The 67500-nt window shown below is 46.1% G+C and overlaps 2 protein-coding genes, 1 long non-coding RNA gene and 1 pseudogene across 3 annotated transcripts; 3 read left to right on the forward strand and 1 right to left on the reverse strand.

The window, feature by feature from the left end:
* Positions 1–2143: 2143 nt before the first annotated feature.
* Positions 2144–23700, forward strand: LOC127920256 (BRCA1-associated ATM activator 1-like). The gene is made up of 8 exons (XM_052504113.1): positions 2144–2269; positions 2385–2388; positions 3517–3671; positions 7484–7631; positions 18461–18729; positions 20552–20708; positions 22741–22851; positions 23685–23700. Exons 1-6 carry the CDS (start codon positions 2144–2146, stop codon positions 20618–20620), a joined length of 771 nt encoding a protein of 256 aa, XP_052360073.1. The 3' UTR covers positions 20621–20708; positions 22741–22851; positions 23685–23700.
* Positions 23701–24686: 986 nt separating this feature from the next.
* Positions 24687–26413, forward strand: LOC127920258 (uncharacterized). Its single transcript, XR_008105501.1, has 3 exons — positions 24687–24796; positions 25096–25242; positions 26140–26413. It is a non-coding gene; the product is annotated as an uncharacterized LOC127920258 (long non-coding RNA).
* A 5181-nt stretch (positions 26414–31594) lies between these two features.
* On the forward strand, positions 31595–35026 carry LOC127920257 (BRCA1-associated ATM activator 1-like; the record flags this gene model as incomplete). Its single annotated transcript, XM_052504114.1, has 2 exons — positions 31595–31834; positions 33871–35026. Coding segments are annotated over 2 exons (549 nt in total), but the record flags the coding sequence as incomplete, so codon positions are not given.
* An 18858-nt stretch (positions 35027–53884) lies between these two features.
* Positions 53885–67500, reverse strand: part of LOC118373374 (guanine nucleotide-binding protein subunit alpha-12-like) — a 26908-nt pseudogene continuing 13292 nt past the window's right edge.

Raw genomic sequence — 67500 nt, forward strand, 5'->3', positions numbered from 1 at the left:
CCTCCCTGCACCCCTCCTACAGCCTCCCTGCACCCCTCCTACAGCCTCCCTGCACCCCTCCCAGCCTCCCACCTCCTAGCCTCCCTGCACCTCCTACAGCCTCCTGCACTCTCCTATGCAGCCTCCCTGCACCCCTCCTACACCCCTCCTACAGCCTCCTGCACCCTACTTCTCACCCCTTAGTGAGTCCTTCAGGGTCCGATCTACCGTCGGGTAGAACTCGTTGGTGATCTTGCCGAACTTGGAGAATATCTTGTGGATGACGTTCTTCAGTTTCTCCAGGCGCTCGGGGTCATCTGGGGCACATTGTCCACGACAACCACAGAGTCGATCCCGTCTGCCTCCTGGGGCTTCCCGCAGGCAGGTCACCCAGTAGCTCTACACAGGGAGGGGATGAGGGTAAGAACATGTTATTTGATGAGGTAGTTTGATCAAACCAGGGTTTTCCATATCATTGATTGTGTATAGGCAAAGATGGGCCCCATGTAATAATAATGCCATTTAGCATACACTAAAGCGACTCATGTGTGCATACATTTTTTACATGTTTTACCAATTTACTGGCGACAATGTCACCTAAAATTAGCTGTTGTCCCCCCCAGAAAGTCAATTTACCATTTTTGCCACACCTGCTGAAAATTAAACTTGGGTAAAGACTGTGAGGACGTAGTTTGGGGGTTTGTTATAGTTTATAAAAACACACATCTGCATTCACTATTATCTGACAGCTGGTAGTTGAGGTTAGACAGTAAAACACTGACGGCGGGGAGTCAAAATGTCCCGCTTCAACTAACAACAGTTATGCATCAGCATTTATTTACAATAAGAACACAGCTAACAAACTAAATGTTGTAAAATGTCACAGACGTAGTAAATATTTCTCCTTTTGGTTCGCCATCTGTATGGACACCTGAGTGAATCGGTATGAATGAATCCACTGTTAGCTTTTAGCAGCTACTGTAGCTAATAACTAATATTATCACTTAAAAAAAAAAAAAGTCATCATTAACTGATCTTCAAGTTGACCCTTCAAAAAAAAACACGTTTTAAAAAGTATTTTAACAATGATTTATATCCATTTTGGTTTATATTACATATGATGGCCTTGTAGCTAACTAACATTATCACATAATGCACGTCCTCATTAACTGATCTTCACCTTGAACCTTCAAAATGTTTTAAATATTTAAATGATTTATGTACATTTGGGTTTATATGTCCACGTACTACATATGATGGTCGTGTAGCCAACTACTATGTGTTTAAAAACAACGTGCTAAGCGGCTCTCCAGGCCGCGTTTATAATCCGGCATCTTTCCTGCGTTTCCTCACCTTCATCGTCGACATCATCTTCAAAGTCTTCTGGGTCACTGAACGACGGTTCCTCCTCGTCGAAATCGACATCAACCGGCATATCCTCGGTGTCGTGCATTTAACAGGCGAAATAAGTGTGTTTTAGTCGACGCTAAATCGGTGTAAAATGTAGATTTTTTTTTTTGTATCACCATGTGCGATTTACGTGAAAATGGACGAATTGCGGTGAAAACGTCGAGGAGGAGTTTAACTTCCGGTTTCGCGACAGACACGTGTTAGTGTGTCGATAGGCTGCAGTGCGATGCGATGCCTTTTAGATTCAGTTTACCAGATTGTATGAGATCGGAGAAAATGCGCAGTTGCTGTTAATTTCTTTTTAAATCGTTTTTTTTTAACACACAGACCTTTGACTGGTCCTTCTTACTTTCCGTAGTGAGGGAATCCATGAACGCTCCGGTAAAACCAAACACGGTTTCAGTCCCGCGAGATACTTTTCAGGCGGTTGCTATCTATCAAGCTCCGTCAATTTGTCCCTAACTTGCTTCTCAGATATCTTCAACATATACCTAGGTACTGTAGTTATCATGCATTTGTCATTCAACTCAGTTGTTTTGTGTAGCTGACTTGGTTAACTTGATTACGAACGTGTTGCCAATACAGTTCCTTACTTTACTTAGCTAAACTCTGGTCCAGGGCGGCAGTGTGCTTTACTATTAGACTCGATGAACGCTTTACTAAACGCCCTGGACCAGAGCTAGTAAACTACAATCTGTCTAAACTAAAGTCATATTCCCCTCTTGGCTTTTCCCCATAGACATCTCTAAGCAGCATGGACAGCGAGTGCCTGGTGTTGTTGCCTCGGGTGTGCGCTGTACTAGCGGACCCCAGACAGTCCCTACCAGATGACACCAGCCTCGAGAAACTGCTGGACTGGTTCACTGGTCTCACCAAGGAGGTGAGGAGACACACACACACAGAGAAAGGTCTCACAAGCAAGAATAAGGAGGAGAGACTTCCTATATAATCTCTCACACACAGCGAGGGTGAGAGTCTTCCTATATAATCTACAGGAGGGTGAGAGTCTTCCTATATAATCTCTCACACACAGCGAGGGTGAGAGACTTCCTATATAATCTCACACACACACAGTGAGGGTGAGAGACTTCCTATATAATCTCACACACACAGCGAGGGTGAGAGTCTTCCTATATAATCTCTCACACACACAGCGAGGGTGAGAGACTTCCTATGTAATCTCTCACACACAGCGAGGGTGAGAGTCTTCCAATATAATCTCTCGCACACACAGCGAGGGTGAGACTTCTATATAATCTCACACACACAGTGAGGGTGAGAGACTTCCTATATAATCTCACACACACAGCGAGGGTGAGAGTCTTCCTATATAATCTCTCACACACAGCGAGGGGTGAGAGTCTTCCTATATAATCTCACACACACAGCGAGGGTGAGAGACTTCCTATGTAATCTCTCACACACAGCGAGGGTGAGAGACTTCCTATGTAATCTCTCACACACAGCGAGGGTGAGAGTCTTCCTATATAATCTCTCGCACACACAGCGAGGGTGAGAGACTTCCTATATAATCTCTCTCACACACAGCGAGGGTGAGAGACTTCCTATATAATCTCACACACACAGCGAGGGTGAGAGTCTTCCTATATAATCTCTCACACACAGCGAGGGTGAGAGACTTCCTATGTAATCTCTCACACACACAGCGAGGGTGAGAGTCTTCCTATATAATCTCTCACACACAGCGAGGGTGAGAGACTTCCTATATAATCTCTCTCACACACAGCGAGGGTGAGAGACTTCCTATATAATCTCTCACACACAGCGAGGGTGAGAGACTTCCTATATAATCTCTCACACACACAGCGCGAGGATGAGAGACTACTGATACTTTACTGAATACTGGCCTTGTGGTTATAAGGTTATATTATTTATAGGTTTATACACTTGGTTTATTTGACGATGTGTTACAGTACTGTTGGGCAGGAAAACAAGTTTGCGCCACACCAGCTCTAAGCGATCATGACCTACACAAATGACCATCCTGCTATTCCCTACTGGGTACTGTTGACCAGGCATTAAGGCACTGCAGTGCACTGTGGGAATAGGTTGCCATTTGGGACACAGACAATAATACCCAATAACACCTGTGGTGATGTTTTCCAGACCATGGCCTGGCCCTGTTGGAGTCCTGCCCCTGTCTGGTGGACTACATATCCACCGCGTGTCTGGACAAAACTACAGATCCCAGCATGCTTTCCTTCAGCCTCAAGCTTTCCGGCCTGCTGGCGGCCAGCCAACACGGCTTCAACCTGCTGCAGGTGAACTGACTGACTGATAGATATATTCAATCCATCCAGGTAGTATTGCAGGGGTAGAAGGAAACGCACACAAATCAGATGTTAATGGTCACCTGGTTAGCAGATGGTATTGGTCACATACACATGGTTAGTAGATGTTAATGGTCACATACACATGGTTAGTAGATGTTATTGGTCACATACACATGGTTAGCAGATGGTATTGGTCACATGGTTAGCAGATGGTATTGGTCACATACACATGGTTAGCAGATGTTATTGGTCACATGGTTAGCAGATGGTATTGGTCACATACACATGGTTAGTAGATGTTATTGGTCACATGGTTAGCAGATGTTATTGGTCACATACACATGGTTAGCAGACGTTATTGGTCACATGGTTAGCAGATGTTATTGGTCACATACACATGGTTAGCAGATGTTGGTCACATACACATGGTTAGTAGATGTTATTGGTGACATACACATGGTTAGCAGATGTTATTGGTCACATACACATGGTTATCAGATGTTATTGGTCACATACACATGGTTAGCAGATGTTATTGGTCACATACACATGGTTATCAGATGTTATTGGTCACACACACATGGTTAGCAGATGTTATTGGTCACATACACATGGTTATCAGATGTTATTGGTCACATACACATGGTTAGCAGATGGTATTGGTCACATACACATGGTTAGTTAATTTTAATTAATTAATTAATTAACATTAATCTCATATTCAGGCCCAATAGGTGTAGTCACTGTGGTAATAGGGTAGTCAATATGGTAATAGGATAGTCACTGTGGTAATAGGGTAGTCAATATGGTAATAGGATAGTCACTGTGGTAATAGGGTAGTCAATATTACATTTACATTTAAGTCATTTAGCAGACGCTCTTATCCAGATATGGTAATAGGATAGTCACTGTGGTAATAGGGTAGTCAATATGCTAATAGGGTAGTCACTGTGGTAATAGGGTAGTCAATATGGTAATAGGATAGTCACTGTGGTAATAGGGTAGTCAATATGGTAATAGGATAGTCACTGTGGTAATAGGGTAGTCAATATGCTAATAGGATAGTCAATATGGTAATAGGGTAGTCAATATGGTAATAGGATAGTCAATATGGTAATAGGATAGTCAATGGGTGTAGTCATTATGGTAATAGGATAGAGTCAGGTGTAGTCAATATGGTAATAGGATAGAGTCAGGTGTAGTCAATATGGTAATAGGATAGAGTCAGGTGTAGTCATTATGGTAATAGGATAGAGTCAGGTGTAGTCATTATGGTAATAGGATAGTCTCAGGTGTAGTCAATATGGTAATAGGATAGAGTCAGGTGTAGTCAATATGGTAATAGGATAGAGTCAGGTGTAGTCAATATGGTAATAGGGTAGAGTCAGGTGTAGTCAATGTGGTAATAGGATAGTCAATATGGTAATGGGGTAGTCAATATGGTAATAGGGTAGTCAATATGGTAATAGGGTAGAGTCAGGTGTAGTCAATATGGTAATAGGATAGAGTCAGGTGTAGTCAATATGGTAATAGGATAGTCTCAGGTGTAGTCAATATGGTAATAGGATAGTCAATGTGGTAATAGGGTAGTCAATATGGTAATAGGATAGTCAATATGGTAATAGGGTAGTCAATGTGGTTATAGGATAGTCAATATGGTAATAGGATAGTCAATATGGTAATAGGGTAGTCAATATGCTAATAGGATAGTCAATATGGTAATAGGATAGAGTCAGGTGTAGTCATTATGGTAATAGGATAGTCTCAGGTGTAGTCATTATGGTAATAGGATAAGAGTCAGGTGTAGTCATTATGGTAATAGGATAGAGTCAGGTGTAGTCATTATGGTAATAGGATAGTCTCAGGTGTAGTCATTATGGTAATAGGATAAGAGTCAGGTGTAGTCATTATGGTAATAGGATAGAGTCAGGTGTAGTCATTATGGTAATAGGATAGTCTCAGGTGTAGTCATTATGGTAATAGGATAGAGTCAGGTGTAGTCATTATGGTAATAGGATAGAGTCAGGTGTAGTCATTATGGTAATAGGGTAGTCAATATGGTAATAGGGTAGTCAATATGGTAATAGGGTAGTCAATATGGTAATAGGGTAGTCAATATGGTAATAGGGTAGTCAATATGGTAATAGGATAGTCAATATGGTAATAGGATAGTCAATGTGGTAATAGGATAGAGTCAGGTGTAGTCAATATGGTAATAGGATAGTCAATATGGTAATAGGATAGTCAATATGGTAATAGGGTAGTCAATATGGTAATAGGGTAGTCAATATGGTAATAGGGTAGTCAATATGGTAATAGGGTAGTCAATGTGGTAATAGGGTAGTCAATATGGTAATAGGATAGTCAATATGGTAATAGGGTAGTCAATATGGTAATAGGGTAGTCAATATGGTAATAGGGTAGTCAATATGGTAATAGGGTAGTCAATATGGTAATAGGGTAGTCAATGTGGTAATAGGGTAGTCAATGTGGTAATAGGATAGTCAATATGGTAATAGGATAGTCATTATGGTAATAGGGTAGTCAATATGGTAATAGGGTAGTCAATATGGTAATAGGGTAGTCAATATGGTAATAGGATAGTCATTATGGTAATAGGATAGTCAATATGGTAATAGGATAGTCAATATGGTAATAGGATAGTCAATATGGTAATAGGGTAGTCAATGTGGTAATAGGGTAGTCAATGTGGTAATAGGGTAGAGCCAGGTGTAGTCAATATGGTAATAGGATCGTCAATATGGTAATAGGATCGTCAATATGGTAATATGATAGTCAATATGGTAATAGGGTAGTCAATATGGTAATAGGATAGTAAATATGGTAATAGGGTAGTCAATGTGGTAATAGGGTAGTCAATATGGTAATAGGATAGTCAATATGGTAATAGGATAAGAGTCAGGTGTAGTCAATGTGGTAATAGGATAGAGTCAGGTGTAGTCAATGTGGTAATAGGATAGTCAATGTGGTAATAGGATAGTCAATATGGTAATAGGATAGTCAATATGGTAATAGGATAGTCAATATGGTAATAGGGTAGTCAATGTGGTAATAGGATAGTCAATATGGTAATAGGATAGTCAATATGGTAATAGGATAGTCAATATGGTAATAGGATAGTCAATGTGGTAATAGGATAGTCAATATGGTAATAGGGTAGTCAATATGGTAATAGGATAGTCAATATGGTAATAGGGTAGTCAATGTGGTAATAGGATAGAGTCAGGTGTAGTCAATGTGGTAATAGGATAGTCAATGTGGTAATAGGATAGTCAATATGGTAATAGGATAGTCAATATGGTAATAGGGTAGTCAATATGGTAATAGGGTAGTCAATATGGTAATAGGATAGTCAATATGGTAATAGGATAGTCATTATGGTAATAGGATAGTCAATATGGTAATAGGATAGTCAATATGGTAATATGATAGTCATTATGGTAATAGGATAGTCAATATGGTAATAGGATAGTCATTATGGTAATAGGATAGTCAATATGGTAATATGATAGTCATTATGGTAATAGGATAGTCAATATGGTAATAGGGTAGTCAATATGGTAATAGGATAGTCATTATGGTAATAGGATAGTCCTTATGGTAATAGGATAGTCAATATGGTAATAGGATAGTCTCAGGTGGAAGTTTCACCATATTGCTTACACCAATCAAATCCTCTCCGCTCTCCACAAGTGCTTAGGGTTTAGGGGTCCGTTTGTGATTGGGCGTCGGACTGTCTTCACCTCCTAGACATTAGTTATCTCTTCATCCCATCTCAGGATCGATCCATCCTGGGCGTGGCCTACGACAGCGAGCGATGGCAGGTGGCTGGCCAATGGGAGGATCCGAGCGTGCGGATTGGCTGGATCCATGGCCTGAGTAACATGATGCGCCACACACAGGCCTTCCACTTCCTGGATCAGGCTGGTAGGTATGCCGCAGCTGGCAACTCAGAAACCTCAGACTTCCGACTTCAAGTCGGTTACAGAGAACTGGGAACTGGTCATCCCACTCAGACTTCCGACTTCAAGTCGGTTACAGAGAGCTGGGAACTGGTCATCCCACTCAGACTTCCGACTTCAAGTCCATTAAAGAGAACTGGGAACTGGTCATCCCACTCAGACTTCCGACTTCAAGTCGGTTACAGAGAACTGGGAACTGGTCATCCCACTCAGACTTCCGACTTCAAGTCGGTTACAGAGAACTGGGAACTGGTCATCCCACTCAGACTTCCGACTTCAAGTCGGTTACAGAGAACTGGGAACTGGTCATCCCACTCAGACTTCCGACTTCAAGTCCATTACAGAGAACTGGGAACTGGTCATCCCACTCAGACTTCCGACTTCAAGTCGGTTACAGAGAACTGGGAACTGGTCATCCCACTCAGACTTCCGACTTCAAGTCGGTTACAGAGAACTGGGAACTGGTCATCCCACTCAGACTTCCGACTTCAAGTCCATTACAGAGAACTGGGAACTGGTCATCCCACTCAGACTTCCGACTTCAAGTCGGTTACAGAGAGCTGGGAACTGGTCATCCCACTCAGACTTCCGACTTCAAGTCGGTTACAGAGAACTGGGAACTGGTCATCCCACTCAGACTTCCGACTTCAAGTCCATTACAGAGAACTGGGAACTGGTCATCCCACTCAGACTTCCGACTTCAAGTCGGTTACAGAGAGCTGGGAACTGGTCATCCCACTCAGACTTCCGACTTCAAGTCGGTTACAGAGAACTGGGAACTGGTCATCCCACTCAGACTTCCGACTTCAAGTCCATTACAGAGAACTGGGAACTGGTCATCCCACTCAGACTTCCGACTTCAAGTCGGTTACAGAGAGCTGGGAACTGGTCATCCCACTCAGACTTCCGACTTCAAATCGGTTACAGAGAACTGGGAACTGGTCATCCCACTCAGACTTCCGACTTCAAGTCCATTACAGAGAACTGGGAACTGGTCATCCCACTCAGACTTCCGACTTCAAGTCGGTTACAGAGAACTGGGAACTGGTCATCCCACTCAGACTTCCGACTTCAAGTCGGTTACAGAGAACTGGGAACTGGTCATCCCACTCAGACTTCCGACTTCAAGTCCATTACAGAGAACTGGGAACTGGTCATCCCACTCAGACTTCCGACTTCAAGTCGGTTACAGAGAGCTGGGAACTGGTCATCCCACTCAGACTTCCGACTTCAAGTCGGTTACAGAGAGCTGGGAACTGGTCATCCCACTCAGACTTCCGACTTCAAGTCGGTTACAGAGAGCTGGGAACTGGTCATCCCACTCAGACTTCCGACTTCAAGTCGGTTACAGAGAGCTGGGAACTGGTCATCCCACTCAGACTTCCGACTTCAAGTCGGTTACAGAGAGCTGGGAACTGGTCATCCCACTCAGACTTCCGACTTCAAGTCGGTTACAGAGAGCTGGGAACTGGTCATCCCCTCAGACTTCCGACTTCAAGTCGGTTACAGAGAGCTGGGAACTGGTCATCCCACTCAGACTTCCGACTTCAAGTCGGTTACAGAGAACTGGGAACTGGTCATCCCACTCAGACTTCCGACTTCAAGTCGGTTACAGAGAACTGGGAACTGGTCATCCCACTCAGACTTCCGACTTCAAGTCGGTTACAGAGAGCTGGGAACTGGTCATCCCACTCAGACTTCCGACTTCAAGTCCATTACAGAGAGCTGGGAACTGGTCATCCCACTCCAAATCCAAAGTCGGTAACTCGGGGCATTTTTCTAGAGCTTCGACTTTCCAACCTGAAGATCACAGACATCGTGATTTGAATGCATTTTGTTCCCGAGTTCCCGGCTGTCATGAAAGCAACAGTAGTAGTATACTATCTAGGGAAGACTTTCTATGGGTTTCTATCAACAGTAGTACTACAGTAGTATACTATCTAGGGTAGCCTTTCTATGGGTTTCTATCAACAGTAGTACGGCAGTAGTATACTATCTAGAGCAGCCTTTCTATGGTTTTCTATCAACAGTAGTACTATAGTAGTATACTATCTAGAGCAGCCTTTCTATGGGTTTCTATCTACAGGTTACTACAGTAGTATACTATCTAGAGCAGCCTTTCTATGGGTTTCTATCAACAGTAGTACTATAGTAGTATACTATCTAGAGCAGCCTTTCTATGGGTTTCTATCAACAGTAGTACTATAGTAGTATACTATCTAGAGCAGCCTTTCTATGGGTTTCTATCTACAGTAGTACTATAGTAGTATACTATCTAGAACAGCCTTTCTATGAGTTTCTATCTACAGGTTACTACAGTAGTATACTATCTAGAGCAGCCTTTCTATGGGTTTCTATCAACAGTAGTACTATAGTAGTATACTATCTAGAGCAGCCTTTCTATGGGTTTCTATCAACAGTAGTACTATAGTAGTATACTATCTAGAGCAGCCTTTCTATGGGTTTCTATCAACAGTAGTACTATAGTAGTATACTATCTAGAGAAGCCTTTCTATGGGTTTCTATCAACACGGTAGTATACTGGTAGTAGGATACGGTAGCAGTCTTTCTTAAAGTATAGTTTTCTATCCACCGGTTTAGCTGACAACGTCTCGACAAACGAAGCGCTCTTCAAAGGGTCAGAATGCCGTGTGTTGTTCTGGTTGGTCGAATAGCACTGATGACGAGGAACTGTCATGTGGGGAATCTGACGAGGAACTGTCATGTGGGGGATCTGACGAGGAACTGTCACGTGGGGAATCTGACGAGGAACTGTCACGTGGGGAATCTGACGAGGAACTGTCACGTGGGGAATCTGACGAGGAACTGTCACGTGGGGAATCTGACGAGGAACTGTCACGTGGGGAATCTGACGAGGAACTGTCACGTGGGGAATCTGACGAGGAACTGTCACGTGGGGAATCTGACGAGGAACTGTCACGTGGGGAATCTGACGAGGAACTGTCACGTGGGGAATCTGACGAGGAACTGTCACGTGGGGAATCTGACGAGGAACTGTCACGTGGGGAATCTGACGAGGAACTGTCACGTGGGGAATCTGACGAGGAATTGTCACGTGGGGAATCTGACGAGGAACTGTCACGTGGGGAATCTGACGAGGAACTGTCAAGTGGGGAATCTGACGAGGAACTGTCACGTGGGGGAATCTGACGAGGAACTGTCACGTGGGGAATCTGACGAGGAACTGTCACGTGGGGAATCTGACGAGGAACTGTCACGTGGGGGATCTGACGAGGAACTGTCACGTGGGGAATCTGACGAGGAACTGTCACGTGGGGAATCTGACGAGGAACTGTCACGTGGGGAATCTGACGAGGAACTGTCACGTGGGGAATCTGACGAGGAACTGTCACGTGGGGGATCTGACGAGGAACTGTCACGTGGGGAATCTGACGAGGAACTGTCACGTGGGGAATCTGACGAGGAACTGTCACGTGGGGAATCTGACGAGGAACTGTCACGTGGGGAATCTGACGAGGAACTGTCACGTGGGGAATCTGACGAGGAACTGTCACGTGGGGAATCTGACGAGGAACTGTCACGTGGGGAATCTGACGAGGAACTGTCACGTGGGGAATCTGACGAGGAACTGTCACGTGGGGAATCTGACGAGGAACTGTCACGTGGGGAATCTGACGAGGAACTGTCACGTGGGGAATCTGACGAGGAACTGTCACGTGGGGAATCTGACGAGGAACTGTCACGTGGGGAATCTGACGAGGAACTGTCACGTGGGGAATCTGACGAGGAACTGTCATGTGGGGAATCTGAAGTGACTCGTTTCAGTTCGTTTGATCTTGTTCTCAGGTGTGGGTTATTTTTTTGTGTTTTGCTAATATGGCAAAGCAATAAATTTGCTAGCTAGCTAACCAACAACTGTAACAATGCATTTGAGACAAGTTCTCATTGTGCAACTTTATGTTTTCAATTAACATTGGAGATTAAATATTGTTTACATGTTATCAATAATCTAAGCCAACCCTGTCTGTTTCCCCATAGTTGGGCATCCGTCGGTTTTGTTGCTAAACAACCAACCTGTCTATGTTAATGGTAGGTCTCGACATGTCAGAGTGACCGCAGTCGGGGTCTCAACATACTGTTGAGAGGTAGAATAGTAGAATACACATACTGTTGAGAATTAGAATAGTAGAATCTGCATACTGTTGAGAATTAGAATAGTAGAATACACATACTGTTGAGAATTAGAATAGTAGAATCTGCACACTGTTGAGAATTAGAATAGTAGAATACACATACTGTTGAGAATTAGAATAGTAGAATACACATACTGTTGAGAATTAGAATAGTAGAATCTGCACACTGTTGAGAATTAGAATAGTAGAATACACATACTGTTGAGAATTAGAATAGTAGAATACACATACTGTTGAGAATTAGAATAGTAGAATACACATACTGTTGAGAATTAGAATAGTAGAATACACATACTGTTGAGAATTAGAATAGTAGAATACACATACTGTTGAGAATTAGAATAATAGAATACACATACTGTTGAGAATTAGAATAGTAGAATACACATACTGTTGAGAATTAGAATAGTAGAATACACATACTGTTGAGAATTAGAATAATAGAATACACATACTGTTGAGAATTAGAATAGTAGAATACACATACTGTTGAGAATTAGAATAATAGAATACACATACTGTTGAGAATTAGAATAGTAGAATACACATACTGTTGAGAATTAGAATAGTAGACTACACATACTGTTGGGAATTAGAATAGTAGAATACACATACTGTTGGGAATTAGAATAGTAGAATACACATACTGTTGAGAATTAGAATAGTAGAATACACATACTGTTGAGAATTAGAATAGTAGAATACACATACTGTTGAGAATTAGAATAGTAGAATACACATACTGTTGAGAATTAGAATAGTAGACTACACATACTGTTGGGAATTAGAATAGTAGAATACACATACTGTTGAGAATTAGAATAGTAGAATACACATACTGTTGAGAATTAGAATAGTAGAATACACATACTGTTGAGAATTAGAATAGTAGAATACACATACTGTTGAGAATTAGAATAGTAGAATACACATACTGTTGAGAATTAGAATAGTAGAATACACATACTGTTGACAATTAGAATAATAGAATACACATACTGTTGACAATTAGAATAGTAGAATAAACATACTGTTGAGAATTAGAATAGTAGAATACACATACTGTTGACAATTAGAATAGTAGAATACACATACTGTTGACAATTAGAATAGTAGAATACACATACTGTTGACAATTAGAATAGTAGAATAAACACGGTAGACTCTGCGTCAGCAGTATTTGTCGCTTGTTGTGTCAGCCACTCAATTAGACATGTCAGCCAACACTATTTAGATTGGTGAGTTAGTCTAGTCAGCTATCTAAACTAGTCAGGTAGTCTAGCCAGCTATCTAAACTAGTCAGGTAGTCTAGCCAGCTATCTAAACTAGTCAGGTAGTCTAGTCAAATCAAATCAAATCAAATGTATTTATATAGCCCTTCGTACATCAGCTGATATCTCAAAGTGCTGTACAGAAACCCAGCCTAAAACCCCAAACAGCAAACAATGCAGGTGTAAAAGCACGGTGGCTAGGAAAAACTCCCTAGAAAGGCCAAAACCTAGGAAGAAACCTAGAGAGGAACCGGGCTATGTGGGGTGGCCAGTCCTCTTCTGGCTGTGCCGGGTAGAGATTATAACAGAACATGACCAAGATGTTCAAATGTTCATAAATGACCAGCATGGTCGAATAATAATAAGGCAGAACAGTTGAAACTGGAGCAGCAGCAGTCAGGTGGACTGGGGACAGCAAGGAGCCATCATGTCAGGTAGTCCTGGGGCACGGTCCTAGGGCTCAGGTCCTCCGAGAGAGAAAGAAAGAGAGAATTAGAGAGAGCATATGTGGGGTGGCCAGTCCTCTTCTGGCTGTGCCGGGTGGAGATTATAACAGAACGTGGCCAAGATGTTCAAATGTTCATAAATGACCAGCATGGTTGAATAATAGTAAGGCAGAACAGTTGAAACTGGAGCAGGAGCATGGCCAGGTGGACTGGGGACAGCAAGGAGTCCTCATGTCAGGTAGTCCTGGGACATGGTCCTAGGGCCCAGGCCAGTTGAAACTGGAGCAGCAGCATGGCCAGGTGGACTGGGGACAGCAAGGAGTCATCATGTCAGGTAGTCCTGGGGCATGGTCCTAGGGCTCAGGTCCTCCGAGAGAGAGAAAGAAAGAGAGAATTAGAGAGAGCATATGTGGGGTGGCCAGTCCTCTTCTGGCTGTGCCGGGTGGAGATTATAACAGAACGTGGCCAAGATGTTCAAATGTTCATAAATGACCAGCATGGTTGAATAATAGTAAGGCAGAACAGTTGAAACTGGAGCAGGAGCATGGCCAGGTGGACTGGGGACAGCAAGGAGTCCTCATGTCAGGTAGTCCTGGGACATGGTCCTAGGGCCCAGGCCAGTTGAAACTGGAGCAGCAGCATGGCCAGGTGGACTGGGGACAGCAAGGAGTCATCATGTCAGGTAGTCCTGGGGCATGGTCCTAGGGCTCAGGTCCTCCGAGAGAGAGAAAGAAAGAGAGAAGGAGAGAATGCACACTTAGATTCACACAGGACACCGAATAGGACAGGAGAAGTACTCCAGATATAACAAACTGACCCTAGCCCCCGACACATAAACTACTGCAGCATAAATACTGGAGGCTGAGACAGGAGGGTCAGGAGACACTGTGGCCCCATCCGAGGACACCCCGGACAGGGCCAAACAGGAAGGATATAACCCCACCCACTTTGCCAAAGCACAGCCCCCACACCACTAGAGGATATCTTCAACCACCAACTTACCATCCTGAGACAAGGCCGAGTATAGCCCACAAAGATCTCCGCCACGGAACAACCCAAGGGGGGCAACCCAGACAGGCCGACCACAACAGTGAATCAACCCACCCAGGTGACGCACCCCCAGGGACGGCACGAGAGCCCCAGCAAGCCAGTGACTCAGCGCCCGTAACGGGGTTAGAGGCAGAGAATCCCAGTGGAAGGGGGAACCGGCCAGGCAGAGACAGCAAGGGCGGTCCGTTGCTCCAGAGCCTTTCCGTTCACCTTCCCACTCCTGGGCCAGACTACACTCAATCATATGACCCACTGAAGAGAGTCAGCTATCTAAACTAGTCAGGTAGTCAAGTCAGCTATCTAAACTAGTCAGGTAGTCTAGCCAGCTATCTAAACTAGTCAGTTAGCTATCTAAACTGGTCAGGTAGTCTAGACAGCTATCTAAACTAGTCAGGTAGCCTAGTCAGCTATCTAAACTAGTCAGGTAGTCTAGCCAGCTATCTAAACTAGTCAATTAGCTATCTAAACTGGTCAGGTAGTCTAGACAGCTATCTAAACTGGTCAGTTAGCTATCTAAACAAGTCAGGTAGTCTAGCCAGCTATCTAAACTGGTCAGTTAGCTATCTAAACTGGTCAGGTAGTCTAGACAGCTATCTAAACTGGTCAGTTAGCTATCTAAACTGGTCAGGTAGTCTAGACAGCTATCTAAACTGGTCAGTTAGCTATCTAAACTGGTCAGGTAGTCTAGACAGCTATCTAAACTAGTCAGGTAGTCTAGCCAGCTATCTAAACTGGTCAGGTAGTCTAGCCAGCTATCTAAACTGGTCAGGTAGTCTAGCCAGGTATCTAAACTGGTCAGGTAGTCTAGCTAGCTATCTAAACTGGTCAGGTAGTCTAGTCAGCTATCTAAACTGGTCAGGTAGTCTAGTCTGCTATCTAAACTAGTCAGGTAGTCTAGTCAGCTATCTAAACTAGTCAGTTAGTCTAGCCAACTATCTAATCTAGTCAGTTAGTCTAGTCAGCTATCTAAACTGGTCAGGTAGTCTAGCCAGCTATCTAAACTGGTCAGGTAGTCTAGTCAGCTATCTAAACTAGTCAGGTAGTCTAGTCAGCTATCTAAACTGGTCAGTTAGTCTAGCCAGCTATCTAAACTGGTCAGGTAGTCTAGCCAGCTATCTAAACTGGTCAGGTAGTCTAGCCAGATATCTAAACTGGTCAGGTAGTCTAGCCAGCTATCTAAACTGGTCAGGTAGTCTAGCCAGCTATCTAAACTGGTCAGGTAGTCAGTTATCTATCTAAACTGGCCAGGTAGTCTAACCCTAACCCTAACCCTAGTACCCCTACACATCAACTCAGTACTGGTACTCTGTGTATACAGTCATGTTATTACCTAGTACCCCTACACATCAACTCAGTACTGGTACTCTGTGTATACAGCCATGTTATTACTTAGTACCCCTACACATCAACTCAGTACTGGTACTCTGTGTATACAGCCATGTTATTACCTAGTACCCCTACACATCAACTCAGGACTGGTACTCTGTGTATACAGCCATGTTATTACCTAGTACCCCTACACATCAACTCAGTACTGGTACTCTGTGTAAACAGCCATGTTATTACCTAGTACCCCTACACATCAACTCAGTACTGGTACTCTGTGTAAACAGCCATGTTATTACCTATTACCCCTACACATCAACTCAGTACTGGTACTCTGTGTAAACAGCCATGTTATTACCTAGTACCCCTACACATCAACTCAGTAATGGTACTCTGTGTAAACATCCATGTTATTACCTATTACCCCTACACATCAACTCAGTACTCGTACTCTGTGTATACAGCCATGTTATTACCTAGTACCCCAACACATCAACTCAGTACTGGTACTCTGTGTATCCTTGTAAACAGCCATGTTATTACCTAGTACCCCTACACATCAACTCAGTACTGGTACTCTGTGTAAACAGCCATGTTATTACCTAGTACCCCTACACATCAACTCAGTACTGGTACTCTGTGTATACAGCCATGTTATTACCTAGTACCCCTACACATCAACTCAGTACTGGTACTCTGTGTATACAGCCATGTTATTACCTAGTACCCCTACACATCAACTCAGTACTGGTACTCTGTGTAAACAGCCATGTTATTACCTAGTACCCCTACACATCAACTCAGTACTGGTACTCTGTGTATACAGCCATGTTATTACCTAGTACCCCTACACATCAACTCAGTACTGGTACTCTGTGTATACAGCCATGTTATTACCTAGTACCCCTACACATCAACTCAGTACTGGTACTCTGTGTATACAGCCATGTTATTACCTAGTACCCCTACACATCAACTCAGTACTGGTACTCTGTGTATACAGCCATGTTATTACCTAGTACCCCTACACATCAACTCAGTACTGGTACTCTGTGTAAACAGCCATGTTATTACCTAGTACCCCTACACATCAACTCAGTACTGGTACTCTGTGTATACAGCCATGTTATTACCTAGTACCCCTACACATCAACTCAGTACTGGTACTCTGTGTAAACAGCCATGTTATTACCTAGTACCCCTACACATCAACTCAGTACTGGTACTCTGTGTATACAGCCATGTTATTACCTAGTACCCCTACACATCAACTCAGTACTGGTACTCTGTGTATACAGCCATGTTATTACTTAGTACCCCTACACATCAACTCAGTACTGGTACTCTGTGTATACAGCCATGTTATTACCTAGTACCCCTACACATCAACTCAGTACTGGTACTCTGTGTATACAGCCATGTTATTACCTAGTACCCCTACACATCAACTCAGTACTGGTACTCTGTGTAAACAGCCATGTTATTACCTATTACCCCTACACATCAACTCAGTACTTGTACTCTGTGTAAACAGCCATGTTATTACCTAGTACCCCTACACATCAACTCAGTACTGGTACTCTGTGTAAACAGCCATGTTATTACCTAGTACCCCTACACATCAACTCAGTACTCGTACTCTGTGTATACAGCCATGTTATTACCTATTACCCCTACACATCAACTCAGTACTGGTACTCTGTGTATACAGCCATGTTATTACCTAGTACCCCTACACATCAACTCAGTACTGGTACTCTGTGTAAACAGCCATGTTATTACCTATTACCCCTACACATCAACTCAGTACTGGTACTCTGTGTAAACAGCCATGTTATTACCAGTTATTACCTAGTACCCCTACACATCAACTCAGTACTGGTACTCTGTGTATACAGTCATGTTATTACCTAGTACCCCTACACATCAACTCAGTACTGGTACTCTGTGTAAACAGTCATGTTATTACCTAGTACCCCTACACATCAACTCAGTACTGGTACTCTGTGTATACAGCCATGTTATTACCTAGTACCCCTACACATCAACTCAGTACTGGTACTCTGTGTAAACAGCCATGTTATTACCTAGTACCCCTACACATCAACTCAGTACTGGTACTCTGTGTATACAGCCATGTTATTACCTAGTACCCCTACACATCAACTCAGTACTGGTACTCTGTGTATACAGCCATGTTATTACCTAGTACCCCTACACATCAACTCAGTACTGGTACTCTGTGTATACAGCCATGTTATTACCTAGTACCCCTACACATCAACTCAGTACTGGTACTCTGTGTATACAGCCATGTTATTACCTAGTACCCCTACACATCAACTCAGTACTGGTACTCTCAGCCATGTTGTTGTTGTGTATTTATTATTACATGTTGTGTTTATCTATTATTTCTCTATTGTCTTTCTCTCCTCATTGTTGGGAAGGGCCCGTATAAGAAAGCATTTCACTGTTAGTCTACACCTGTTGTTTACGAAGCAAATGTATTTGATTGTATCTCCTCAGGCCTGACCAAACCCCTCCTCCAGCTACAGACTGACCCCAGCCTATTCGTCGCCTCGGCCGCAAATCACCTCCTGGCCCGCCTCCTAACCTTCCACCAGCCGGCTACAACCTCACACACAACCCAGGGGAATGGCCTCACTGTTCCACCCAATAAGGAAGAGGTAGAATTGGACGTAACCATGGAGACAAGTCCAGGAAGCGGGTGTTCCATCACCATGGAGATCTTGAAGCACCTGGAGAGCTCTCTGGAGTCAGACAGCCACACCCAGGTACGATTGGTTGATTGAGAATATATATATATATATATTTTTTTTACAGCGGTGCCCCTAGAGGAGATGGGAGGGAAAGGAAAGGAGAGGGAGGAGAAGAAGTGGTTGAAGACAGATAATTATAGCTGCAAGCAGCAATGAACGGGGTTCACAGGATGACAGAAAGGACACAAGATCAGTTGGATAACAAAGGAAGTATCATGTAGGAACTACCTTCCTTTATGTGCAATCAGTGAAGGCAATACCATGTTTATCCGCGTTTCTCTGTTTAGTGAGTCCTCCAGATCAGAGGCAGTAGGGACGACCAGGGATGTTCTCTGTTTAGTGAGTCCTCCAGATCAGAGGCAGTAGGGATGACCAGGGATGTTCTCTGTTTAGTGAGTCCTCCAGATCAGAGGCAGTAGGGATGACCAGGGATGTTCTCTGTTTAGTGAGTCCTCCAGATCAGAGGCAGTAGGGATGACCAGGGATGTTCTCTGTTTAGTGTTTAGTGAGTCCTCCAGATCAGAGGCAGTAGGGACGACCAGGGATGTTCTCTGTTTAGTGAGTCCTCCAGATCAGAGGCAGTAGGGATGACCAGGGATGTTCTCTGTTTAGTGTTTAGTGAGTCCTCCAGATCAGAGGCAGTAGGGATGACCAGGGATGTTCTCTGTTTAGTGTTTAGTGAGTCCTCCAGATCAGAGGCAGTAGATGACCAGGGATGTTCTCTGTTTAGTGTTTAGTGAGTCCTCCAAATCAGAGGCAGTAGATGACCAGGGATGTTCTCTATTTAGTGTTTAGTGAGTCCTCCAGATCAGAGGCAGTAGATGACCAGGGATGTTCTCTGTTTAGTGTTTAGTGAGTCCTCCAGATCAGAGGCAGTAGATGACCAGGGCTGTTCTCTGTGTAGTGAGTCCTCCAGATCAGAGGCAGTAGATGACCAGGGATGTTCTCTGTTTAGTGAGTCCTCCAGATCAGAGGCAGTAGATGACCAGGGATGTTCTCTGTTTAGTGAGTCCTCCAGATCAGAGGCAGTAGGGATGACCAGGGATGTTCTCTTGATAAGTGTGTGATTTGAACCATGTTCCTGTTCTGCTATTGGCTGAATATATACGAGGCAATTTAGCAATTAGTATTTGTTATCTAATAGTTATGATAAATTAGGTGTTGTTGCTCACTGTTGGCATATAGATAAATGTGGACATGTTGTTATATACAGCTGGCTCCCGGCCGGCCAAGTCCTCCCCTAACCTGGACGACGCTGGGCCGATTGTGCGCTGCCTCGTGAGACTCCCTGTCGCGGCCGGCTGCGACACAGCCCGGGATCGAACCCGGATCTGTAGTGATGCATCTGCGGATGCATTGCCTTAGACCGCTACGCCGCTCGCGAGGACCTAAGGCCTCTAGCACTGCGGGATCATTGCCTTAGACCGCTGCCCCGCTCGCGAGGACCTAAGGCCTCTAGCACTGCGGGATCATTGCCTTAGACCGCTGCCCGCTCGCGAGGACCTAAGGCCTCTAGCACTGCGGGATCATTGCCTTAGACCGCTGCCCCGCTCGCGAGGACCTAAGGCCTCTAGCACTGCGGGATCATTGCCTTAGACCGCTGCCCCGCTCGCGAGGACCTAAGGCCTCTAGCACTGCGGGATCATTGCCTTAGACCGCTACGCCGCTCGCGAGGACCTAAGGCCTCTAGCACTGCGGGATCATATATATATATATATATATATATATATAGAGTTATGAGAATAACAACAGGTTTTCACGCTGCGAACCTTTTAACAATGATGTGTTTCTGAAGGTGTTTTTATAATGGTCTTCTATTGTTATGACGTGTGACCAGGTGCTCCAGGGGCTGAGGCTGCTGGCCCTGACTCTCCCGAGCTGGAGGCTCCTCTGCGGGGCTCGGTGATCAGGCGAGTCCTGAGGTCTCTGGAGGGGTTGGTCCGAGAAGGAGCAGTGGCTCAGCCTCTAATGGACGTCCTGCTGGCTACATACAGGTGTGTTTGGTGATCGCACCGCATTATGGTGCTGGGTTGATTCTGAACATCGCTTGTGTTTCCAAGGTAACCAGGTTGCTACGACAACGTGCTGTTTATTTAGTTTTAAAAAATCACTGAAACGGGGGAGGGACTACATGGACTTGTCCAGTAAGATTAGTCTCCTTCTCTCTGTCCTCACTCAGTCCTACACACACACACACACACACTGACTACACACACACACACACACACACACACACACTGACTACACACACTGACTACACACACACACACACACTGACTACAGACACACACACACACACTGACTACACACACTGACTACACACACACACACACACACACACACTGACTACACACACACACACACTGACTACACACACACTGACTACACACACACACACACACACACACACACACACACACACACACACACACACACACACACACACACTGACTACACACACACACACACACACACACACACTGACTACACACACACACACTGACTACACACACACACACTGACTACACACACACACACTGACTACACACACACACACACACTGACTACACACACACACACTGACTACACACACACACACACACACACACTGACTACACACACTGACTACACACACACACACACACACACACTGACTACACACACACTGACTACACACACACACACACACACACACACACACTGACTACACACACTGACTACACACACACACACACACTGACTACAGACACACACACACACACTGACTACACACACTGACTACACACACACACACACACACACTGACTACACACACACACACACTGACTACACACACACTGACTACACACACACACACACACACACACACACACACACACACACACACACACACACACACACTGACTACACACACACACACACACACACACACTGACTACACACACACACACTGACTACACACACACACACTGACTACACACACACACACACTGACTACACACACACACACACTGACTACACACACACACACACACACTGACTACACACACACACACACACACACACACACACACACACACACACACACACACACACACACACACTGACTACAGACACACACACACACACACACACACTGACTACACACACACACACTGACTACAGACACACACACACACACACACACTGACTACACACACACACACTGACTACACACACACACACACACACACTGACTACACACACACACACACACACTGACTACACACACACACACTGACTACACACACACACACACACACACACACTGACACACACACACACACACACTGACTACACACACACACACACACTGACTACACACACACACACACACACACACACACACACACACACACACACACACACACACACACACACACACACACACACACACACACACACACACTGACTACAGACACACACACACACACACTGACTACACACACACACACACACACACACTGACACACACACACTGACTACACACACACACTGACTACACACACACACACACACACACACACTGACTACACACACACACACTGACTACACACACACACACACACACACACACACACACACACACACACACACACACACTGACTACACACACACACACACACACACACACACACACACACACACACACTGACTACACACACACACACACTGACTACACACACACACACACTGACTACACACACACACACTGACTACACACACACACACACACACACACTGACTACACACTGACTACACACACACACACACACACACACTGACTACACACACACTGACTACACACACACACACACACACACACACTGACTACACACACTGACTACACACACACACACACTGACTACACACACACACACACACTGACTACACACACACACACACACACACTGACTACAGACACCTTGTAATATGAACATGTAACGTCAGATTGTTCAATAAGATGGTCAAGTTTTGATTTTGCAGGTCCGGTCCGTGTGACTCCAGACTCGTCTCTCTGATGGCGTCCATGTTGAACTCCCAGAATCCCTCTGACGCTGCTCTGTGTGCCGCCGCCACCCTCCATCCGGAGACCTGGTAACAGACACGACCACAGACACACAGACACGACCACAGCTACGACCACAGACACACAGCTACGACCACTGACACGGCCACAGACACGACCACTGACACGGCCACAGACACGACCACTGACACGGCCACAGACACGACCACTGACACGGCCACAGACACGACCACTGACACGGCCACAGACACGACCACTGACACGGCCACAGACACGACCACTGACACGACCACAGACACAACCACAGACACACAGACACGACCACAGACACACACCTACGACCACAGACACACGGCTACGACCACAGACACACAGCTACGACCACAGACACACAGCTACGACCACAGACACACAGACACACCGTGGTCGTAGCTGACTGACTAACTGGGTATTGTTTCAGTCCTCAGATAGAAGGTCGTAGCTGACTGACTAACTGGGTATTGTTTCAGTCCTCAAATAGAAGGTCGTAGCTGACTGACTAACTGGGTATTGTTTCAGTCCTCAGATAGAAGGTCGTAGCTGACTGACTAACTGGGTATTGTTTCAGTCCTCAGATAGAAGGTCGTAGCTGATTGACTAACTGGGTATTGTTTCAGTCCTCAGATAGAAGGTCGTAGCTGATTGACTAACTGGGTATTGTTTCAGTCCTCAGATAGAAGGTCGTAGCTGATTGACTAACTGGGTATTGTTTCAGTCCTCAGATAGAAGGTCGTAGCTGATTGACTAACTGGGTATTGTTTCAGTCCTCAGATAGAAGGTCGTAGCTGATTGACTAACTGGGTATTGTTTCAGTCCTCAGATAGAAGGTCGTAGCTGACTGACTAACTGGGTATTGTTTCAGTCCTCCAGGCCTCAGATAGAAGGTCGTAGCTAACTGGGTATTGTTTCAGTCCTCAGATAGAAGGTCGTAGCTGACTGACTAACTGGGTATTGTTTCAGTCCTCTGATAGAAGGTCGTAGCTGACTGGGTTTTGTTTCAGTCCTCAGATAGAAGGTCGTAGCTGATTGACTAACTGGGTATTGTTTCAGTCCTCAGATAGAAGGTCGTAACTGACTGACTAACTGGGTATTGTTTCAGTCCTCCAGGCCTCAGATAGAAGGTCGTAGCTGACTGGCTAACTGGGTATTGTTTCAGTCCTCAGATAGAAGGTCGTAGCTGATTGACTAACTGGGTATTGTTTCAGTCCTCCAGGCCTCAGATAGAAGGTCGTAACTGACTGACTAACTGGGTATTGTTTCAGTCCTCAGATAGAAGGTCGTAGCTGATTGACTAACTGGGTTTTGTTTCAGTCCTCAGATTAAAGGTCGTAGCTGATTGACTAACTGGGTATTGTTTCAGTCCTCAGATAGAAGGTCGTAGCTGATTGACTAACTGGGTATTGTTTCAGTCCTCAGATAGAAGGTCGTAGCTGATTGACTAACTGGGTATTGTTTCAGTCCTCAGATAGAAGGTCGTAGCTGACTGGGTTTTGTTTCAGTCCTCAGATAGAAGGTCATAGCTGAATGACTAACTGGGTATTGTTTCAGTCCTCAGATAGAAGGTCATAGTGAGCTGACTGGGTATTGTTTCAGTCCTCCAGGCCTCTGATAGAAGGTCGTAGCTGACTGGCTGACTGGGTTTTGTTTCAGTCCTCAGATAGAAGGTCGTAGCTGATTGACTAACTGGGTATTGTTTCAGTCCTCAGATAGAAGGTCGTAACTGACTGACTAACTGGGTATTGTTTCAGTCCTCCAGGCCTCAGATAGAAGGTCGTAGCTGACTGGCTAACTGGGTATTGTTTCAGTCCTCAGATAGAAGGTCGTAGCTGATTGACTAACTGGGTATTGTTTCAGTCCTCCAGGCCTCAGATAGAAGGTCGTAACTGACTGACTAACTGGGTATTGTTTCAGTCCTCAGATAGAAGGTCGTAGCTGATTGACTAACTGGGTATTGTTTCAGTCCTCAGATTAAAGGTCGTAGCTGATTGACTAACTGGGTATTGTTTCAGTCCTCCAGGCCTCAGATAGAAGGTCGAACTGACTGACTAACTGGGTATTGTTTCAGTCCTCAGATAGAAGGTCGAGCTGATTGACTAACTGGGTTTGTTTCAGTCCTCAGATTAAAGGTCGTAGCTGATTGACTAACTGGGTATTGTTTCAGTCCTCAGATAGAAGGTCGTAGCTGATTGACTAACTGGGTATTGTTTCAGTCCTCAGATAGAAGGTCGTAGCTGATTGACTAACTGGGTATTGTTTCAGTCCTCAGATAGAAGGTCGTAGCTGATTGACTAACTGGGTTTTGTTTCAGTCCTCAGATTAAAGGTCGTAGCTGATTGACTAACTGGGTATTGTTTCAGTCCTCAGATAGAAGGTCGTAGCTGACTGACTAACTGGGTATTGTTTCAGTCCTCAGATAGAAGGTCGTAGCTGATTGACTAACTGGGTATTGTTTCAGTCCTCAGATAGAAGGTCGTAGCTGATTGACTAACTGGGTATTGTTTCAGTCCTCAGATAGAAGGTCGTAGCTGATTGACTAACTGGGTATTGTTTCAGTCCTCAGATAGAAGGTCGTAGCTGATTGACTAACTGGGTATTGTTTCAGTCCTCAGATAGAAGGTCGTAGCTGATTGACTAACTGGGTATTGTTTCAGTCCTCAGATAGAAGGTCGTAGCTGATTGACTAACTGGGTATTGTTTCAGTCCTCAGATAGAAGGTCGTAGCTGATTGACTAACTGGGTATTGTTTCAGTCCTCAGATAGAAGGTCATAGCTGATTGACTAACTGGGTATTGTTTCAGTCCTCAGATAGAAGGTCATAGCTGATTGACTAACTGGGTATTGTTTCAGTCCTCAGATAGAAGGTCGTAGCTGATTGACTAACTGGGTATTGTTTCAGTCCTCCAGGCCTCAGATAGAAGGTCGTAGCTGATTGACTAACTGGGTATTGTTTCAGTCCTCAGATAGAAGGTCGTAGCTGACTGACTAACTGGGTATTGTTTCAGGCCTCAGGCCTCAGATAGAAGGTCATAGCTGAATGACTAACTGGGTATTGTTTCAGTCCTCAAATAGAAGGTCGTAGCTGACTGACTAACTGGGTATTGTTTCAGTCCTCAGATTAAAGGTCGTAGCTGATTGACTAACTGGGTATTGTTTCAGTCCTCAGATAGAAGGTCGTAGCTGACTGACTAACTGGGTATTGTTTCAGTCCTCAGATAGAAGGTCGTAGCTGATTGACTAACTGGGTATTGTTTCAGTCCTCAGATAGAAGGTCGTAGCTGATTGACTAACTGGGTATTGTTTCAGTCCTCAGATAGAAGGTCGTAGCTGATTGACTAACTGGGTATTGTTTCAGTCCTCAGATAGAAGGTCGTAGCTGACTGACTAACTGGGTATTGTTTCAGTCCTCAGATAGAAGGTCGTAGCTGACTGACTAACTGGGTATTGTTTCAGTCCTCAGATAGAAGGTCGTAGCTGACTGACTAACTGGGTATTGTTTCAGTCCTCAGATAGAAGGTCGTAGCTGATTGACTAACTGGGTATTGTTTCAGTCCTCAGATAGAAGGTCGTAGCTGATTGACTAACTGGGTATTGTTTCAGTCCTCCAGGCCTCAGATAGAAGGTCGTAGCTGACTGACTAACTGGGTATTGTTTCAGTCCTCCAGGCCTCAGATAGAAGGTCGTAGCTGACTGACTAACTGGGTTTTGTTTCAGTCCTCAGATAGAAGGTCGTAGCTGACTGGGTTTTGTTTCAGTCCTCCAGGCCTCAGACAGAAGATCGTAGCTGTTCTGCTGGGACCTCTACAGATGGTTACTGGAGTAACTCTGCTGGACTGGCCCAATGACAGACACACTGATCAACAGACTGACCACAGACACACTGATGAAGACCACAGACAGACTGATGAAGACCACAGACACACTGATCAACAGACAGACCACAGACACACTGATCAACAGACTGACCACAGACACACTGATCAACAGACTGACCACAGACACACTGGTCAACAGACCGATAACAGACAGACTGATCAACAGACCGATAACAGACAGACTGACACTGACCAGGACAGACAGACGGAGGGTCGTAGCTCTCTCTCTCCTGCTGCATCATCTCAACCACAAACCCTCCTGTGTCTCTCTGCTCTGCGTCTCCGTGTCCAGCGCTCCCTACATAACAGACATGGTAAGAGTCTATCATAACAGACATGGTAAGAGTCTATCGTAACAGACATGGTAAGAGTCTATCATAACAGACATGGTAAGAGTCTATCATAACAGACATGGTAAGAGTATCGTAACAGACATGGTAAGAGTATCGTAACAGACATGGTAAGAGTATCGTAACAGACATGGTAAGAGTCTATCATAACAGACATGGTAAGAGTCTATAACAGACATGGTAAGAGTAACAGACATGGTAAGAGTATCGTAACAGACATGGTAAGAGTCTAGTAACAGACATGGTAAGAGTCTATCATAACAGACATGGTAAGAGTCTATCATAACAGACATGGTAAGAGTATCGTAACAGACATGGTAAGAGTATCGTAACAGACATGGTAAGAGTCTATCATAACAGACATGGTAAGAGTCTATCATAACAGACATGGTAAGAGTATCGTAACAGACATGGTAAGAGTATCATAACAGACTATCATAACAGACATGGTAAGAGTCTATCATAACAGACATGGTAAGAGTCTACCATAACAGACATGGTAAGAGTCTATCATAATAGATGGTAAGAGTCTATCATAACAGACATGGTAAGAATCTATCATAACAGATGGTAAGAGTCTATCATAACAGACATGGTAAGAGTCTATCATAACAGATGGTAAGAGTCTATCGTAACAGTCTATCGTAACATGGTAAGAGTCTATCATGGTAAGAGTCTATCATAACAGACAACAGACATGGTAAGAGTCTATCATAACAGACATGGTAAGAGTCTATCGTAACAGACATGGTAAGAGTAACAGACTATGGTAAGAGTCTATCGTAACAGACATGGTAAGAGTCTATCATAACAGACATGGTAAGAGTCTATCATAACAGACATGGTAAGAGTCTATCATAACAGACATGGTAAGAGTCTATCATAACAGACATGGTAAGAGTCTATCATAACAGACATGGTAAGAGTCTATCATAACAGACATGGTAAGAGTCTATCATAACAGACATGGTAAGAGTCTATCATAACAGACATGGTAAGAGTCTATCATAACAGACATGGTAAGAGTCATGGTAAAAGTCTACCATAACAGACATGGTAACAGACATGGTAAGAGTCTATCATGGTAAACAGACATGGTAAGAGTCTATCGTAACAGACATAAGAGTCTATCATAACAGACATGGTCTATGGTCTATAACAGACATGGTAAGAGTCTATCATAACAGACATGGTAAGAGTCTATCATAACAGACATGGTAAAGAGACTGTCCTTCTCCACTACCCTTAACAGACATGGTGTTTGTAACAGACATGGTAAGAGCCCATTAAGAGTCTATCATAACAGACGAGATAGCATATCCATAACAGACATAGCAGTAGATGGTAAGGATTTACTATTGTCACTACCTAAGAGAATTTGTGTGTTTGTCATGGCTGGACAAACTATTGTCACCCCTCTTTTCATATGGTCCTTCAATCTCTGTCAATTCAATTCAATTCAAGGGCTTTATTGGCATGGGAAACATGTGTTAACATGGCCAAAGCAAGTGAGGTAGATAATATATAAAGTGAATATATGAAGTGAAATAAACAATAAAAATTAACAGTAAACATTAAACATACAGAAGTTTCAAAACAATAAAGACATTACAAATGTCATATTATATATATATACAGTGTTTTAACAATGTACAAATAGTAGAGGACACAAGATGATAAAATAAATAAGCATAAATATGGGTTGTATTTACAATGGTCTTTGTTCTTCACTGGTTGCCCTTTTCTCGTGGCAACAGGTCACAAATCTTGCTGCTGTGATGCACACTGTGGAATTTCACCCAGTAGATATGGGAGTTTTTAAAAATTGGATTTGTTTTTGAATTCTTTGTGGATCTGTGTAATCCGGGGGAAATATGTCTCTCTAATATGGTAATACATTGGGCAGGAGGTTAGGAAGTGCAGCTCAGTTTCCACCTCATTTTGTGAGCAGTGAGCACATAGCCTGTCTTCTCTTGAGAGCCATGTCTGCCTACGGCGGCCTTTCTCAATAGCAAGGCTATGCTCACTGAGTCTGTACATAGTCAAAGCTTTCCTTAATTTTGGGTCAGTCACAGTGGTCAGGTATTCTGCCGCTGTGTACTCTCTGTGTAGGGCCAAATAGCATTCTAGTTTGCTCTGTTTTTTTGTTAATTCTTTCCAATCTCTCTCTCTATTTCTCTCTCTATTTCTCTCTCTATTTCTCTCTCTCTCTCTCTCTCTCTCTCTCTCTTTCTCTCTCTCTTTCTCTCTCTCTCTCTCTCTCTCTCTCTCTCTCTCTCTCTCTCTCTCTCTCTCTCAGGATTCATCTGCCTCCGTCATCCTTGCTGTGGTGTCACTCCTGAGGATCTGTAACGGCCACTCCCCCTCACCCGAGAGCAAGGCTGCTATTGGCTGTAGCAAAGCATCCACCAACCTGATTGGCTGCAGCAAGGTCCAGAGGTGTTGCCTAGACTCCCTGGCTAGCCTTAGCACCTGCCCTGGTGAGAATCTAGACTCTGGGAGCGTGTTCAGGAATACAATCATGTTTAAAAGCGAACCAAATGAATTTTTAAAAAGCGTTGTTATTTTAGGAGCTGTGGAACGGGTGGCGGAAGTGTTCCATGTTCTAGTGCAGAACCTACAGAACCCTGACTCAGACCCCACCGTGAGACACACCTTACAAACACCCAACACACAACATCTAACTCAGTTTGGTTTCTCTCCTAGTTTCCTAGTGGATTAATGACCACTGTGTGTGTGTGTATGTGTATGTGTATGTGTGTGTGTGTGTGTGTGTGTGTTCCTTCTGTCTCCTGTGTTCAGGTGCTCCAGAAGAACTACCAGGCCATGTTGAGGTGGCTTCGTGTGTCTGCAGAGCCTCACTCACTGGCTGATCTGGTCACTGAAGGTACAGAGAACCAATCAAACATCAATATATCTGGTCACTGAAGGTACAGAGAACCAATCAAACATCAATATATCTGGTCACTGAAGGTACAGAGAACCAATCAAACATCAATATATCTGGTCACTGAAGGTTCAGGGAGTCAATATATCTGGTCACTGAAGGTTCAGGGAGTCAATATATCTGGTCACTGAAGGTACAGGGAGTCAACATCAATATATCTGGTCACTGGAGGTACAGGGAGTCAATATATCTGGTCACTGAAGGTTCAGGGAGTCAATATATCTGGTCACTGAAGGTACAGGGAGTCAATATATCTGGTCACTGAAGGTTCAGGGAGTCAACATCAATATATCTGGTCACTGAAGGTACAGGGAGTCAATATATCTGGTCACTGAAGGTTCAGGAGTCAATATATCTGGTCACTGAAGGTTCAGGGAGTCAATATATCTGGTCACTGAAGGTTAGTCAATATATCTGGTCACTGAAGGTTCAGGAGTCAATATATCTGGTCACTGAAGGTTCAGGGAGTCAAGGTTCAGGATCAATATATCTGGTCACTGAAGGTACAGGGAGTCAATATATCTGGTCACTGAAGGTTCAGGGAGTCAATATATCTGGTCACTGAAGGTTCAGGGAGTCAATATATCTGGTCACTGAAGGTACAGGGAGTCAATATATCTGGTCACTGAAGGTTCAGGAGTCAATATATCTGGTCACTGAAGGTCACTGAAGGTACAGGGAGTCAATATATCTGGTCACTGAAGGTTCAGGGAGTCAATATATCTGGTCACTGAAGGTACAGGGAGTCAATATATCTGGTCACTGAAGGTACATGGAGTCAATATATCTGGTCACTGAAGGTTCAGGGAGTCAATATATCTGGTCACTGAAGGTACAGGGAGTCAATATATCTGGTCACTGAAGGTACAGGGAGTCAATATATCTGGTCACTGAAGGTACAGGGAGTCAATATATCTGGTCACTGAAGGTTCAGGGAGTCAATATATCTGGTCACTGAAGGTTCAGGGAGTCAATATATCTGGTCACTGAAGGTTCAGGGAGTCAATATATCTGGTCACTGAAGGTTCAGGGAGTCAATATATCTGGTCACTGAAGGTTCAGGGAGTCAATATATCTGGTCACTGAAGGTTCAGGGAGTCAACATCAATATATCTGGTCACTGAAGGTACAGGGAGTCAATATATCTGGTCACTGAAGGTACAGGGAGTCAATATATCTGGTCACTGAAGGTTCAGGGAGTCAATATATCTGGTCACTGAAGGTTCAGGGAGTCAACATCAATATATCTGGTCACTGAAGGTTCAGGGAGTCAATATATCTGGTCACTGAAGGTACAGGGAGTCAATATATCTGGTCAGGGAGTCAATATATCTGGTCACTGAAGGTTCAGGGAGTCAATATATCTGGTCACTGAAGGAAGGAGTCAATATATCTGGTCAGGTTCAGGGAGTCAACATCAATATATCTGTGTGTGTGTGTGTGTGTGTGTGTGTGTGTGTGTGTGTGTGTGTGTGTGTGTGTGTGTGTGTGTGTGTGTGTGTGTGTGTGTGTGTGTGTGTGTGTAACAGTGCCCATGTAAAGAAGTGTGTGTGTGTGTAACAGACCTCCTGTGTAAAGAAGCGTGTGTGTGTGTGTGTGTGTAACAGACCTGCCCTGCCCAGACCTCCTAAAGAAGCGTGTGTGTGACGTGCGTTGGGAGGTTCGAGACTCCACTCTGGAGTTCCTCGGCCAGCTGTGTGAGGCGTTAAGCTGCACCGTCACTCCTATCCTGCTGGAGGCGCTGTGTGATCAGGAGAGCTACGTGAGGGCTAGTGCCATCTCTGCCCTGGCCAGGACACTACCGCTCAGTGACCAGCAGGGGGAGCCAGGGAACCAGACACAGGTGAGACTCTGACCTACACATTTCATTTACTGTATAACACATGCCCCGCCTCACATTTTTATATATATATATATATATTGTTTTAAAATATTATATATTTGTGTATATGTATATTTTTTTATAAATATTTGTATTGTTTTATATATTAGAGTTTTTGTTTTGTTTAAAAAATATATATTTTTATGAAGATTTGTTTAATTCATAAAACTCTAATATTTTAAAACAATACATTTTGACGAATCAAATTATTCGATTCGCCATTTTAGTAGTTGAATCCCGGTTCAAAAAATCAAAAAGAATCATTAGTGAATCGCAAACAGTAAAAGGAAATGAATAGCAGCTGTAGTCTTTGTTACTTATTTTCCACCACAATTTGCAAATAAATTCATTAAAAATCCTACTATGTGATTTTCTGGAATTTTTTTCTCATTTTGTCTGTCATAGTTGAAGTGTACCCTATACAGGCCCTCTCATATTTTTAAGTGGGAGAATGAAATTGGTGGCTGATTACTTCTTTGCCCCACTGTATACTGTGTAGGCCTCTCTCATCTGTGTGTGTTTTTAAGCAGATCCTGGGTCAGTTAACTGGTGTTACTCTGTGTGGCTAGGAGCAGATCCTAAATACTCTTTTGTTCTCTCTAGAGCAGACCACTGGGTCAGTTAACTGGTGTTACTCTGTGTGTGTTCTCTCTAGAGCAGATCCTGGGTCAGTTACTGGTGTTACTCAGTGTTCTCTCTAGGAGCAGATCCTGGGTCAGTTAACTGTTGTTACTCTGTGTGTGTTCTCTCTAGGAGCAGATCCTGGGTCAGTTAACTGGTGTTACCCTGGGTCAGTTAACTGTGTGTGTTCTCTCTAGGAGCAGACCCTGGGTCAGTTAACTGGTGTTACTGTGTGTGTTCTCTCTAGGAGCAGACCCTGGGTCAGTTAACTGGTGTTACTGTGTGTGTTCTCTCTAGGAGCAGACCCTGGGTCAGTTAACTGGTGTTACTCTGTGTGTGTTCTCTCTAGGAGCAGATCCTGGGTCACTGTGTGTGTCTAACTCCTGGGTGTTACTGTGTGTGTTCTCTCTAGGAGCAGACCCTGGGTCAGTTAACTGGTGTTACTGTGTGTGTTCTCTCTAGGAACAGATCCTGGGTCAGTTAACTGGTGTTACTGTGTGTGTTCTCTCTAGGGAGCAGACCCTGGGTCAGTTAACTGGTGTTACTCTGTGTGTGTGTTCTCTCTAGGAGCAGATCCTGGGTCAGTTAACTGGTGTTACTGTTCTCTCTAGCAGACCCTGGGCAGACTCCTGTGTGTGTGTTCTCTAGGAGCAGACCCTTCACTAACTGGTGTTACTCTGTGTGTGTTCTCTCTAGAGCAGACCCTGGGTCAGTTAACTGGTGTTACTCTGTGTGTGTGTGTTCTCTCTAGGAGCAGATCCTGGGTCAGTTAACTGGTGTTCTGTGTGTGTTCTCTCTAGGAGCAGATCCTGGGTCAGTTAACTGGTGTTACTAGGAGCAGACCCTGGGTCAGTGTTCTCTCTAGGAGCAGACCCTGGGTCAGTTAAGTTACTGTGTGTGTGTTCTTCTAGGAGCAGACCCTGGGTCAGTTAACTGGTGTTACTGTGTGTGTTCTCTCTAGGAGCAGACCCTGGGTCAGTTAACTGGTGTTACTCTGTGTGTGTTCTCTCTAGGAGCAGACCCTGGGTCAGTTAACTGGGTTACAGTTAACTGGTGTTACTGTGTGTGTTCTCTCTAGGAGCAGACCCTGGGTCAGTTAACTGGTGTTACTCTGTGTGTGTTCTCTCTAGGAGCAGATCCTGGGTCAGTTAACTGGTGTTACTGTTATACAGTTAACTGGTGTTACTGTGTGTGTTCTCTCTAGGAGCAGATCCTGGGTCAGTTAACTGGTACAGTTAACTGGTGTTACTGTGTGTGTTCTCTCCAGGAGCAGACCCTGGGTCAGTTAAACTGTGTGTGTGTTCTCTCTAGGAGCAGACCCTGGGTCAGTTAACTGTTACTCAGTTGTGTGCTACTTCTGTGTGTGTTCTCTCCAGGAACAGACCCTGGGTCAGTTACTAGACATCCTGTCTCAGGATTCAGAGGGCTTCCCCAGACGTGCTGTGGTCCAGTACTTCATCAGCTGGCTAAAGACACACCCATCATCTTCCTCCTCCTCCTCCTCCTCGCTGTGTTCTGTCCTATCGCTGGGCAGCACTGATCTGGACTGGGAGGTCAAAGTTCACACCCTGGAGCTGGTTGAGCTCCTAATGGAGGAACACTACCAGGTCACCAGGAGTCAGAGCTGGGGTCAACTCCTCCCCTTACGGTGGCTCTGGAGGGACAAACCTACTAACACACACTGACCTCACACATCCCTACGCTGTGACGCCAAGCCAGCCCTCACCCCTTCTAACACACACCCCAACTGACACACACACCCCCCTCACACACACACACCCAACTACATCTGTAGTGTGTGGTCTGTCTCGGTTGGTGGAGCTCGGTGTTATAACAGCGTTATTCAATGGCCTGTTTGATTGCGACAGACCTGTAGCTTTAAAAGCCTGTAGTCTGTTGCTACGACTACGAGACGCGGTGTGTCCGTCCCGGTCGCTAGGGAAAGGTGCCATGACAACTGACGACACAACAGTTGCCAAGGTGACTTTTGATCTGAGGGGTCAGGTTTGGGAGCGGGAGGTAACGAGGAAGTTACAGGAGAAGAGAGGATCTGATTGGGTTAAAGAGTCCAGGGAAGTAGGTTGTGATAGGCCGAACAAGAACAGAGATTCTGATAGGACAGACGGGGCTGGTTCCGAAGCCTGCGATAGGTCGACGGGGAAGAGTGTGTGTGAGGGTAGTGCGAGGGTGTGAGGTGCTGTGGTCGTTGGGTCTAGAGGAGAGGCAGAGTGTGTTATCACAGAGTAGTGACCATGTCCAGAACTCACCCCTCTCTACTGGAGGACATTCTGAACGCTACAGACACCTCACACACTGACGAGGTTATAGTAGACTGTTACTGACACCTCACACACTGACGAGGTTATAGTAGACTGTTACTGACACACGCCCTGATGGACGAACACAGTTTAATTTGTGATGATTGTTTCTCCTCTGTACGTTGACTAGTGACTGTAGTTAGAGTCCCATTGGGACATAACTGTTGATCATCTCCCAGGAAAATAAATAAAGATACTGTTTTGATATTTCAAACCACGGGTGTCAATGTTTTCCTGACTTGGTATGTTGAGAGTGAGTGAGAGGAGAGTGAGGGAGGAGAGTGAGAGAGAGAGAGAGAAGAGAGAGTGAGTGAGTGAGTGAGGAGAGAGGAGAGAGTGAGAGAGAGAGAAGAGAGAGGAGAGAGAGAGAGAGTGAAGAGAGAGAGAAGAGAGAGAGAGTGAGAGAGAGAGAGGAGAGAGAGAGTGAGCAAGGAGAGTGGAGATTGTGAAGTTGGACTCCGCCCCTTCAGGGATCTAAAGGGGATGGATTGGTGGATACTCCCTCCAGTCATGAGGTCTGATATACCAGCATTCAGGGCTAAAACCCATCCTATACTTTGAAATGCATGATGGGTAGTGAACGATGTACACTTATAGAGTAGAGAATCAGAACAAGTGCACACTGATGAAGTCCTCTAAGGCGGAGTCCCAAATTGTGATCCCCTCCCCTCCATTTCATGTTCCCTTCCTAACATATGGCACAAGTGTCCCCAAGCCCCTGATGGAGAGGGATCTGAGGAAGGGGTAGTGATGGATTGACTGAGGAAGGGGTAGTGATGGAGAGGGTTAATTAGACTCCAGGGTCATGATGGAGAGGGTTGATAGACTGAGGAGGGGAGTGATGGAGAGGGTTAATCAGCAGGAGGGGGTAGTGATGGAAACCAGACAATCTTATAGACTTTGATGGAATTAATTGATGAGGAGAGGACGAATGTACAGGGTTAATTAGACTGAGGGAGGGGAGTGATCAGAACAAGTGCACACTGAGGGGGGTAGTGATGGAAGTTAATTAGACTGAGGGAGGCGGAGTGTCCCAGGGTTAATCACCCCTCCCCCCTGCCCCTTAATTAGACTGAGGGAGGGGTAGTGATGGACAGGGTTAATTAGACTAGGGGTATGATGGAGAGGGGACTGAGAAGGAGTAGTGATCCCCAAGCTGAGGAGGGGAAGTGATGGAGAGGGTTAATTAGACTGAGGAAGGGGTAGTGATGGAGAGGGTTAATTAGACTGAGGGAAGGGGTAGTGAGATGGAGAGGGTTAATTAGACTGAGGGAGGGTAGTGATGGAGAGGGTTAATTAGACTGAGGGAGGGGAGTGATGGAGAGGGTTAATTAGACTGAGGGAGGGGTAGATGGAGAGGGTTAATTAGACTGAGGGAGGGGTAGTGATGGAGAGGGTTAATTAGACTGAGGGAGGGTAGTGATGGAGAGGGTTAATTAGACTGAGAGACTGAGGAGTGATGGAGAGGGTTAATTAGACTGAGGGAGGGGTAGTGATGGAGAGGGTTAATTGGACTGAGGAAGGGGTAGTGATGGAGAGGGTTAATTAGACTGAGGGAGGGGAGTGATGGAGAGGGTTAATTAGACTGAGGGAGGGGTAGTGATGGAGAGGGTTAATTAGACTGAGGGAGGGTAGTGATGGAGAGGGTTAATTAGACTGAGGGAGGGGTAGTGATGGAGAGGGTTAATTAGACTGAGGGAGGAGTAGTGATGGAGAGGGTTAATTAGACTGAGGAGGGGTAGTGATGGAGAGGGTTAATTAGACTGAGAAATGGGAGGGGTAGTGATGGAGAGGGTTAATTGACTGAGGGAGGTAGTGATGGAGAGGGTTAATTAGACTGAGAAGGAGTAGTGATGGAGAGGGTTAATTAGACTGAGGAAGGGGTAGTGATGGAGAGGGTTAATTAGACTGGACTGAAGGGAGGGAGTGGGTAGTGATGGAGAGGGTTAATTAGACTGAGGGAGGGTAGTGATGGAGAGGGTAGGGGTTAAGGGTTCATTAGAATCCGAAAGACACTTTGACCGAGTCAGCAAATGCTGCCGGGCTTCAGAGAGAAGTACTGTCCCATAATGCAGTGCGATTTCCCACTGAAGAACGATAGAGTCTAATTGAAAAGACACCTGTATTTGTTTGTGTCTGGTTGACATGTAACATGAAAGCGTATGAAATACATCCCCAAATGAAATGTGTAACTGAATGAGGTTTATGTTAAACGACAGGGGAAATGAAATGTGTAACTGAATGAGGTTTATGTTAAAACGACAGGGGGAAATGAAATGTGTAACTGAATGAGGTTTATGTTAAAACGACAGGGGGAAATGAAATGTGTAACTGAATGAGGTTTATGTTAAAACGACAGGGGGAAATGAAATGTGTAACTGAATGAGGTTTATGTTAAAACGACAGGGGGAAATGAAATGTGTAACTGAATGAGGTTTATGTTAAAACGACAGGGGGAAATGAAATGTGTAACTGAATGAGGTTTATGTGTTGAAAAACGACAGGGGAAATGAAATGTGTAACTGAATGAGGTTTATGTTAAAGCGACAGGGGAAATGAAATGTGTAACTGAATGAGGTTTATGTTAAAACGACAGGGGAAATGAAATGTGTAACTGAATGAGGTTTATGTTAAAACGACAGGGGGAAATGAAATGTGTAACTGAATGAGGTTTATGTTAAAACGACAGGGGGAAATGAAATGTGTAACTGAATGAGGTTTATGTTAAAACGACAGGGGGAAATGAAATGTGTAACTGAATGAGGTTTATGTTAAAACGACAGGGGGAAATGAAATGTGTAACTGAATGAGGTTTATGTTAAAACGACAGGGGGAAATGAAATGTGTAACTGAATGAGGTTTATGTTAAAACGACAGGGGGAATTGTCTCATTTAAAATTAAAATTAAAATGAAATGCTTGTTTTATTATTTGTTAAAAAAGCATGAAATGTTGAGAAATGTTTTGAGGTTTATGTTAAAGCGACAGGGAAATGAAATGTGTAAGTGATTTTACACCAACCCGGCCCTAAACCCTGCCCTACACCACCCTGCCCTACACCACTCTGCCCTACACCACTTGGCTCTACACCACCCTGCCCTACACCACCCTGTCTCATTTACACCAAACCATTAAAATGAATTTCATGCTTGTTTTCATTATTTACACCAAAAGTGGAGCATGCCCTACAATTGGTACACCAGTGTTTCCTGACACCACCCGCCCTACACCATGCGTTACACCAGCCCTACATTTCCCCTACACCACCCCTGCCCTACACCACCCTGCCCTACACCACCCTGCCCTATACCACCCTGCCCTACACCACCCTGCCCTACACCACCCTGCCCTACACCACTCTGCCCTACACCACTCGGCTCTACACCACCCTGCCCTACACCACCCTGCCCTACCCCACCACCCGGCCCTACACCACCCTGCCCTACACCACCCTGCCCTACACCACCCGGCCCTACACCACCCTGCCCTACACCACCCTGCCCTACACCACCCTGCCCTACACCACCCTGCCCTACACCACCCTGCCCTACACCACCCGGCCCTACACCACCTACACCAGCCCTACACCACCCTCCCCTACACCACCCGGCCCTACACCACCCTGCCCTACACCACCCGGCCCTACACCACCCTGCCCTACACCACCCTGCCCTACACCACCCGGCCCTACACCACTCTGCCCTACACCACCCTCCCCTACACCACCCGGCCCTACACCACCCCTGCCCTACACCACCCGGCCCTACACCACCCTGCCCCGGCCCTACACCACCCACCCTGCCCTACACCACTCTGCCCTACACCACCCGGCCCTACACCACCCGGCCCTACACCACCCTGCCCTATACCACCACTAGCAGGCCAGACGACTTACCTACACCCTCCAGTGGAACAGCCACGCATCTAAATCTTTTAGGGGTGAGGCCACCCTATCCTAGGCCCTAACCACTCACCGGAAGGTGGTGATTGACTCCGCTGTCCTGGCCGTGAGGAGTGTATTGGGACCACAGTTTTGACTGGGCCAACGTACTTCCTCAACCACTGAAATGTGTAACTGAATGAGGTTTTATGTTAAAACGACAGGGGGAATTGTCTCATTTAAAATTAAAATTAAAATGAACCACTAGTGTCCAACGCGTTTAGTGATTTCTAACCACTATACCACCCTGCCCAACGCTCTACACCACTCTGCCACCACCCGCCTACACCACTAGGCCCTACACCACGCTCTAACCACTAGCCCTACCCACGCTGCCCTACACCACTACACCAGGCCAACCCTGCCCTACACCACCCTCTAACCACTAGCCCTACACCACCCTGCCCCAACCCTGCCCTCTAACCACTGCCCTACACCAGGCCCTACACCACCCCGCTCCCTAACCACCCTGCCCTACACCAGGCCTATACCACGCTCTAACCACTAGGCCAAACGCTCTACACCACTACCCTGCCAACGCCCTACTACACCACCCTGCCCTATACCACTAGGCCAACGCTGCCCTAACCACTAGCCCCTACACCACCCTGCCCAACGCTGCCCTAACCCCTGCCCTATACCACTAGGCCAACGCTCTAACCACTAGGCCAACGCTCTAACCACTAGTCCAACGCTCTAACCACTAGTCCAACGCTCTAACCACTAGGCCAACGCTCTAACCACTAGTCCAACGCTCTAACCACGCTCTAACCACTAGGCCAACGCTCTAACCACTAGTCCAACGCTCTAACCAACCACTAGGCCAACGCTCTAACCACTATGCCAACGCTCTAACCACTATGCCAACACTAGGCCAACGCTCTAACCACTAGTCCAACGCTCTAACCACTATGCCTAGGCCAACGCCTAACCACGCTCTAACCACTAGGCCAACGCTCTAACCACTAGGCCAACGCTCTAACCACTAGGCCAACGCTCTAACCACTAGTCCAACGTCCAACACTCCAACCACTAGGCCAACGCTCTAACCACTAGGCCAACGCTCTAACCACTAGTCCAACGCCTAACCACTAGCCAACGCTCTAACCACTAGGCCAACGCTCTAACCACTAGTCCAACGCTCTAACCACTAGTCCAACGCTCTAACCACTAGGCCAACGCTCTAACCACTAGGCCAACGCTCTAACCACTAGGCCAACGCTCTAACCACTAGTCCAACGCTCTAACCACTAGTCCAACACTCTAACCACTAGGCCAACGCTCTAACCACTAGGCCAACGCTCTAACCACTAGGCCAACGCTCTAACCACTAGGCCAACGCTCTAACCACTAGTCCAACACTCTAACCACTAGTCCAACACTCTAACCACTAGGCCAAAACTCTAACCACTAGTCCAACGCTCTAACCACTAGCCAACGCTCTAACCACTAGGCCAACGCTCTAACCACTAGGCCCTTCTAACCACTAGAAACGCTCTAACCATAGAATCAACACTGTGGGGAAAAACTATTGATCCTGGTGTGTGATTTTAGTGTCATGTCAGATAAAACAGTCTGACATAGGAACCAACCCACCCACTACTAGGGACAATGACACTGGGTGTGTTTGTATGTAGGTTGAATGTGTTATCAGTGTGTGTATAGGCAAGTTGTGTGTGTGTGTGTGTGTGTGTGTGTGTGTGTGTGTGTGTGTGTGTGTGTGTGTGTGTGTGTGTGTGTGTGTGTGTGTGTGTGTGTGTTTGTGTGTAGGTTGAATGTGAGTAATTTCAGTGTGTGTGTCCAGAGTCAACAGTCTAACAGCCACATCCTAACATTGAGTTCATGTGTCACTATCTGAGAGTGTCCAGAGTGCGTCTCTATCACTAACTCTAGTGTCCAGAGTCAACAGTCCAACAGCCACATCACTAACATCTGAGAGTGTCCAGAGTCAACAGTCTAACAGCCACATCACTAACATCTGAGAGTGTCCAGAGTCAACAGTCCAACAGCCACATCACTAACATCTGAGAGTGTCCAGAGTCAACAGTCTAACAGCCACATCACTAACATCTGAGAGTGTCCAGAGTCAACAGTCCAACAGCCACATCTAACAGCCACATCACTAACATCTGAGAGTGTCCAGTCCAACAGTAACAGCCACATCACTAACATCTGAGAGTGTCCAGAGTCAACAGTCTAATTAACATCTGAGAGTGTCCAGAGTCAACAGTCTAACAGCCACATCACTAACATCTGAGAGTGTCAACAGCTCTAACAGCCACATCACTAACATCTGAGAGTGTCCAGAGTCAACAGTCTAACAGCCACATCACTAACATCTGAGAGTGTCCAGAGTCAACAGTCTAACCACAGCCACATCTAACATCTGAGAGTGTCCAGAGTCAACCAACAGCCACATCACTAACATCTGAGAGTGTCCAGAGTCCAACGAGTGTCTCAACCACTAGCCACATCACTAACATCTGAGAGTGTCCAGAGTCAACAGTCTAACAGCCACATCTAACATCTGAGAGCCCAGAACAGCCACATCACTAACATCTGAGAGTGTCCAGAGTCAACAGTCTAACCACTATCACCAACATCTGAGAACCCTAGAGTCAACAGTCTAACAGCCACATCACTAACATCTGAGAGTGTGTCCAGTCTAACAGCCACATCACTAACATCTCCCTCCCTCGTTATTAAATATCAGAGTTCAGTTATTAAATTAGGTCCAATCAAACGACCCTCGAGGAAATATCAGCTTAACCAAAGTCATGGGACCTCTCTCTCACACACACACACACACACACACACACACACACACACACACACACACACACACACACACACACACACACACACACACACACACACAGGTTTTGTGTTTGTTGTTCTGTCCCTCTGGGCAGACATCACTTCAACCTCTAGTTTTGATTTACAGTACTAGTATATAATATCATGTAAATAATCATATATATATATATATATACAGTACTAGTATATATACCATGTATATATAACAATATATAGATATAAATATATACCATGTACTAGTATATATACCATACAGTAAATAATCATATATATATATATATATATATATATATACAGTACTAGTATATATACCATGTATATAATAATATATACAGTACTAGTATATGTACCATGTATATAATAATGTATATAATAATATATATATATATATATATATATATATATATATATATATATATATATACAGTACTAGTATATGTACCATGTATATAATAATATCAACAACAGAATGTCAGTCAAAATCAACCACAGAATGTCACCGTGTCATTGGATGAAATCAACAACAGAATGTCACCGTGTCATTGGATGAAAAACAGAATGTCCTTGTGTGAATGTTTAGGTCATGAAATCAACAACAGAATGTTGTCATTGGTGAAACCACAAAGAACCCACTCGTTGTATTTAGGTTGCTAGGGAACAAAGACTTCTTCACATCTAATCAGTTTTCCATGTTGATTCAATGTCATCACGGTTTGGGTAGTTGTGTGTGGGGGTGTGTGTGTGTACAGGGGTTACATGAGGAGAGGTTTCAGTGCAACTATTGTTTGTACAAACAAAAACACACTCAGTGGTCTGGAAGGACAGTGTCCAGAAGTCCTGTGTTCTCTTCTCCTCTACTATAAACGAAGGGTCCTTTCCTTGAACTCTCTACTATAAACTGAAGAGTTTCTTTCCATCTGTCCTCTACTATCGAAGAGTTTCTCCATCTGAACTACTATAAACGTCAAGAGTCCATCTGAACTCTCTCTATAAACGAAGAGTTTCTTTCCATCTGAAGTCTCTACAATAAACGAAGAGTTTCTTTCCATCTGCCTCTACTCGAAGAGTTTCTTTCCATCTCTCTACTATAAACGAAGGGTTTCTTTCCATCTGAACTCTCTACTATAAACGAAGGGTTTCATTCCATCTGAACTCTCTACTATAAACGAAGGGTTTCATTCCATCTGAACTCTCTACTATAAACGAAGAGTTTCTTTCCATCTGAACTCTCTACTATAAACAAAGGGTTTCTTTCCATCTGAACTCTACTATAAACGAAGAGTTTCTTTCCATCTGAACTCTCTACTATAAACGAAGAGTTTCATTCCATCTGAACTCTCTACTATAAACGAAGAGTTTCTTTCCATCTGAACTCTACTATAAACGAAGGGTTTCATTCCATCTGAACTCTCTACTATAAACGAAGAGTTTCTTTCCATCTGAACTCTACTATAAACGAAGGGTTTCATTCCATCTGAACTCTACTATAAACGAAGAGTTTCTTCCATCTGACTCTACTATAAACAAAGAGTTTCTTTCCATCTGAACTCTACTATAAACGAAGAGTTTCTTTCCATTTAAACTCTCCTCTCTTTTCCATCCCTCCTCTTTCCTCTCTTTCCTTCTCTCCCTGGCTTTAGGGCGCCACAGGGGTTGGTTTGAGAGGGAGGGGTGGTATATTCTGTCTAATGGTGTCTGTCTGTGTCTGTGTGTGTGTGTGTGTCTGTGTATGTGTGTGTGTGTGTGTGTGTGTGTCTGTGTGTGTGTGTGTGTGTGTGTGTGTGTGTGTGTGTGTGTGTGTGTGTGTGTGTGTGTGTGTGTGTGTGTGTGTGTGTGTCTGTCTGTGTCTGTCTGTGTGTGTGAGTTGTTAATTTTTTCAGTTGCTCCATTTGTCTCTGAGCAGGAAGTGTGTGTTACTATGTGAATAGGAAACATGACCCCTTCTCCTATCTCCTTTTCTCTCTAGATCTTAGATATAAATTATCTCTCCTCCCCTTTACTCTCTATCCCTTCCCATTTTCTGTCTTTCCTATTCTCTCCTCCTCTCTCTTCTCTTCCCTTTTACTCTAACCCCTCTCCCTATCTCCCTTCCCTCCCTCTCCCTCCCTCTATCTCTCTCCGTCTCTCCTGCTCCCTCCCCCTCCCTCTGACTAAACCAGGCCATTGTCCATGTTTCTTTCTCTCTCTCCCCTCCCCTCTTCCATCTCTGTAGCTGAATGTATCGCGGCTAAAAATGAACTCAGATCAGCAGGAAAAGACCAGAATGTAGGACATCAGTTTGCTATACAGGCCTCCATAGACTGATCCAAGGTCAGTTAGCCAGTGTCTCTGCTAAGGTCGATGCTGGGGTCAGTTAGTTAGGTTTGGACTAAACAGGCCTCCATAGACTGATCCAAGGTCAGTTAGCTAGTGTCTCTGCTAAGGTCGATGCTGGGGTCAGTTAGTTAGGTTTGGACTAGACAGGCCTCCGTAGACTGATCCAAGGTCAGTTAGTTAGTGAACCCAAACCGGCCATGCACCAGGTACGCACCATGTATTTTACCCAAACAGCGATACGACACGCAGGTTAAAATATCAAAACAAACTCTGAAACAATTACATTAATTTGGGACAGGTCGAAAAGCATTTAACATTTTAGAAATTTAGCTAGCTAGCTTGCACTTGCTAGCTAAAATGTCGTTTATTTAACTAGCTAGCTGTTGCTAGCAATTTACATCTAATTTGGGGCTAGCTGTTGCTATTTAATATGTCATTCCTATTTAACTAGCTAGCTGTTGCTAGCTAATTTGTCCTATTTAACCAGCTAGCTGTTGCTGGCTAATATGTCCTATTTAACTAGCTAGCTGTTGCTAGCTAATTTGTCCTATTTAACTAGCTAGCTGTTGCTAGCTACTATAAACCTATTTAACCAGCTAGCTGTTGCTAGCTAATTTTTCCTATTTAACTAGCTAGCTGTTGCTAGCTAATTTGTCCTGGGATATAAACATTGAGTTGTTATTTTACCAGAAATGCACAAGGTCCTCTACTCCACCAAATTAATCCACACGTAAAATGGTCAACCAAATTGTTTCTAGTCATCTCTCCTCCTTCCAAGCTGTATATAATATATATATATATATAAATATATACAGTACTAGTATATGTACCATATATATATATATATCTCCTCCTTCCAAGCTTTTTCTCCTCTGGACTTTAGATTGCAAATGGCAATTTTCATAAATTAGCTTGTGTCTCCGTTGGTCTTTCAGTCACCTACGTGGGTATAACCAATGAGGGGCATCTGCTCCTATAAACCAATGAGGAGATGGCACCTGCTCCTATAAACCAATGAGGAGATGGCACCTGCTCCTATAAACCAATGAGGAGATGGCACGTGGGTACCTGCTTCTATAAACCAATGAGGAGATGGCACGTGTGTACCTGCTTCTATAAACCAATGAGGAGATGGGAGAGGCAGGACTTGCAGCGTAATCTGCGTCACAAATAGAAGTGACTTCTATTTTAGCCCTTGGTAACTATCCTCCAGACATTCGTTGGCGCGCACGAGCAGTGTGGCTGCAATACTTGAATAATATAGATTTCTTAATGTATTTTGCAATGCTCGCAGTGTAATCAGCCTGTCAGGTTTGGAATAAACAGACCTCCATAGACTGATCCAAGGTCAGTTAGTTCCTCCCCAATTTCGTGATATACAACATTAGTTACTGTCTTGTCTGTCTCGCTGGCAACTCCCATACGGACTCGGGAGAGGCGAAGGCCGAGAGCACACACACACACACACTAACCCAGTACAAACACACAATAAGGAGACAGTGAGGCGTGGGGTCAGCGAATTTCAGTGTTGTATTTATCAGAACAGAACCAAGGCTAGCCTGTAGAAAAACAAACACAGTGTTGTATTTATCAGGACAGAACCAAGGCTAGCCTGTAGAAAAACAAACACAGTGCTGTATTTATCAGGACAGAACCAAGGCTAGCCAGTAGAAAAACAAACATAGTGTTGTATTTATCAGAACAGAACCAAGGCTAGCCAGTAGAAAAACAAACATAGTGTTGTATTTATCACAACAGAACCAAGGCTAGCCAGTAGAAAAACAAACATAGTGTTGTATTTATCACAACAGATCCAAGGCTAGCCTGTAGAAAAACAAACATAGTGTTGTATTTATCACAACAGAACCAAGGCTAGCCAGTAGAAAAACAAACATAGTGTTGTATTTATCACAACAGAACCAAGGCTAGCCAGTAGAAAAACAAACATAGTGTTGTATTTATCACAACAGAACCAAGGCTAGCCTGTAGAAAAACAAACACAGTGTTGTATTTATCAGAACAGAACCAAGGCTAGCCAGTAGAAAAACAAACATAGTGTTGTATTTATCACAACAGAACCAAGGCTAGCCAGTAGAAAAACAAACATAGTGTTGTATTTATCAGAACAGAACCAAGGCTAGCCTGTAGAAAAACAAACACAGTGTTGTATTTATCACAACAGAACCAAGGCTAGCCTGTAGAAAAACAAACACAGTGTTGTATTTATCAGAACAGAACCAAGGCTAGCCAGTAGAAAAACAAACACAGTGTTGTATTTATCACAACAGAACCAAGGCTAGCCAGTAGAAAAACAAACATAGTGTTGTATTTATCACAACAGAACCAAGGCTAGCCAGTAGAAAAACAAACATAGTGTTGTATTTATCACAACAGAACCAAGGCTAGCCTGTAGAAAAACAAACACAGACCAAACAATACATGTGATCCAACACCTCCTCCTCTCTTCTGTTTTCCAGAACAATCTGGGTTTTTCAATCAATTTCGCTATATGAGATTTCACCAGTGCAATCAACAACAACAACAACAACAACAGTTAGAGAAGATACAACAATGAAACTGTACAAACGTCAGGGTAACGTTGGGGTTAGTGGTGATAGTAGTAGTGTGTTTTGACACAGTTTTACAGTATACTCACAGAGAACGGATACACACAGTAGGCTATAGACACACTCACAGAGAACGGATACACACAGTAGGCTATAGACACACTCACAGAGAACGGATACACACAGTAGGCTATAGACACACTCACATAAACAGAAGGAACAGTGTCTGGAGAGGGAGGAGAGGAGGCAGAGAGAGGGACAGTGTCTGGAGAGGGAGGAGAGGAGGCAGAGAGAGGGACAGTGTCTGGAGAGGGAGGAGAGGAGGCAGAGAGAGGGTCAGTGTCTGAGAGGGAGGAGAGGAGGCAGAGAGAGGGACAGTGTCTGGAGAGGGAGGCTATAGAGGAGGCAGAGAGAGGACAGTGTCTGGAGAGGGGAGGAGAGGAGGCAGAGAGAGGGACAGTGTCTGGAGAGGAAGCAGAGAGAGGACAGTGTCTGGGAGGGCAGGAGGCAGAGAGAGGGACAGTGTCTGGAGAGGGAGGAGAGGAGGCAGAGAGGAGAGACAGTGTCTGGAGAGGGAGGAGAGGAGGAGAGAGAGGGACAGTGTCTGGAGAGGAGGAGAGGGAGGCAGAGAGAGGGACAGTGTCTGGAGAGGGAGAGGAGGCAGAGAGAGGGACAGTGTCTGGAGAGGAGGAGAGAGGAGGAGAGGGACAGTGTCTGGAGAGGGAGGAGAGGAGGCAGAGAGAGGGACAGTGTCTGGAGAGGGAGGAGAGGAGGCAGAGAGAGGGACAGTGTCTGGAGAGGGAGGAGAGGAGGCAGAGAGAGGGACAGTGTCTGGAGAGGGAGGAGAGGAGGCAGAGAGAGGGACAGTGTCTGGAGAGGGAGGAGAGGAGGCAGAGAGAGGGACAGTGTCTGGAGAGGGAGGAGAGGAGGCAGAGAGAGGGACAGTGTCTGGAGAGGGAGGAGAGGAGGCAGAGAGAGGGACAGTGTCTGGAGAGGAAGCAGAGAGAGGGACAGTGTCTGGAGAGGGAGGAGAGGAGGCAGAGAGAGGGACAGTGTCTGGAGAGGAGGCAGAGAGAGGCACAGTGTCTGGAGAGGAGGCAGAGAGAGGAACAGTGTCTGGAGAGGAGGAGAGGAAGCAGAGAGAGGGACAGTGTCTGGCAGAGGGAGGAGAGGGAGGCAGAGAGAGGGACAGTGTCTGGAGAGGAAGGAGAGGAGGCAGAGAGAGGGACAGTGTCTGGAGAGGAGGCAGGGAAGGTCTGGAGAGGAAGGAGAGGAGGCAGAGAGAGGGACAGTGTCTGGAGAGGAGGCAGAGAGAGGAACAGTGTCTGGAGAGGGAGGAGAGGAGGCAGAGAGAGGGACAGTGTCTGGAGGCAGAGAGGCACAGTGTCTGGAGAGGAGGCAGAGAGAGGAACAGTGTCTGGAGAGGAGGAGAGGAAGCAGAGAGAGGGACAGTGTCTGGAGAGGGAGAGAGGAGGCAGAGAGAGGACAGTGTCTGAGAGGAAGGAGAGGAGGCAGAGAGAGGAACAGTGTCTGGAGAGGAGGCAGAGAGAGGGACAGTGTCTGGAGAGGAAGGAGAGGAGGCAGAGAGAGGGACAGTGTCTGGAGAGGGAGGAGAGGGACAGTGTCTGGAGAGGAAGGAGAGGAGGCAGGGAGAGGAACAGTGTCTGGAGAGGGAGGAGAGGAGGCAGAGAGAGGGACAGTGTCTGGATCAGGGAGGAGAGGAGGCAGAGAGAGGGACAGTGTCTGGAGAGGAAGCAGAAGAGGGACAGTGTCTGAGAGGGAGGCAGAGAGGGACAGTGTCTGGAGAGGGAGGAGAGGAGGTAGAGAGGAGAGACAGTGTCTGGAGAGGAGGCAGGAGGTAGAGAGGAGAGACAGTGTCTGGAGAGGGAGGAGAGGAGGCAGAGAGAGGACAGTGTCTGGAGAGGGAGGAGAGGAGGCAGAGAGAGGGACAGTGTCTGGGAGGAGGAGAGGGGAGGCAGAGAGAGGGACAGTGTCTGAGGAAGGAGAGGAGGCAGAGAGAGGGACAGTGTCTGGAGAGGAGGCAGAGAGAGGAACAGTGTCTGGAGAGGGAGGAGAGGAGGCAGAGAGAGGGACAGTGTCTGGAGAGGAGGCAGAGAGAGGCACAGTGTCTGGAGAGGAGGCAGAGAGGAACAGTGTCTGGAGAGGGAGGAGAGGAGGCAGAGAGAGGGACAGTGTCTGGAGAGGGAGGAGAGGAGGCAGAGAGAGGGACAGTGTCTGGAGAGGAAGGAGAGGAGGCAGAGAGAGGAACAGTGTCTGGAGGAGGGAGCAGAGAGGGACAGTGTCTGGAGAGGAAGGAGAGGAGGCAGAGAGAGGAACAGTGTCTGGAGAGGGAGGAGAGGAAGCAGAGAGAGGGACAGTGTCTGGAGAGGGAGGAGAGGAGGCAGAGAGAGGGACAGTGTCTGGAGAGGAGGCAGAGAGAGGAACAGTGTCTGGAGAGGAAGGAGAGGAGGCAGAGAGAGGGACAGTGTCTGGAGAGGGAGGAGAGGAAGCAGAGAGAGGGACAGTGTCTGGAGAGGAAGGAGAGGAGGCAGAGAGAGGAACAGTGTCTGGAGAGGGAGGAGAGGAGGCAGGGAGAGGGACAGTGTCTGGAGAGGGAGGAGAGGAGGCAGAGAGAGGGACAGTGTCTGGAGGGGAGGAGAGGGAGGCAGAGAGAGGGACAGTGTCTGGAGAGGGAGGAGAGGAAGCAGAGAGAGAGGACAGTGTCTGGAGAGGGAGGAGAGGAGGCAGAGAGAGGGACAGTGTCTGGAGAGGAGGCAGAGGCAGAGGAGGGACAGTGTCTGGAGAGGGGAGGAGAGGAAGCAGAGAGAGAGGGACAGTGTCTGGAGAGGAGGAGAGGAGGCAGAGAGAGGGACAGTGTCTGGAGAGGAGGCAGAGAGAGGGACAGTGTCTGGAGAGGAAGCAGAGAGAGGGACAGTGTCTGGAGAGGGAGGAGAGGAGGCAGAGAGAGGGACAGTGTCTGGAGAGGAAGCAGAGAGAGGGACAGTGTCTGGAGAGGAGGCAGAGAGAGGGACAGTGTCTGGAGAGGGAGGCAGAGAGAGGGACAGTGTCTGGAGAGGGAGGAGAGGGAGGCAGAGAGGAGGGACAGTGTCTGGAGAGGAAGGAGAGGAGGCAGAGAGAGGACAGTGTCTGGAGAGGGAGGAGAGGAGGCAGAGAGAAGGGACAGTGTCTGGAGAGGAGGAGAGGGAGGCAGAGAGAGGGACAGTGTCTGGAGGGAGGAGAGGAGGCAGAGAGAGGAACAGTGTCTGGAGAGGGAGGAGAGGAGGCAGAGAGAGGGACAGTGTCTGGAGGGGGAGGAGAGGAGGCAGAGAGAGGGACAGTGTCTGGAGAGAGGAGGAGAGGAGGCAGAGAGAGGGACAGTGTCTGGAGAGGGGAGAGAGAGGAGGCAGAGAGAGGACAGTGTCTGGAGAGGGAGGAGAGGGAGGCAGAGAGAGGGACAGTGTCTGGAGAGGGAGGAGAGGAGGCAGAGAGAGGGACAGTGTCTGGAGAGGGAGGAGAGGAGGCAGAGAGAGGGACAGTGTCTGGAGAGGGAGGAGAGGAGGCAGAGAGAGGGACAGTGTCTGGAGAGGGAGGAGAGGAGACAGAGAGAGGGACAGTGTCTGGAGAGGGAGGAGAGGAGGCAGAGAGAGGGACAGTGTCTGGAGAGGAGGAGAGGAGGCAGAGAGAGGGACAGTGTCTGGAGAGGGAGGAGAGGAGGCAGAGAGAGGGACAGTGTCTGGAGAGGGAGGAGAGGAGGCAGAGAGAGGGACAGTGTCTGGAGAGGGAGGAGAGGAGGCAGAGAGAGGGACAGTGTCTGGAGAGGGAGGAGAGGAGGCAGAGAGAGGGACAGTGTCTGGAGAGGAGGAGAGAGGAGTGCAGAGAGAGGGACAGTGTCTGAGAGGAGGAGAGGGAGGCAGAGAGAGGGACAGTGTCTGGAGAGGGAGGAGAGGGAGGCAGAGAGGAGGGACAGTGTCTGGAGGGAGGGAGGAGGCAGAGAGAGGACAGTGTCTGGAGAGGGAGGAGAGGAGGCAGAGAGAGGGACAGTGTCTGGAGAGGAAGCAGAGAGAGGGACAGTGTCTGGAGAGGGAGGAGAGGAGGCAGAGAGAGGGACAGTGTCTGGAGGAGGGAGGAGCAGAGAGAGGGACAGTGTCTGGAGAGGGAGAGAGGAGGCAGAGAGAGGGACAGTGTCTGAGAGGGAGGAGAGGAGGCAGAGAGAGGACAGTGTCTGGAGAGAAGCAGGAGGGACAGTGTCTGGAGAGGGAGGAGAGGAGGCAGAGAGGAACAGTGTCTGGAGAGGGAGGAGAGGAGGCAGAGAGAGGGACAGTGTCTGGAGAGGAAGCAGAGAGAGGGACAGTGTCTGGAGAGGAAGCAGAGAGAGGGACAGTGTCTGGAGAGGACAGCAGAGAGAGGGAAAGTGTCTGGAGAGGGAGGAGAGGAGGCAGAGAGAGGAACAGTGTCTGGAGAGGAAAGAGAGAGGGACAGTGTCTGGAGACAGAGCAGAGAGAGGACAGTGTCTGGAGAGGGAGGAGAGGGAGGCAGAGAGAAGGACAGTGTCTGGAGAGGGAGGAGAGGAGGATCACATAACAGAGAGAGGACAGTGTCTGAGAGGGAGGAGAGGAGACACAGAGAGGAACAGTGTCTGAGAGGGAGGAGAGGAGGCAGAGAGGGACAGTGTCTGGAGAGGGAGGAGAGGAGACAGAGAGAGGGACAGTGTCTGGAGAGGGAGGAGAGGGAGGCAGAGAGAGGGACAGTGTCTGGAGAGGGAGGAGAGGAGGCAGAGAGAGGGACAGTGTCTGGAGAGGGAGGTCTGGAGGCAGAGAGAGGGACAGTGTCTGGAGAGGGAGGAGAGGAGGCAGAGAGAGGGACAGTGGTTATAAGGTAGTGTTGGTAACTAGTTAGACTAGATGTTCTGGTGTAAGGGTGTGGGGGGGTTCTTTACCCTCAGAGTCACTAATTCATCTTTCCAGCCACAACAGAGAAGGAGAGGGGGGTACAATCACTCCTTTGTGTGGGCGGGGGAGGGGGGGGGGGCAGCGGAGGAAAGGAGAGGAAGAGGGGGCAGTGGTTACAGAGACAGAATAGAGAGAGAGAGAGACAAACTCACATTAAGAGTTTCTGTCCTGAATATGATGTACTGATATCGTCAACATGTGATAGGAGGAGGGAGAGGAGGAGGGGAGTAGAGAGAGAGAGAGACAAACTCACTTTAAGTTCACCAAGAGGAACACTTGTGCAACACGATGGTGATCACATAACATATGACTGGACTGATCTCTCTCTCTTTCTCTCTCTCTATCAACTCTTCCTCCTCTATTTAGTCTATCTGTCTGTCTGTCTGTCTGTCTGTCTGTCTGTCTGTCTGTCTGTCTGTCTGTCTGTCTGTCTGTCTTCTGTCTGTCTGTCTGTCTCTCTCTCTCTCTCTACCAACTCTTCCTCCTCTATTTAGTCTGTCTGTCTCTCTAACTCTCTCTCTCTCTGTCTCTCTCTTTACCAACTCTTCCTCCTATATTTAGTCTCTCTCTCTGTCTCTCTCTCTCTCTCTTTCTCTCTCTGTCTCTCTCTCTCTCTCTGTCTCTCTCTCTTCTCTCTCTTTCTCTCTCTGTCTCTCTCTGTCTCTCTCTGTCTCTCTCTCTGTCTCTCTCTGTCTCTGTCTCTGTCTTTCTAACAACTCTTCCTCCTCTATTTAGTGTCTCTGTCTCTGTCTCTACCAACTCTTCCTCCTCTATTTAGTGTCTCTGTCTCTGTCTCTACCAACTCTTCCTCCTCTATTTAGTGTCTCTGTCTCTGTCTCTCTAACTCTTCCTCCTCTATTTAGTGTGTCTCTGTCTCTCTACCAACTCTTCCTCCTCTATTTAGTGTCTCTGTCTCTGTACCAACTCTTCCTCCTCTATTTAGTGTCTCTGTCTCTGTCTCTCTACCAACTCTTCCTCCTCTATTTAGTGTCTCTGTCTCTGTCTCTCTACCAACTCTTCCTCCTCTATTTAGTGTCTCTGTCTCTGTCTCTCTACCAACTCTTCCTCCTCTCTTTAGTGTCTCTGTCTCTGTCTCTCTACCAACTCTTCCTCCTCTATTTAGTGTCTCTGTCTCTACCAACTCTTCCTCCTCTATTTAGTGTCTCTGTCTCTGTCTCTCTACCAACTCTTCCTCCTCTATTTAGTGTCTCTGTCTATCTCTGATGTAACAGAATCAGAAGGAACGGCTGAAGAAGAAGAAGTTGGAGACAAGCAGGATGTGAGTTCTCAGTCCTATGATTGGTCTCCTGCTGTGATAATGTCATCCGCAATGTCATCATATCAGTGATGTCATTAAGAGTCTTCCTCGTCCTGAGACTGCAGTTCCCATAATCCACTACGATCCCCAGGGTCACAGGTCAGGCCTCTTTGACCTTTCACCTCTCAGGGTTCCACAGATAATGACCCTGTATTGACCTATTGACTATTCCACAGGTCAGAGTCCAGAGTTCAGGAGGACTGTCTGTCTGCTTCTCAGTGCAGTGGTTACTCAGGTCATAGAAATATACATTCTAGAACAGATCAATTCTAGAACAGATCAATTCTAGAACAGATCAATTCTAGAACAGATATAGTTCTAAAAATCCACACGAACTGTCAAAATGGCGGCAAATTTCATCTAGTTGATGTAAAATGGCCGACGTCACGAAACAACTGCAGAACTTCCGGAGCAGGTGACTCTAACATCCAGCCCATCAAGGGTCCATAGAAGCCCAAAATGGCAGCCGGTCTGGTCCATCCACCATGGACCGCTGTTCAGAAGGGAAACCCTCCCTTCTAGTGGTTCTATAATCTACAAACACAGGGGGGGGGGCTCTATATAATACCTATATAATGTGTGTGTATATTATGTGTGTGTGTGTGTATATAATGTGTGTGTGTGTGTGTGTATATAATGTGTGTGTGTGTATATAATGTGTGTGTGTGTGTATATAATGTGTGTGTGTGTGTGTGTGTGTGTGTGTGTGTGTGTGTGTGTGTGTGTGTGTGTGTGTGTGTAATGATGTGTGTGTGTGTGTGTGTACCGGATGTGTCTGTGTGTGTGTGTGTATATAATGTGTGTGTGTGTGTGTGTATATAATGGTGTGTGATGTGTGTGTATATAATGTGTGTCTGTACCTGTGTGTATATAATGTGTGTGTGTATATAATGATTGTGTATATGGTCAGGTGTGTGTGTATATAACCTGGTCAGGTGTATAATGTGTGTACACCTGGTCAGGTGTGAGCATGATGGTCTGGTTGATTGGTTCTCCTGGTCAGGTGTGATTGGTGTCTTTGGTGCGTGGAACCAAAGCGGATGTGTGTACCTGGTCAGGTGTGATTGTGTCGTACCTGGTCAGGTGTGAAAGTGACCTGAAACAGTGTGTTTACCTGGTCTGGTGTGATTGTGTGTACCTGGTCAGGTGTGAATGATTGCACCTGGTCAGGTGTGATTGAACGCCTGGCAGGTGTGATTGAGAGACAGACAGAGAAGAGGTTACCTGAGAGTGATTGTGTGTACCTGGTCAGGTGTGATTGTGTGTACCTGGTCTGGTGTGATTGTGTGTACCTGGTCTGGTGTGATTGTGTGTACCTGGTCTGGTGTGATTGTGTGTACCTGGTACCTGGTCAGGTGTGATTGTGTGTACCTGGTCTGGTGTGATTTGTGTACCTGGTCAGGTGTGATTGTGTGTACCTGGTCTGATTGTGTGTACCTGGTCTGGTGTGGTTGATTGTGTGTACCTGGTCTGGTGTGATTGTGTGTACCTGGTCTGGTGTGATTGTGTGTACCTGGTCTGGTGTGATTGTGTGTGTACCTGGTCAGGTGTGATTGTGTGTACCTGGTCTGGTGTGATTTGTGTACCTGGTCAGGTGTGATTGTGTGTACCTGGTCAGGTGTGATTTGTGTGTACCTGGTCAGGTGTGTTACCTGGTCTGGTGTACCTGGTCTGTTCAGGTGTGTGTGTACCTTCAGGTGTGATTGTGTACCTGGTCAGGTGTGATTGTGTACCTGGTCAGGTGTGTTTGTGTACCTGGTCAGTGTGTGTGTACCTGGTCAGGTGTGTGTACCTGGTCAGGTGTGATTGTGTACCTGGTCAGGTATGTGTTACCTATAGGTCCAGTGTGTTAGATCCTACCTGTAGGTCCTGGTGTGTTAGATTCTACCTATAGGTCCTGTGTGTTAGATTCTACCTGTAGTTCCTGTGTGTTAGATACCTACCTGTAGGTCCTGTGTGTTAGATCCTACCTGTAGGTCCTGTGTGTTAGATCCTACCTGTAGGTCCTGTGTGTTAGATTCTACCTATAGGTCCAGTGTGTTAGATCCTACCTGTAGGTCCTGTGTGTTACCTGGATTCTACCTATAGGTCCTGTGTGTTAGATTCTACCTGTAGGTCCTGTGTGTTAGATTCTACCTATAGGTCCAGTGTGTTAGATCCTACCTGTAGGTCCTGTGTGTTAGATTCTACCTATAGGTCCTGTGTTGATTCTACCTTAGGATTCTACCTGTAGGTCCTGTGTGTTAGATCCTACCTGTAGGTCCTGTGTGTTAGATCCTACCTGTAGGTCCTGTGTGTTAGATCCTACCTGTAGGTCCTGTGTGTTAGATTCTACCTATAGGTCCAGTGTGTTAGATCCTACCTGTAGGTCCTGTGTGTTAGATTCTACCGATAGGTCCAGTGTGTTAGATTCTACCTGTAGGTCCTGTGTGTTAGATTCTACCTATAGGTCCTGTGTGTTAGATTCTACCTATAGGTCCTGTGTGTTAGATTCTACCTATAGGTCCAGTGTGTTAGATCCTACCTGTAGGTCCTGTGTGTTAGATTCTACCTATAGGTCCTGTGTGTTAGATTCCTACCTGTAGGTCCTGTGTGTTAGATTCTACCTATAGGTCCAGTGTGTTAGATTCTACCTGTAGGTCCTGTGTGTTAGATTCTACCTATAGGTCCTGTGTGTTAGATTCTACCTGTAGGTCCTGTGTGTTAGATTCTACCTGTAGGTCCTGTGTGTTAGATTCTACCTGTAGGTCCAGTGTGTTAGATTCTACCTGTAGGTCCTGTGTGTTAGATTCTACCTGTAGGTCCAGTGTGTTAGATTCTACCTGTAGGTCCTGTGTGTTAGATTCTACCTGTAGGTCCTGTGTGTTAGATTCTACCTGTAGGTCCTGTGTGTTAGATTCTACCTGTAGGTCCTGTGTGTTAGATTCTACCTGTAGGTCCTGTGTGTTAGATTCTACCTGTAGGTCCAGTCTGTTAAATCCTACCTGTACATCCTCCAGCCTGCGAGGGTCTCCCCTGTATTCTGGGAAGTGTTTAGTGATGTCAGACTGGCCTAGCTTCTCCACCAGCAGGTCAGTCTTGTTGAGGAAGAGGATGATGGACACGTTGAGGAAGAGCTTGTTGTTCACGATCGTCTCAAAGATGTTCATGCTCTCTACCAGCCGATTGGTCCTCCGGTCCTCCATCAGAACCTATGGGAGAGGAGGTGAGAAATGTCTCCCTTCCGCTTGACTCACGTAAAACTGAAGATGTGGTTTCACCCCCAAAACCTCCCAGCTACATCAACACCTCATATACTCAGGTCTGGTGGGTGGGTGTACCTACTCATCTGTCTGTCTGTCTGTCTGTCTGTCTGTCTGTCTGTCTGTCTGTCTGTCTGTCTGTCTGTCTGTCTCTGTCTGTCTGTCTCTCTGTCTCTCGGTCTGTGTCTGTCTGTCTGTCTGTCTGTCTGTCTGTCTGTCTGTCTGTCTGTCTGTATGTCTCTCGGTCTGTGTCTGTCTGTCTGTCTGTCTGTCTGTCTGTCTGTCTGTCTGTCTGTCTGTCTGTCTGTCACCTACCTGGATCGGATGATGACACCATGAACAGTATAGATGTGATTCCGTCGAAGCACTGAAACCATTTCTGTCTCTGTGACCTCTGACCCCCCACATCAACCATCTTAAACGGAATCTTCTTTATGATAAAGTCGTGTTCTACGATTCCTTTAGTCGCCTTCCGTGCAAACAGAATGTCCTGCCGACTAGGGATATAGTTCTGGAGAGAGGAGGAGAGAGGGATGGACGGATGGAGGAGAGAGGGGAGGAGTAGAGAGGAGGAGAGAGGAGGAGAGAGGGATGTAAGGATGGAGGAGAGAGGGGAGGAGTAGAGAGGAGGAGAGAGGAGGAGAGAGGGAGGGACGGATGGAGGAGAGGAGGAGGAGAGAGGGATGGAAGGATGGAGGAGAGAGGGGAGGGGTAGAGAGGAGCAGAGAGGAGGAGAGAGGGATGGAAGGATGGAGGAGAGAGGGGAGGAGTAGAGAGGAGGAGAGAGGAGGAGAGAGGGAGGGAAGGATGGAGGAGAGAGGAGGAGAGAGGGATGGAAGGATGGAGGAGAGAGGGATGGAGGGGTGGAGGAGAGAGGAGGAGAGAGGGAGGGAAGGATGGAGGAGAGAGGAGGAGAGAGGGATGGAAGGATGGAGGAGAGAGGGATGGAGGAGAGATGGAGGAGAGAGGAGGAGAGAGGGAGGGAAGGATGGAGGAGAGAGGGGAGGAGTAGAGAGGAGGAGAGAGGAGGAGGAGAGAGGGAGGGAAGGATGGAGGAGAGAGGAGGAGAGGGAGGGATGGAAGGATGGAGGAGAGAGGGGAGGAGTAGAGAGGAGGAGAGGGGAGGAGTAGAGAGGAGGAGAGAGGGAGGAAGGAGGAGAGAGGGAGGAGGATAGAGAGGAGGAGAGAGGAGGAGAGAGGGATGGAAGGATGGAGGAGAGAGGGGAGGAGTAGAGAGGAGGAGAGAGGAGGAGAGAGGAGCAGAGAGGAGGAGAACAGTAATATTATCATGCTCTTTGATTGTTTTTGTTTGTCATTTATGTACAACAACAGTATTCAACAATAATGTAATTACATAGTCAGTAATACTAACAGATTGGGGGGGGGGTGGCCAGAGGTTCTGACATGAAATGTGAAAGGTAAAGAAGCTCCGCCCACTAACCGGCTGGCCAATCCGGTCCAGGTTATCCAGGAAGTATTTCACCGACTCACTCTGTGAACAGGAAGAGACAACAGTCGTTTTGATCTTTTTATTCCATTGTTTCCATTGGACGAACATGCTGACAGCTTTGAAAGTATTTGCTATATAATTCAACCACACACACAACAAACACTCTTCCCACTGGGCAAAGACGTCAATTCAACGTCTATTCCACGTTGGTTCAATGTAATTTCATTGAAATGACGTGGAAACGACGTTGATTCAACCAGTGTGTTTCCAGTGCGAAACAACGTTGATTCAACCAGTGTGTTTCCAGTGCGAAACGACGTTGATTCAACCAGTGTGTTTCCAGTGCGAAACAACGTTGATTCAACCAGTGTGTTTCCAGTGCGAAACGACGTTGATTCAACCAGTGTGTTTCCAGTGCGAAACAACGTTGATTCAACCAGTGTGTGTCCAGTGCGAAACAACGTTGATTCAACCAGTGTGTGTCCAGTGCGAAACGACGTTGATTCAACCAGTGTGTGTCCAGTGCGAAACGACGTTGATTCAACCAGTGTGTGTCCAGTGGGCTGACACCGAGGCTTCTAGAATGCTCTACAATGTTCAAACAAACAAAACTGATCATTAAACTCAACCCTGACACAGACAGAGAGGAGGGAGAAAGAGGGAGGGAGGGAGGGACAGAGGGGGAGAGAGAGAGAGAGAGGGAGTAATAAAGAGAGCAATGTTTTCTGATAAAAGTGTGTTGACCCTGTGTTCTGCCTCTAAGAGGGGAACAACACTAAACAGACCCAGGATCAGCTTCTGAACGCGTTCCAGGGGCTCTATGAAGCAATCTCCCAATGCCTCTGAAGGGAACAACACCTAAAACAGACCCAGGATCAGCTTCTGAACGCGTTCCAGGGGCTCTATGAAGCAATCTCCCAATGCCTCTGAAGGGAACGACACCTAAAACAGACCCAGGATCAGCTTCTGAACGCGTTCCAGGGGCTCTATGAAGCAATCTCCCAATGCCTCTGAAGGGAACAACACCTAAAACAGACCCAGGATCAGCTTCTGAATGCGTTCCAGGGGCTCTATGAAGCAATCTCCCAATGCCTCTGAAGGGAACGACACCTAAAACAGACCCAGGATCAGCTTCTGAACGCGTTCCAGGGGCTCTATGAAGCAATCTCCCAATGCCTCTGAAGGGAACAACACCTAAAACAGACCCAGGATCAGCTTCTCACTTTTATCCAAAGTCATTGGTCCATTTTATGAATAGGTGTCCCCAGGCTGTTTCAAACCCACGACCTTTGGTCTTACATGCACCACGCCGACTGAGCCAACAGGATGTTTAACGTTATTTAGTATGATAGTTCAGTCTGGTACATTGCAACCTCAATCACATCCACCACCCCAGGAAACAGCTGTGTGTGTGAAAACAGAGAGAGGGATTAACCAGACAGAGACAGCAACCCCCCCCTTCCCCTCCCTTCCCCACACACAGAAAACTAGCCCTCGTTCCAAAACTATTCCTCTTTTCAAAACTATTCCTCTTTCCAAAACTATTCCTCTTTTCAAAACTATTCCTCTTTCCACTATTCTTCTTTCAATCCGTCTTTCATTGAGTTGATGGACTCTGGTCTTATTGTAAAAGTCAGTTTGTCTTCTTCTCCAAATGAGATTCCAACTTGTTTTATAAATTAATGATAATTTGTCACAGAGTCGTGTTTGAAAACGAACCCCATTGGACGAACGGCCGTGAACCGCTATGTTGCCGTGCCAAACAGGAAACGCAACCCCATGACCCAAAGGCTGACCTGTGATGTCACCGCCACAGGAAACAAAGTCCGCCAACGTAAGGGGGCGGGGCCAGGAGTGGGGGAGAGGGGAATTCCCAGCGTTGAGGAGATTAACACAGACTACATACGCAGGCAGACAGACACACACTACACTCTAGTCTCACTTTGCCATACCACCGTCTGGAGAATTTAGTTTTGGTGTAAAAACACATCGAACACATTTTGATTAGATGTTACATTTCTATAGAACGGCTGCTGGGTGTGAATCACGTGATTATACCGTCCCGGTAGTTGGTGTTGTTGCTAGTTTTTCAAGCGCAAATTATCAAGTGTCGCTGACAAGTCTGCGATTGATATTTTATTGAAAGTGAATTACGTTGGTAAAGTCAAAGGTCACGTTCTAAACCGCTCTGGGGACAAACCCCATTTCCTTTTGTGTCCATTCATCCTGTCCACACGGCCGCTTTGTTACCACTGAAAATCTCTTGAAAATGGCCCAGTATTTAGTTTCTAAGGACCCATAAAACAGAAGCAGTGGGAGAACATATTCAAGTAATTAAATACATTAAAAACGTTTAAATAGGGTATTATTAACTAGCTAGCTACAGTAGGTCACTTTATAGGCTAACTCCACTGAGCTGCTAACTAGCTAGCTGGCTACAGTAGGCCACTTTATAGGCTAACTCCACTGAGCTGCTAAAGCTAGCTGGCTACAGTAGGCCACTTTATAGGCTAACTCCACTGAGCTGCTAACTAGCTAGCTGGCTACAGTAGGCCACTTTATAGGCTAACTCCACTAATCTGCTAACTAGCTAGCTAGCTACAGTAGGCCACTTTATAGGCTAACTCCACTGAGCTGCTAACTAGCCAGCTGGCTACAGTAGGCCACTTTATAGGCTAACTCCACTGAGCTGGGGTCCTTCTGTAGCTCAGTTGGTAGAGCATGGCGCTTGTAACGCCAGGGTAGTGGGTTCGATCCCCGGGACCACCCATACGTAGAATGTATGCACACATGACTGTAAGTCGCTTTGGATAAAAGCGTCTGCTAAATGGATATATTATTAGCGCATATATTATTATATTATTATTATCATATATTATTATTAAATGGCATATATTATATTATTATATTATTATTATTATTATTATTATTATTAGCTGCTAACTAGCTAGCTGGCTACAGTAGGCCACTTTATAGGCTAACTCCACTGAGCTGCTAGCTAGCTACAGTAGGCCACTTTATAGGCTAACTCCACTGAGCTGCTAGCTAGCAGCTGGCTACAGTAGGCCACTTTATAGGCTAACTCCGCTAATCTGCTAACTAGCTAGCTAGCTACAGTAGGCCACTTTATAGGCTAACTCCACTGAGCTGCTAACTAGCTAGCTGGCTACAGTAGGCCACTTTATAGGCTAACTCCACTGAGCTGCTAGCTAGCTACAGTAGGCCACTTTGTAGGCTAACTCCACTGAGCTGCTAGCTAGCTACAGTAGGCCATTTTGTAGGCTAACTCCACTGAGCTGCTAACTAGCTAGCTAGCTACAGTAGGCCACTTTATAGGCTAACTCCACTGAGCTGCTAACTAGCGAGCTAGCTACAGTAGGCCACTTTATAGGCTAACTCCACTGAGCTGCTAACTAGCTAGCTGGCTACAGTAGGCCACTTTATAGGCTAACTCCACTAATCTGCTAACTAGCTAGCTAGCTACAGTAGGCCACTTTATAGGCTAACTCCACTGAGCTGCTAACTAGCTAGCTGGCTACAGTAGGCCACTTTATAGGCTAACTCCACTGAGCTGCTAGCTAGCTACAGTAGGCCATTTTGTAGGCTAACTCCACTTAGCTGCTAACTAGCGAGCTAGCTAACTTTACACACTGTTTAGCTAAGTGAATTAAATGTCATCAGCTAGCTAACTTCCTATTGGCTAGCTATCTTGATGTAATCATTGTAAAATTAAAAATAGTCACTAAATGTATTTTCTAGATAATGGCCATGGAAGAAGGTGACATTGCAGCTTCATCTGTCAGTAAAGGGAGAGGGTGTAGCCCACTGGACAGGTCATTATGAACAGATTCTCCAGTCCCTAGAGGGTTAAACTATGACGATAGAGAGATAATGGCAACATACTATTCAGTGCCGTCTAATTGGAGTATAATGTAGCCTGTTTCTTTGTGATGTAATCTGTCCTCGGCTACGGAATGCTGTGAAAGAAAGCCTGTTGGCAGATGAAGAGAGAGGTCCCGATGAACGTCCCATGAGACGAAGGGTATATCCTGGGTTATATGTGTTGGCCCACCTATGTTTAACAGAATGCTGTATACAGTTAAACATCCCACACAGTGTATTAACCTGGTTACAACGGGAGCTGCTGGCTGTGCAGGGTTCTGTTCCAGCCCAGCAATAACACACCCGATTACCAACTCATCATCACATCTAAAGACATGATCATCAAGAGTGCTATTTTCTGGGCTGGAATAGAAGTCTACTCAGCCAGTAGATCAGTGGAGCAGGGTTGGCCAGTCTACTCAGCCAGTAGATCAGTGAAGGGTTGGCCAGTCTACTCAGACAGTAGATCAGTGAAGGGTTGGCCAGTCTACTCAGACAGTAGATCAGTGGAGAAGGGTTGGCCAGTCTACACAGACAGTAGATCAGTGAAGGGTTGGCCAGTCTACTCAGACAGTAGATCAGTGAAGGGTTGGCCAGTCTACTCAGACAGTAGATCAGTAGAGAAGGGTTGGCCAGTCTACTCAGACAGTAGATCAGTGGAGAAGGGTTGGCCAGTCTACTCAGACAGTAGATCAGTAGAGAAGGGTTGGCCAGTCTACTCAGACAGTAGATCAGTGAAGGGTTGGCCAGTCTACTCAGACAGTAGATCAGTGGAGAAGGGTTGGCCAGTCTACTCAGACAGTAGATCAGTGGAGAAGGGTTGGCCAGTCTACTCAGACAGTAGATCAGTGGAGAAGGGTTGGCCAGTCTACTCAGGGTTGTTTTTGAGTTTTTGTTGTTTTCCTGAAATGCAGCTTTAGTAATAATAACCGACTTGTTGCTAAGTTAACGATCTAGTGTTGTTTACACTAAGATGTCTCATCTTTACATAACAGTTAGCTTTATTTACACATTTTGAAGTGATGACTCTTGTGAAGTGTTTAAACTTGTTTAAAATTGTTAAACTGATGAACGAGTGTTGATGTTGATTCATCACAATCCTGAAATAAAGAGAGGAAGGGGTTCTGTCTGTAACGGGTCTGTGTGTCAATAAAGAGAGGAAGGGGTTCTGTCTGTAATGGGTCTGTGTGTCAATAAAGAGAGGAAGGGGGTTCTGTCTGTAATGGGTCTGTGTGTCAATAAAGAGAGGAAGGGGTTCTGTCTGTAATGGGTCTGTGTGTCAATAAAGAGAGGAAGGGGTTCTGTCTGTAATGGGTCTGTGTGTCAATAAAGAGAGGACGGGGTTCTGTCTGTAATGGGTCTGTGTGTCAATAAAGAGAGGACGGGGTTCTGTCTGTAATGGGTCTGTGTGTCAATAAAGAGAGGACGGGGTTCTGTCTGTAATGGGTCTGTGTGTCAATAAAGAGAGGAAGGGGTTCTGTCTGTAATGGGTCTGTGTGTCAATAAAGAGAGGAAGGGGGTTCTGTCTGTAATGGGTCTGTGTGTCAATAAAGAGAGGACGGGGTTCTGTCTGTAATGGGTCTGTGTGTCAATAAAGAGAGGACGGGGTTCTGTCTGTAATGGGTCTGTGTGTCAATAAAGAGAGGAAGGGGTTCTGTTTGTAATGGGTCTGTGTGTCAATAAAGAGAGGAAGGGGTTCTGTCTGTAATGGGTCTGTGTGTCAATAAAGAGAGGAAGAGGTTCTGTCTGTAATGGGTCTGTGTGTCAATAAAGAGAGGACGGGGTTCTGTCTGTAATGGGTCTGTGTGTCAATAAAGAGAGGACGGGGTTCTGTCTGTAATGGGTCTGTGTGTCAATAAAGAGAGGACGGGGTTCTGTCTGTAATGGGTCTGTGTCAATAAAGAGAGGACGGGGTTCTGTCTGTAATGGGTCTGTGTGTCAATAAAGAGAGAACGGGGTTCTGTCTGTAATGGGTCTGTGTGTCAATAAAGAGAGAACGGGGTTTTGTCTGTAATGGGTCTGTGTCAATAAAGAGAGGACGGGGTTCTGTCTGTAATGGGTCTGTGTGTCAATAAAGAGAGGACGGGGTTCTGTCTGTAATGGGTCTGTGTGTCAATAAAGAGAGGACGGGGTTCTGTCTGTAATGGGTCTGTGTGTCAATAAAGAGAGGACGGGGTTCTGTCTGTAATGGGTCTGTGTGTCAATAAAGAGAGGACGGGGTTCTGTCTGTAATGGGTCTGTGTGTCAATAAAGAGAGGACGGGGTTCTGTCTGTAATGGGTCTGTGTGTCAATAAAAGAGGACGGGGTTCTGTCTGTAATGGGTCTGTGTCAATAAAGAGAGGACGGGGTTCTGTCTGTAATGGGTCTGTGTGTCAATAAAGAGAGGATGGGGTTCTGTCTGTAATGGGTCTGTGTGTCAATAAAGAGAGGACGGGGTTCTGTCTGTAATGGGTCTGTGTGTCAATAAAGAGAGGACGGGGTTCTGTCTGTAATGGGTCTGTGTCAATAAAGAGAGGACGGGGTTCTGTCTGTAATGGGTCTGTGTGTCAATAAAGAGAGGACGGGGTTCTGTCTGTAATGGGTCTGTGTCAATAAAAGAGGACGGGGTTCTGTCTGTAACGGGTCTGTGTGTCAATAAAGAGAGGACGGGGTTCTGTCTGTAACGGGTCTGTGTGTCAATAAAGAGAGGAAGGGGTTCTGTCTGTAATGGGTCTGTGTGTCAATAAAGAGAGGAAGGGGTTCTGTCTGTAATGGGTCTGTTTGTCAATAAAGAGAGGACGGGGTTCTGTCTGTAATGGGTCTGTGTGTCAATAAAGAGAGGACGGGGTTCTGTCTAATGGGTCTGTGTGTCAATAAAGAGAGGAAGGGGTTCTGTCTGTAACGGGTCTGTGTGTCAATAAAGAGAGGAAGAGGTTCTGTCTGTAATGGGTCTGTGTGTCAATAAAGAGAGGACGGGGTTCTGTCTAAGGGGTCTGTGTGTCAATAAAGAGAGGAAGGGGTTCTGTCTGTAACGGGTCTGTGTGTCAATAAAGAGAGGAATAGGTTCTGTCTGTAATGGGTCTGTGTGTCAATAAAGAGAGGACGGGGTTCTGTCTGTAATGGGTCTGTGTGTCAATAAAGAGAGGACGGGGTTCTGTCTAATGGGTCTGTGTGTCAATAAAGAGAGGAAGGGGTTCTGTCTGTAACGGGTCTGTGTGTCAATAAAGAGAGGAAGAGGTTCTGTCTGTAATGGGTCTGTGTGTCAATAAAGAGAGGACGGGGTTCTGTCTGTAATGGGTCTGTGTGTCAATAAAGAGAGGACGGGGTTCTGTCTAATGGGTCTGTGTGTCAATAAAGAGAGGAAGGGGTTCTGTCTGTAACGGGTCTGTGTGTCAATAAAGAGAGGAAGAGGTTCTGTCTGTAATGGGTCTGTGTGTCAATAAAGAGAGGACGGGGTTCTGTCTGTAATGGGTCTGTGTGTCAATAAAGAGAGGACGGGGTTCTGTCTGTAATGGGTCTGTGTGTCAATAAAGAGAGGACGGGGTTCTGTCTGTAATGGGTCTGGGGTTCTGTCTGTAATGGGTCTGTGTGTCAATAAAGAGAGGACGGGGTTCTGTCTGTAATGGGTCTGTGTGTCAATAAAGAGAGGACGGGGTTCTGTCTGTAATGGGTCTGTGTGTCAATAAAGAGAGGACGGGGTTCTGTCTGTAATGGGTCTGTGTGTCAATAAAGAGAGGAAGGGGTTCTGTCTGTAATGGGTCTGTGTGTCAATAAAGAGAGGAAGGGGTTCTGTCTGTAATGGGTCTGTGTGTCAATAAAGAGAGGAAGGGGTTCTGTCTGTAATGGGTCTGTGTGTCAATACAGAGAGGAGGGGGTCCTGTCTGTAATGGGTCTGTGTGTCAATAAAGAGAGGAAGGGGTTCTGTCTGTAATGGGTCTGTGTGTCAATAAAAAGAGGGGAAGGGGGTTCTGTCTGTAATGGGTCTGTGTGTCAATAAAGAGAGGAAGGGGTTCTGTCTGTCTGTCAATGAGGAAGGGGGTCTGTGTGTCAATAAAAGAGGAAGGTGTCCTGTCTGTAATGGGTCTGTGTGTCAATAAAGAGAGGAAGGGGTTCTGTCTGTAATGGGTCTGTGTGTCAATAAAGAGAGGAAGGGGGTCCTGTCTGTAATGGGTCTGTGTGTCAATAAAGAGAGGAAGGGGTCCTGTCTGTAATGGGTCTGTGTGTCAATAAAGAGAGGAAGGGGGTTCTGTCTGTAATGGGTCTGTGTGTCAATAAAGAGAGGAAGGGGGTTCTGTCTGTAATGGGTCTGTGTGTCAATAAAGAGAGGAAGGGGTCCTGTCTGTAATGGGTCTGTGTGTCAATAAAGAGGGAAGGGGGTTCTGTCTGTAATGGGTCTGTGTGTCAATAAAGAGAGGAAGGGGGTTCTGTCTGTAATGGGTCTGTGTGTCAATAAAGAGAGGAAGGGGTCCTGTCTGTAATGGGTCTGTGTGTCAATAAAGAGAGGAAGGGGTTCTGTCTGTAATGGGTCTGTGTCAATAAAGAGAGGAAGGGGTCCTGTCTGTAATGGGTCTGTGTGTCAATAAAGAGAGGAAGGGGTCCTGTCTGTAATGGGTCTGTGTGTCAATAAAGAGAGGAAGGGGTTCTGTCTGTAATGGGTCTGTGTGTCAATAAAGAGAGGAAGGGGTCCTGTCTGTAATGGGTCTGTGTGTCAATAAAGAGAGGAAGGGGTCCTGTCTGTAATGGGTCTGTGTGTCAATAAAGAGAGGAAGGGGTTCTGTCTGTAATGGGTCTGTGTGTCAATAAAGAGAGGAAGGGGTTCTGTCTGTAATGGGTCTGTGTGTCAATAAAGAGAGGACGGGGTTCTGTCTGTAATGGGTCTGTGTGTCAATAAAGAGAGGACGGGGTTCTGTCTGTAATGGGTCTGTGTGTCAATAAAGAGAGGAAGGGGTTCTGTCTGTAATGGGTCTGTGTGTCAATAAAGAGAGGAAGGGGTTCTGTCTGTAATGGGTCTGTGTGTCAATACAGAGAGGAGGGGGTCCTGTCTGTAATGGGTCTGTGTGTCAATAAAGAGAGGAAGGGGTTCTGTCTGTAATGGGTCTGTGTGTCAATAAAGAGAGGAAGGGGTCCTGTCTGTAATGGGTCTGTGTGTCAATAAAGAGGGGAAGGGGGTTCTGTCTGTAATGGGTCTGTGTGTCAATAAAGAGAGGAAGGGGTTCTGTCTGTAATGGGTCTGTGTGTCAATAAAGAGAGGAAGGTGTCCTGTCTGTAATGGGTCTGTGTGTCAATAAAGAGAGGAAGGGGTTCTGTCTGTAATGGGTCTGTGTGTCAATAAAGAGAGGAAGGGGTCCTGTCTGTAATGGGTCTGTGTGTCAATAAAGAGAGGAAGGGGTTCTGTCTGTAATGGGTCTGTGTGTCAATAAAGAGAGGAAGGGGGTCCTGTCTGTAATGGGTCTGTGTGTCAATAAAGAGGGGAAGGGGTTCTGTCTGTAATGGGTCTGTGTGTCAATAAAGAGAGGAAGGGGTTCTGTCTGTAATGGGTCTGTGTGTCAATAAAAGAGAGGAAGGGGTCCTGTCTGTAATGGGTCTGTGTGTCAATAAAGAGAGGAAGGGGTTCTGTCTGTAATGGGTCTGTGTGTCAATAAAGAGAGGAAGGGGTCCTGTCTGTAATGGGTCTGTGTGTCAATAAAGAGAGGAAGGGGTCCTGTCTGTAATGGGTCTGTGTGTCAATAAAGAGAGGAAGGGGTTCTGTCTGTAATGGGTCTGTGTGTCAATAAAGAGAGGAAGGGGTCCTGTCTGTAATGGGTCTGTGTGTCAATAAAGAGAGGAAGGGGTCCTGTCTGTAATGGGTCTGTGTGTCAATAAAGAGAGGAAGGGGTTCTGTCTGTAATGGGTCTGTGTGTCAATAAAGAGAGGAAGGGGTTCTGTCTGTAATGGGTCTGTGTGTCAATAAAGAGAGGACGGGGTTCTGTCTGTAATGGGTCTGTGTGTCAATAAAGAGAGGACGGGGTTCTGTCTGTAATGGGTCTGTGTGTCAATAAAGAGAGGAAGGGGTTCTGTCTGTAATGGGTCTGTGTGTCAATAAAGAGAGGAAGGGGTTCTGTCTTTAATGGGTCTGTGTGTCAATAAAGAGAGGACGGGGTTCTGTCTGTAATGGGTCTGTGTGTCAAGGGTCTGTGTGTCAATAAAGAGAGGAAGGGGTCCTGTCTGTAATGGGTCTGCGTGTCAATA

This window comes from Oncorhynchus keta, unplaced genomic scaffold (assembly GCF_023373465.1).
Source record: "Oncorhynchus keta strain PuntledgeMale-10-30-2019 unplaced genomic scaffold, Oket_V2 Un_contig_1871_pilon_pilon, whole genome shotgun sequence".
NCBI classification, from domain to species: domain Eukaryota; kingdom Metazoa; phylum Chordata; class Actinopteri; order Salmoniformes; family Salmonidae; genus Oncorhynchus; species Oncorhynchus keta.

What these genes read in the sequence shown, in the direction of transcription:
- LOC127920256 (XM_052504113.1), top strand. Translation starts at nt 2,144, where the DNA reads ATGGACAGCGAGTGCCTGGTGTTGTTGCCTCGGGTGTGCGCTGTACTA. An exon ending in ACGGCTTCAACCTGCTGCAG is followed by an intron (nt 3,672 to 7,483) that starts GTGAACTGACTG and finishes ATCCCATCTCAG; the next exon opens with GATCGATCCATCCTGGGCGT. An exon ending in AGTCAGACAGCCACACCCAG is followed by an intron (nt 18,730 to 20,551) that starts GTACGATTGGTT and finishes ACGTGTGACCAG; the next exon opens with GTGCTCCAGGGGCTGAGGCT.